The sequence below is a fragment of the Drosophila miranda genome, chromosome XR (assembly GCF_003369915.1).
Source record: "Drosophila miranda strain MSH22 chromosome XR, D.miranda_PacBio2.1, whole genome shotgun sequence".
NCBI lineage: Eukaryota > Metazoa > Arthropoda > Insecta > Diptera > Drosophilidae > Drosophila > Drosophila miranda.
The window spans coordinates 40,500,054-40,563,728 of record NC_046674.1 but is presented as its reverse complement, the minus strand read 5'-3'; the positions used below and the strand labels follow the sequence as shown (position 1 = coordinate 40,563,728).

Below are 63,675 nucleotides of genomic sequence, written 5' to 3'. Positions count from 1 at the left end.
ACGTTCTCTTATCTCCCTTTTTGTTTTCCCTTTTTTCGGTCTCTATCTGCCTGCGAGCAGAGCATTTTTTTAGTCACAAATAAACCTTACATATGAATGGTTGCGTTTTTACTTTTCGGTACAAGAACTTCCCTTGCAACGGCAGCGAAATTCTGTCCAACAATTTACACCGACTTTAGTAAAGCATTCGACTCTGTAAACCATTCCCTTTTAGCGCACAAACATTAGCTTTTAGGGTTTCCGCCCAACCTCCTGAGATGGATTTCTAGCTGTCCTCTTCAAAAACTCCCTGTCTTTACCAGTAAAGGTTTCTTCGGGAGTACCACAGGGCAGCCATCTAGGCCCCTTACTCTTCACACTCTTTATTAATGACTTGCCTTCGGTATTAACATACCCTCGAGTACTTATGTATGTATGCGGATGATGTTAAATTCTGTGTCCAGTATAAGGACATTTCATTTCATTCTCGCTTGCAATCCTATCTCAATAACTTTCAGTCATGGTGTTGTGCAAACTTGATACACCTTAATGCCTCGAAATGTAAAGTTATGACATTTCATCGTTCCAGCCCTTTGTTGGCTCCCTATACCCTATTTGGGGGTTCTCTTGAGAGAATTACCCTGGTGGATGATCTTGGTGCTATGTTAGACCCCAAGTTAAAGTTTTCTGAACACATTTCTACCATGGTAAATAAGGCCATGTGCGTGCTTGGGTTAATAAAGAGGTGGCCAAGGAATTTGACGACCCCTATATAACAAAGACTCTCTATACCTCGCTTGTTTGTCCGATCTTAGAGTACGGGTCCTGTGTATGGTGCCCTCAGTACAAAGTACACCAGGACAGTATAGAATCAGTACAGAACAACTTTGTAGTCTTTTCTCTGCGGGGCCTTAACTGGGATGCGGGTGTGAGACTCCCATTTTACTCTAGTAGACTTCTATTAGTAAACCTCCCATCCTTAGTTAACCGTAGAGAAATGCTTTTTATGCACAACTTGATCAGGGGTGACATAGGTGATCTGTTGAGCCGCATAAACTTCACGATTCCTATTAGACTTACTAGATATTTTACACCGTTGTTCCTTCCACATTGTAGATCGAATTATTCCTTGCATGAACCATTTAGGGTCTTATAATTGCCTCTACCCTATTAAATCCACCACTAGCTCTCTTCCTCTTATTAAATAACTAATCCTTACACACCTTTCTAGTAATTAGTAATTGTAGTGGTATTTGTATTTTGAATGCATGCCTAGTTCTCTTAGTAATTTTAGTGCTAATTTTCCTCGAATATTAGTCTAACAGCTATTTTTCCTGCATGCTCGCTTAACAGCTTTCTGCTGGTTTCAGATGGGCCACTTGACGGTGCAGTAATTGCATCGCCTCTTGCAATATGCAGTCATTGCATGTCAACGTCCAAGAAAAAAAGAGGACGATCAGAAGATATATTACGGTAGTACGAACCAGGATTTAATAACATGGCATAATCGGTATGGTCACTGAAATATGAAAAGTTTACTCGAGTTAAAGGACAAGAAACTAGTGCACGGATTACAAGTTGACAATGTTAATAAAGACATACAATGTACTGTTTGTTAAAAGAGTAAAATATGCGTGGCTCCATTTAAATACTCTGAAAATAAAAGTAATGAACTTTTGCATATTGTTCGAAGTGACGTATGTGGACCAATTAAGGTACCATCCATAGGTGGATCACGATATTTTGTTACAATGGTAGACGACAAATTACTTTTAGTTAAAGTGTATTTTGTTAAGCACAAATCCGAGGTGCTTGATATCTTCAAATCGTATAAACAAATGGCTGAGTCCTAAACGGGAAGAACAATTGAATTTTTCCGATCTGATAACGGCACAGAATACATCAATCGCGCATTCGATCAATATTTGGATGAAAATGGTATCATCAGGCAGCTATCTGTACCACACACACCTCAGCAGAATGGTGTAGCAGAAAGAATGAATAGAGCGCTCGTAGAAATGGCTCGCAGCATGATTGTGAATGCTGATTTGGATGAAACATTTTCGGCTGAAGCAGTGCATACAGCAGAATACTTAAGAAATCGATCTCCAACGAAAGCAGTGCTAAATATGACACCTTATGAGGTTTGGTCGAAAACCAATGGTGAGTCATCTGCAAACATTCGGTTGTCCAATAAATAAAGAAATAAAACTGAGCGTAAGAAATTACGCCCAAAAAGGAAGGAATTGATTGTAGTCGGATATTCTGATACAAGCAAAGCCTATCGTTTGTATGACATTTTAAACAAAAAAATAATTGTAAACAGAGATGTGCGTTTTATTGAGCCGAATATGGCAGATTCCCAAGTTCTAAGCAAAGAGAACAAAGAATGCAAAGAGAGAGAAAATGCCGAATACAACGAAGAAGCAGACGCTGTGTGCGTAGAGAGCGATGATGACCATAAAATTGACGAAACATGCAAAGGCAGAGGCAGACCAAAACTGATAAGAACGGGAGTAAGAGGAAGACCGAGAAAACAGCATAGCTATGTAAATATGTTAAACTGTAAACACAATGTACCAGAGACTGTGGAAGAAGCCATGGCGAGTGATAACAACAGTGAATGGTGTGGAGTTATGGGAGCGAGCGCAATTGCCATCTGGCCAAAAACAATTGGATGTCGCTGGCTGTACGCAATCAAGCACGATGGAAATGGAAGAGTGGAACGTTACAAGGCTAGACTTATTGCCAAAGGATGTAGACGAATATACGGCGTTAACTACGACGAAACTTTTTATCCAGTCATCAGGTATGTTACAATCCGAATGGTTTTGGCAATAGCAGCTGAGCTTGAACTTCATGTGCACCAGTTGGACGTGTCAACAGCGTACCTCAAAGGAGACTTGACTGTATTCGAGCAGCAGGATGGTCAGGTTTTGATATTAAAGAAATCTCTGTATGGACTTAAACAATCTGGTCGAACTTGGAACACCAAACTAGTCGAAACTCTACGGCGAAATGGTTTCGCAGCATGTGCAAGTCAGCCGTGCTTATATATTTTATTTATTTATTTATTTAACAATTATCTGTTAAATACAAAAGGAGGAAAGGAAAAAAGAAGAAGAGAAGTTAAAAGTTTGTTAAATTTAGGTGGTTATAAATATTGCATGCAATTAGTTTAAGACAGTTCAGGGGATAGGGTATGGCAGAGGGAGTTATAATTATGGCATAAAACCCTAAAAGGTTCATGTTCGGCATAATAAGACCTACATATGGGTAAACGGATAGGCCTAAAAGTACGGGTAGGTCTATATGGGACGGCCAAGTCAATCTGACCCAAGAGAGTTTGGGAGTCAACAATCCCGAGAAGGAGCTTGTGCGCGAACATTACGCCATTGCATATTCTGCGATGGTGCAACGACGGCAGGTCAATTAGATTTAGCCTAGACCGGTAGGGTGGCAAGATTCTACCCGAGTCACAGTTAAAGTTACGAAGGGCAAAAATTAAAAATTGCTTTTGCACGGATTCAATAACAACCTGCTGCTCTTTATACTGCGATCTCCACAAACAAGAACAATACTCCAATATCGGACGTACTAACGAGATATACACTTGTTTCGTAAAGTACGAGTCGTCAAACTCCTTGGACCAACGCTTGAAGAACGTTAAAACACCCTTAGCTTTATTTACTGTTGCAGCTATATGGCTGTTAAAACACATCTTATGATCAAAAAGGACTCCGAGGTTATTTGAACTCGAAATTCGCTCAAGGACATGATTTCCTAGAACATATGGGACAAAATGAGGAGCGCGACGGTAAAATGTCATAAGTTTGCATTTAGAAAGGTTCAGAAGAAGAAGATTAGTTGAACACCACAATAGTAGTTCACTTAGATCCAGTTGAAGGTGTGTGTGCAAATACCAATCAGAATAAGGCAGACAGATTTTAACATCATCAGCATATATTAGTGTAGTAGAGTAGGGGTCAAAGTAGTTTCCAGGATAGCCCAGCATCGACTCTGGGAGGCTCTGCATCAGGGGATTGTTGTAGGTCTGCGGTGGCGGCGGCGTGGGCTTGTTGGGGCCGCTGCCCCAGCGGCCTGCGTGAGTGGTGGTCTATCCGCCGTCGCCTGCTGCTGGTGCTGTGACGTGTAATTGTGATTCAATTGGGATTGCTGCTGCTGCTGGTAGATGTGCTGCTGCTGTTGCTGTTTCAGTGGCAACTTTTGAGCCTGCTACTGCTGCTGTTGTTGCTGGTAGCTTGCAGCTGCGTCAAATGTGGCTGCTGCGTTTGTTGCTGGTTCGTCTGCTGCTTGCCGCTCGCCTGTTGCGTTGCTTGTTGCTGCTGCTGTTGCTGCTGCAGTTGGCAACTGTTGTCATTGCCAAAATCCTTGGGGAATCGCATGGCTGCCGCTCGATTGTAAATCTGAAAGGCCTTGTCCGGCGCAATGTTGCCCAATGGTTTGCCAAATGTTTTGGTGCCCAGAAAACTATTGAACATTTGCTGCTGCTTGGCCAGGAGAGATTGCGTGTGGTATTGGACCTGCTGTGGCATCTGTGGCGGCATTTGCTGCTGCTGCATCTGTGCTGGAGTCTGCTGCTGCATCTGTGGCGGCGTTGGCTGCTGCTGCTGCATCTGTGACGGCGTCTGTTATTGCTGTTGCATCTCCTCCCCGGGTCTCTTTAGCGGATTGATCAGCGTCTCCGTTGTAGTGAACCCATGTAAGTACATATGTAACACTCTCTTATATATATAAACTCATATATAAGCGCGTGTATAAACGCAGTGACATACATAAACTACTACATAAACTACCATAAATAACTATTGTTTATGTTACACATCCCTTTCGTACAGCAACATGATCTGCCGCTTGAGCGCAGATCAGCTAGCTGGCCAAACTGCTGATCAAGAATTTCCCCAAAACACAGGCCCCAAACGTACTCATAATGAGGCAAGGGTCTCTTTCAATAATCCACTTAATGCTGATCATGCATTAACATAGACTCAGGCAGAGACCGCTCGCACTAATACTAATGCAGTGATACTCTGTTCATAAGATGTATGGGAGAACTCTCGCTCTCCGATAAACATAAGAACAATTGTACCCCAGGCTAAGACTCAAAAATATTCCAATAAACATTCACTTATCAGAATTCAAACACAACGGACCTTCTTCTTCGTACTCAACTCTTTACATGGCGACTGTGACTGAGAGCTAAAAGCTCGAGGCACAAAAGTGTTAAAAAAAGAAGTGAAAGGTGAAAAAACCAACAGGAGTAAAACAAAAAAACAAAAAAAAACACAAAATAATAAAACAATGGCACTGGACAAAAAGGAGGATTCAAACACTGGGAACTACCAAAATTTAAAAAGAAGTGCTTGGCCGATTGCGGAGGCCCGCTCTACAACGTCGGCTGCTTTGGAACGTGCCAAAGCCCGGAGAGAACCGACAGCCCTGCAAAGAGCGACCAACATAAAGCTTGTGCGATGACCAGCACCGGGCCCGCCCAGCGCGCCAAGCTGGGCCAGGAATAAAGTGCGAGAGGCATAGGGCCGCCTCTTGCGCCAACGCAGAAGTAAAGTGCAAGTGGCATATTGGCCGCCTCTTGCACCTCCGAAGGATACGCAAAGAAGACAGCAGCATATAATAATATTTAGTTTTACTTATATATATATAAAATGAGGGGGAACGTTGTGAGTTGCAGCAGACACCGCAACTCTACAGTTATACCCGATACTAAGTCAGTATGGTTATCCTCCGGCAGACGCCGCTAATATTGAACGACACGACAAAGAGTGCGTGCGAGAGAGACAGAAAATCAGTCTGAGCGTGACGTCGGGGGCTGCGTAGCCAGTGAAAATTGATTTGTTCCTTTTGGCTATAAAAATGATCTGATCTGATCCAGATTCAGCAATCTGATAGATATGATCATTATCTATGATTCTGCGTTTTTAGTTTTCTCGTATCCTCAATATTGTGGCTGCAACAGATTTTCGTTCTTTGTGGGGGCGGAAGGGGGTGGGGCGAAATTTTGAGATATACGTTTTATAGTGAGATCTAACAGGAGTGCGGATACCAAATTTGGTTACTCTAGCCTTAATAGTCTCTGAGATTTGTGAATAATCCCAGATTTTCATCCTTTGCGGGGGCGGAAGGGGGTGTGGCGAAATTTTGAAACAAACTCGTCTCGGTCCGATATATTAGGAGTGTGGATACCAAATTTGGTTGCTCTAGCTTTTATAGTCTCTGAGATCTAGGCGCTAATGTTTTACTCCAAGCAAAGCCGGCTATGCTACGTGTGTGTTAGAGAGAGACAGGGCGAGAAAAAAATGAAATTGTTTTCTTGATGCTGGCTTTACTAATAATACGATCTTATTCAAATTCTGCAGTCTAAAAGATATGGTCATTCTCTACGATTCTGCGTTTTTGGTTTTCTCGTATCTTTAAAATTGTGGATGCCACAGACTTTCGTCCTTTGTGGGGGCGCAAGTGGGCGGGGCGAAGTTTTGAAATATTTTTGTAGCAGTGACATATCACAGAAGTCTGGATCCAAAACATCGTTGCTCTAGCTCTTATAGTCTTTGAGCACTAGGCGCTAATAGGGACGGACAGACGGACAGACGGACGGACGGACGGACGGACAGACGGACAGACAGACATGGCTCAATCGACTCGGCTATTGATGCTGATCAAGAATATATATACTTTATGGGGTCGGAAACGATTCCTTCTGGACGTTACACACATCCACTTTTACCACAAATCTAATATACCCCAATACTCATTTTGAGTATCGGGTATAAAAAACGAGGGCGAACGTTGTGAGTTGCTGCGGAGACCGCAACTCTGCATTTATACTCGATACATAGTCAGTATGGCTACATTAAACGACAAAGAGTGCGTGCGAGAGAGACAGAAAATCAGTCAGAACTAGCCGAGGGGCGCTGCGTAGCCACTGCAAATTGATTTGTTACTTTTGGGTATAAAAATAATCTGATCTGATTCGGATTCGGCAAGATTCGGCAATCTGGTAGATATGGCCATTCTCTATGATTGTGCGTTTTTAATTTTCTCCTATCTTCAAAATTGTGGTTGCCACAGATTTTCGTCTTTTGTGTCGGTGGAAGGGGGTGGGGCGAAACTTTAAAACACACTTGTAGCAGTGAGCTCTCTACAGTGAGCAAAAAGAAATACACTTGTAACAGTGAGTTCTGCAGTGAAAAATTACAAATAGTTTTGTAACAGTGAGAGCTCTACAGTCGGTTCTAATAGTCTCTGAGATTTATGGATATCCCCAGATTTTCGTCCTTTGCGGTGGCGGAAGGGGGTGTGGCGAAATTTTGAAACAACCTCGTCAAGATCCGATATCACAGGAGTGTGGATGAAAAATTTGGTTGCTCTAGCTTTTATAGTCTCTGCGATCTAGGAACTCATATTCTGCAATATGCAAAGCCGACCATGATACCTATGTGAAATTTTAGAATAGTTTTTTCTAAATAAAGATACCGAAGCAATTTTGTATTTTAATACGACGAAAATAAAGGAGTGCGTGCGTTCGTTTTCATGGATTTTTCTCGACTTCCTTCATATATTAAAACAATTTCTTCTGTGCCTACCTTACCTACGGTGGCAAAGCGGGGCGAATTCGCCAAGAGCGAGAGAGCGAGCTTTTATTGCGCTCCCGCTTTGCCCTAGCCTAACTTACACTAGACTTCATGAAATACTATCCTAATAACAATTATTATTAGCCAAATGGCGCTACACCGGCCCCGTTGAAGGCCTGGAAGGCTTCAAACCAGAGGCAGAAGCGCCAATTTGTGGATTGGCCTCCTGAACGTGGCTCCGCTGCTCGTCCTTAGGTCGACCACTCTGACCCTTCCGTCTTGCCCGGCGGTTGTTCCGACCACCCTTCCGAGGAGCCACTGTTGAGGGGGCAGGTTGTCCTCGGCGACGATTACGAGGTCGCCTTCCTTTATGTTTGGCTCCTCCTGGTGCCACTTGCATCTTATTTGCAATCCCAGCACATACTCCCGGGACCATCGCTGCCAGAACATTTGCCTGGCTGACGAGACAAGCCGCCATCGCTTTAAGGAGCTCAGACCCTCCTGGTCCGGGGTCCTGGGTGCTGGGGGTGCGATGAGCGGCCCGCCTGTCAGCAGGTGCCCGGGAGTCAGCGCGTCTCCGTCGCTTGGGTCTGGGCTTGGGGGTCCTAGCGGACGCGAGTTGAGTACCGCCTCGATCCCAACCAGCACGGCTTCCAGCTCCTTTGCGGTGAGGAGAGCGCTTCCGACTGCCCGTAGGAGTAGGCCCTTGGCAGACTTCACACCGGCCGCCCAAAGTCCGCCCATGTGCGGTGCTCGAGGCGGTTTGAAGGCAAACTCGCACCCGCTTCTTGACGCGAATTCGCATATCTCGTCCGCTTCCGCCTCTATCTTCCTCCGCAGTTCGCTGAAGTGGCGACTTGCTCCGACGAAATTTGTCGCGTTGTCGCAGTTCACGCGTTGCGGACATCCTCGACGACCGACGAACCTTTGGAATGTCAACAAGAAGGAATTAGTCGTCAAATCGGAGACAATTTCTAAATGAACCGCCTTGGACGCAAAATAGACAAATAACGCTAAGTAGGACTTATAAGGGGGCCTTCCACGAATTTTCAGAGTAGTATTGACTGGGCCACAAAAATCAACGCCACATACTGAAAATGGGCGGAGAGCACGGAGCCGGTCTGCGGGTAAGTTGCCCATCCTTTGGGTCTCTAGTAGAGGCTTGCATTTAAAGCAACGAATACACGACCTAACTGTCGCCCTGCAGACCGCCTGAGCGTTCACTATCTAAATACGCTGTCTAAGGATACTCGCGAGTGCTCGTGGACCGGCATGAAAATTGGTTTGATGCAGATAGCGAACGTATGTCTGCACAAACAGCGTTTTGTCAATAAAAAAGGAAACTTGGCATTAAATGACATAGCAGCGTTAACTAGTCGCCCCTAACTCGAAAAAACGAAAAAGAGCATCAAGTCCCTGCCTCTTAGTGGATGAAGGGATTTAAACGCAAAAGACTGGGTCCTAACTTGGTGCCTTTACTTTCAATATCTTCTTGAGACTCATTTTTTTGTGTAATGTCGACAATTTTTAGAAACTCCTCCTCTTATTCTACGGATGACGGAATTTGTTCAAAATTGAGACTTCAGTTATTGCATTTTCGGATGAAGCGGCACAAGAAACCGAACACTGAGGTGTGACGAGTATCGCTCGATTACATGCACTAAATAATTTGGCTTGTCCGCGACGGTCAGTCCGACCCATGTCACGACATGACTTTGTTGACGGCTTTCTTAACCTGTCCCTGTCTCAAGTCAATCATGTGAAAAATTCCTTGGGTCGATTGCTTGATTTATGCTTTGTATCGGATTCGACCATAGTGTTGTTAACCCGAGCCCTTCCGCTCACTTTACCTGAAGACGCCTTCCATCCCACTTTCGAAGTGTCGCTAGAAATAGGACCAACTGTATTGGATCGGTCGAGTAGGCTACCTGAACGTGTCCGCTGCTTTCGTAAAGCCGAGTTTGCGAAGCTTAATACCTCATTAGGGATTTTGATTGGTCCGCTTTGTACTTTTGCACTGATGTCATAAAAGGCACAAACATTTTTTACAATGCTCTTGGCACATTTTTTGATACTTGTGTCCCGCTTTCTTGTCCGATTAGATCTGGAAAACCCCTTGGTTTACCAAAGAATTATCCAGTCTAAAAACTTTTTAAAAAACTTTACAAAAAATTTCAAGAAGTGGGTTCTCCTACTTCTCACTCTCGCTATGTAATAGCTCGGTCAAACTTTTCATTTCTTAATGCTCAATACTATAAGAACTACCTATCTCGATGCAGGATACGTTTTTCTCAGGATCCTAAACAGTTTTACTGCTTCGTAAACAGTAACCGTAGAACGTCCGCACACCCATCCACGCTATCATTTTGTAATACGTCGGCAAATAATGATCAGGCAATTGCCGATCTTTTTGCCCAATTTTTCCAAACCACCTATTCTGAGGAAAGCTACTCTGGTCATCCGTACCCATACGGTTTACCGAGGTCGAACGGCATTTTCAGTCCCTTGTTATATGAATGTTATTTACTTCATGATCTTCGACTAGTTAAGCCGGTGTTTTCACCGGGTCCAGACGGGGTCCCAGGTTGTGTACTCAGGTACTGCGCCGAGGCTCTGTGTGGACCTTTGCTAAAACTATTCACCCTGTCCATCGATTCTTCTTGCTTCCCCCCATCTGGAAGGAATCGTTTATAAATTCTCTCCATAAAAACGGTAGCAAGTCTGACGCTAAAAATTATAGAGGTATAGCAAAGTTATCCGCTATTCCCAAAATGTTTGAGAAGGTATTAACTCCGCACTTAACTCCAACATCTCTGCAAGTCACTTATATCTCCCACTCAGCATGGATTTATAAGGCGGCGATCAACCACCACGAACTTGTTAGAGTTTACCTCTTTCATTATTAAAGGCTTTCAAGGTAACTTACAGACGGATGTTATTTACACCGACTTTCGTAAAGCATTCGACTCTGTAAACCATTCCCTTTTAGCGCATAAACTTGACCTTTTAGGGTTTCCGCCCAACCTCCTGAGATGGATTTCTAGCTATCTTTGTTCCAGGTCTCAAAGAGTCCTCTTCAAAAACTCCCTATCTTTACCAGCAAAGGTTTCTTCGGGAGTACCACAGGGCAGCCATCTAGGCCCCTTATTCTTCACACTCTTTATTAATGACTTGCCTTCAGTATTAACATACTCTCGAGTACTTATGTATATGCGGATGATGTTAAACTCTGTGTCCAGTACAAGGTCATTTCATTTCATTCTCGCTTGCGATCCGATCTCAATAACTTTCAGTCATGGTGTTGTACAAACTTGTTACACCTTAATGCCTCGAAATGCAAAGTTATGACATTTCATCGTTCTAGCCCTTTGTTGGCTACCCATACCCTATTTGGTGGTTCTCCTGAGAGAATTACCTTGGTGGATGGTCTGGGTGTTATGTTGGACCCCAAGTTAAAGTTTTCCGAACACATTTCTACCATGGTAAATAAGGCCATGGGCGTGCTTGGGTTTATAAAGAGGTGGTCAAATGAATTTGACGACCCTTATATAACAAAGACTCTATACCTCGCTTGTTCGTCCGATCTTAAAATACTGCTCCTGGATATGGTGCCCTCAGTACAAAGTACACCAGGACCGTATAGAATCAGTACAGAAAAACTTTTTACTCTTTGCTCTGCGGGGCCTTAACTGTGATGAAGGTGTGAGACTCCCATCTTACTCTAGTAGACTGCTATTAGTAAACCTCCCATCCTTAGTTAACCGTAGAAAAATGCTTGGTGTGATTTTTATGCACAACTTGATCAGGGGTGATATAGACAGCCCTAATCTGTTGAGCCGCATAAACTTCAAGATTCCTATTAGACCTACTAGAAATTTTATACCGTTGTTCCTTCCACTTTGTAGATCGAATTATTCCTTGCATGAACCGTTTAGGGTCTTATGCTCGGATGATAATTCCCTCCACAATATCATATCCACCACTAATTCTCTTTCTCTTATTAAATTACTAATCCTTACACACCTTTCTAGTAATTAGTAATTATAGTAGTATTTGTATTTTTATGTTTATTTTGAATGCATGTCTAGTCTCTTAGAAACTTTCGTGCTAATCTTCCTCGAATATTAGTCTAACAGCTATCTTTCCTGCATGCTCGCGTAACAGCCTTCTGCTGGTGTCACACAGGTCACTTGACGGTGCAGTAATTGCATCGCCTCTTGAAAGATGCAGTCATTGCATGTCAACGTCCACGACGAAAAAAAAGAAGTGCGTGCTTTCGTTTCAATCGATTTTTTCGACTTCTCCCATCTATTCAAAACAATTTCTTCTTAGCTAAGACGATTACGAGGTCGCCTTCCTTGATATTTGGTTCCTCCTGGTGCCACTTGCATCTTATTTGCAAGCCCATCGCTGCCAGAACATTTGCCTGGCTGACGAGACAAGCCGTCATCGCTTTAGGCAGCTCAGACCCTCCTGGTCCGGGGTCCTGGGTGCTGGGGGTGCGATGAGCGGCCCGCCTGTCAGCAGGTGCCCGGGAGTCAGCGCGTCTCCGTCGCTTGGGTCTGGGCTTGGGGGTCCTAGCGGACGCGAGTTGAGTACCGCCTCGATCCCAACCAGCACGGCTTCCAGCTCCTTTGCGGTGAGGAGAGCGCTTCCGACTGCCCGTAGGAGTAGGCCCTTGGCAGACTTCACACCGGCCGCCCAAAGTCCGCCCATGTGCGGTGCTCGAGGCGGTTTGAAGGCAAACTCGCACCCGCTTCTTGACGCGAATTCGCATATCTCGTCCGCTTCCGCCTCTATCTTCCTCCGCAGTTCGCTGAAGTGGCGACTTGCTCCGACGAAATTTGTCGCGTTGTCGCAGTTCACGCGTTGCGGACATCCTCGACGACCGACGAACCTTTGGAATGTCAACAAGAAGGAATTAGTCGTCAAATCGGAGACAATTTCTAAATGAACCGCCTTGGACGCAAAATAGACAAATAACGCTAAGTAGGACTTATAAGGGGGCCTTCCACGAATTTTCAGAGTAGTATTGACTGGGCCACAAAAATCAACGCCACATACTGAAAATGGGCGGAGAGCACGGAGCCGGTCTGCGGGTAAGTTGCCCATCCTTTGGGTCTCTAGTAGAGGCTTGCATTTAAAGCAACGAATACACGACCTAACTGTCGCCCTGCAGACCGCCTGAGCATTCACTATCCAAATGCGCTGTCTAAGGATACTCACGAGTGCTCGTGGGCCGGCATGAAAATTCGTTTGATGCAGATAGCGAACGTATGTCTGCACAAACTGCGAGCGTTTTGTCAATAACAAGGGAAACTTGGCATTATATGACATAGGAGCGTTAACTAGTCGCCCCCCAACTCGCAACAACGAAAAAGAGCACCATGTCCCAGCCTCTTCATGGATGAAGGGATTCAAGCGCTGAAGACTGGGGCCTAACTTGGTGCCTTTACGAACCCTTTCAATATCTTCTTGAGACTCATTTTTCTGTGTTATTTCGACTATTTTTAGAAACGCCTCGTCGTATTCTACGGATGACGGAATTTTTCCAAAGTTGAGACTTTTGTCTTTGCATTTTCGGATGAAGCGGAACACGAAAACGAACACTCTTAGCAGTTTGAGGTGTGACGAGTATCCCTCGATTACATCCACTAAATAATTTGGCTTGGCCGCGACGGTCAGTCCGACCGATTTCTTCCGACTTTCCATCTGTATCTCTTCTTCGGAGAGCTCGAAGTGTGGATTTCTGGGCCAGCTCTCTTCTTCAAACTTTAAGAACTCTGGTCCACCAAACCAGATCGACTGCACGATTTCCTCTACGTCACAACCTCTCGAAACTATGTCTGCTGGGTTCTGTTTTGTTGGCACATGCCGCCACGTAGCTTCACTTGACCACTCTTGAATCTCCGCTACTCGGTTCGCAACGAATGTTGACAACGACGAAGGGTGGGATCTGATCCAATGAAGAGTAACTTCTGAATCTGACCAGAATATCATTTTATCAATTGGAACCTTGAGCAGTGATTTGATTCGGTGACAAAGGTCTGCTAGAAGGTGAGCGGCACATAACTCAAGCCTTGGGAGCGTTTTCGTCTTGAGTGGCGCTACTTTCGACTTTGCAGTCAACAAAGAGACCTTGAAACCTTCTGCAGTCTTTCTACGGATATAGACGCAGGCTCCATGAGCTCTCATGGATGCGTCGGCAAAGGCATGTTCTTGAATCGGTGACATGGGATCAGTATGCACAAACCAAGGTATGGTAATAAACTCCAACTGACCCAAGGATTCTTTTAATAAGTTCCATGCTGTTTCCAAGTTCATTGGAATTGACTCATCCCAATCTAGCTTGTTGAGCCAAAGCTCCTGCAGTAGGATCTTTCCCTTAATTACTAAAGGACTGAACAAGCCAAGGGGGTCAAACAGCTTTGATGTCACCGATAATATGTTCCGTTTTGTCTTAAAGACGTCTTCGTGTGGCAGCCACGATATTCCTAACGCCTTAGTTGACTCTGAGTCCGAGATCGTTATCGGTTTAACTGTGCTCTCGGATGCGGTGACCTCAGGTAAGTTCGAAAACCATTTAGTCAATTCAAACCCAGTGGTTTGAAGAACCTGAGCCACATCAGACTTAATTGTCTTTAACTCCTCTACGCAACCAGCACCAGTCAACATGTCATCGACATAGAAGTCGGAGTCAATAACTTCAGCAGCTTTAGGGAATGAGAGTTTTGCAGACTCACTCAACCTCTTCAAACACCGAATAGCCAAAAATGGGGCTGGTCCAGTCCCATATGTTACGGTGTTGAGCTGGTATATTCTCAAGGGCTCAGACGGGTCTCTTCTCCACACTATGAGCTGGAATTGTCTATCCGCATCAGCGACCCAGACTTGGCGATACATCTTCTTGACATCAGCTGTCAAGGCGTGCCTGTGTAGTCTGAATCGGAGCAATGTCGAATACAGCTCATCCTGTATCGTAGGACCGACCATCAAGATGTCGTTTAAGGCCACCTGAGAGGACGTTTTACAAGACGCATCGAAAACGACACGGAGCTTGGTTGACCTGTTAGGGAGTTTTAGGGATTGTGTTGTCTGTGGTAGACATGTGACCCAAGGAGAGGTACTCTTCCATGAACTCCAAGTACATTTTCTGTAACTTGGGGTCACGAGACAATCTTTTTTCAAGCGATAAAAACCGCCGTTTAGCCACTTCAAAGGAGTTGCCTAAGATACTGGGATCTGATTTGAACGGCAGTTTTACTTCAAACCGACCTGAAGGCACGACCTGAGTAGTCCTTCTATAATGCTTTTCACATAACTTGTGTTTAGGAGATAAAGACTTTTTAGAAAACGGCAATTCTTCCAGTGACCAAAACTTTTGTAATGTATTGTCGATGTGGATCACTGACTCTTCTCGACAACTCAAACAATTCCTAGCTTCTTGGGTGGCAGTCACCTTTGGAGTGTATCTGCCCGACACAATCCAGCCGAGAAGCGTTTTCTGCAGAGTTGGATAGTCAGGACCTTGTCGAATCTGACCAACAGATAAAAGTTCGAAAAATGTTTCTGCACCTATCAACATATCTATCTTCTGTGGCTTGAAGAAATATGGGTCTGCAAGTGGTAAGTTCTTCGGGATTTTCCAGTCACTCACGTTAAGTGCCTGATCAGGGTGATACCCCGAAATGGACCATAGAATCCAGAAATCAACCGAAAACTCACTACCAGTAATTCGCGACTTCACCACCGTGTGTATCTTTTTCTTGACTTGTGAATTGGATTCACCAATACCAAGCAAGTTGATACACGACTCCTCCCTACGGATCTGTAAGCGCTGTGCTAAGTGCTCAGTTATAAAAATGGTTTGAGACCCCGAGTCAAGCAGAGCTCGGGCCAAAACATGTTCACCATTATTTGTTCGGACGCTTACGATCGACGTAGCCAGAATAACTCTATCCATAGCTGTCGCATGGAGAGCATGCGAAGTGGAAGGTTGATTCTGATTGGGAGGAGGAGAAGAATTCTCTGGGGGTGATGGTAACGCTAGACTTTTATTCTCCACTGTGTACCTATGCAATAAGGTATGGTGTGAGCAGCCACACACTCGACACTTCTTAGCTTTGCTTCGTAATACAGAGTGGCCTGGCTGCAGACAATTGATGCACAAGGATGCAGTTTTTGCGAATTCGAACCTTTGCATTACTGCCAGCCGACCAAATGGAGTGCAATCTGTCAACAAATGGCCTTTCGCATTGCAGTAGCTGCATTGTTGGTTTTTGGTATTCGCGGTGGAACACGCGAATAAACTCCGATTATGCGGCTTGCTTGGCACAGCTTTCTGCTCCTGCTTTGGTTTGTCCGAATTTTCGGCCGAAAGATGTTGATGTCTGCGATTAAGCAACTTTTCACAGTCCGTCCAAAGTGGCAGTTTGTCATAATCGAGCTGTTCTTCCCATTTCTCTTTGGTCACCGGATCGACTCTGCTCAAGACGAGATGAATAATCATCGCATTCGAGATCTTTTTATCATCGCCTATCGACAACAACGAACCATATATGGATGAGGCGGTATCGATAAGGTTTCTTAAGGACGATGCTGATTGCTGGGTCATTTTGGGAAGACTAAATAGGGCATCAATGTGATTTTGAAAGATCAGACAATCATTATCGTAGACCCGTTTTAAGCTAGCCATTGCTTTCTCGTAGTTGGTCTCGGTTACTTGGAAAGCCCTAACTGTTCCCAACGCTTCACCGGAGAGAAAGCAAATGGTTGAACTTTTCGATAATTGGAATGCTTTGGTCATTGTGAACTAGAGTCTCAAATAAACCTATGAAGTTTTTAAAGTCCGAAAAGTTGCCGCTGAACTGCGGCAGAGCTAACTTCGGAAGGCGAGCACGAGTTGGGCCACCATAAGCTGGTACTGCCGGTATTGTCTCATCAGCTGTCTTTAATGCGCAAATGAGAGACATTAATTTTGCCTTTGTGACAATTGAGAGTTCTTCCAACTCGACTCCAAATTCATCGTCAATGTCTATATCTTCAATCTTCTCTTGAAGTTCGCGTGCCGTGTCAATGCTACGCATCAGCGTTTCGAGTCTGCACTCGAGCTCCGTCAATACCAGCGGAATATCCCCCGCTTCTAAACGGTCCGCTAATAAACGAATGCCTTTGACATGGCAACTGCGCTTTTTCTTCAGCTCTTCAAGGGCAATATTGTTGGCTTTTGAGGTCATATTGATTCTCAATACAAGCAACTGAAGGCGAAAGATCGTTTCTAATAATCGTATTTAATGCCGAGGCACTCAATGAAATAATGGGTAATTGTACCCACACGAGGTGAAAAACCAATATACCCGAAAAATTTAGGGTAGAGCGTCGCTTGGCTGGCGCGTACACGAAAACCACACAAGAATAGCAACGAACTGCACTGGTGACAAGCGAAAACGAAAAATTTCACCGCTGTAGTTCTGAAGAGTGGATGTTGTGTATACGTATGCACCGACAACGATCGACGCTAAATTGATTTGCGAAGCACGACTTTGTCTTAATTGATAGTTGGATCCTACTGACACCAAACGAATATACCCGACGAAAACAGGGTAGCGCGTCACTTGGTGTTTGGTTTGGATCAAGCGCGCCAAACAAAAGAACACCGATAAGCAACGGTGAGGAGCGAAAGCGAGACGAAAAAATTCACCGCTGCAGCTGCGTATTGGTATGCGTGCTTGGCCAATGACCCAACTATATATTTGACACAACGAAAACGAGAAAGGGGAAAGGGGTGACAGCGATTGCAGTTAAAATGAGTTATATGTGTAGTTATTGCGTCCAAGAGGGTTAGATGTACATACATATGTATATATGTATTAATATATATGCTCAACTCTAACTACAGCATGCAATCGAGCTCTACTATGTCATACGTACATATGTGCCAAGAATTGAAAGCGAGGAGCAATTGTTTCAGTACAAGACAATAATTGCGAGTTTTTTAATCTTTTCGTCTTCACTCGAGCTTTCAATTTTTTGCACAAATACCTCTTGAGAAGATTGGAAATTCCAGGTGCTGTACTCTCCTCTTCTTATACTGGATGCTCCACTTGGATCTTCTTTGGTAGATGGTATATGTATATATCTCCTTTTGTATATACATAGCTGCAGACAGGGTATTGCACGACCGACGCGGTGATTTTTAGTTTTGTTTGTTGAATTTTTTGCACACACGTCGCGGTCAATTTGGCAATTTAGCTGCAGTACATATGCATGTACATGTAGGTATAATAGATTTTGGCTATTTATCTTTTCTCCACTGTGTCACTGTCACTTTTGCCTTCCACTTGAATTAATACGTTTAAATTGCAAGTCCACCCGGGGGCGCCATAAAATTTTAGAATAGTTTTTCTAAATAAAGATACCGAAACAACTTGGGTGACTGCAATTTTGTATTTTAATACGACGAAAAAAAAGGAGTGCGTGCGTTCGTTTTCATGGATTTTTCTCGACCTCCTTCATATATTAAAACAATTTCTTCTGTGCCTACCTTACCTACGGTGGCAAAGCGGGGCGAATTCGCCAAGAGCGAGAGAGCGAGCTTTTATTGCGCTCCCGCTTTGCCCTAGCCTAACTTACACTAGACTTCATGAAATACTATCCTAATAACAATTATTATTAGCCAAATGGCGCGACACTATGTGTTAGAGAGAGACAGAGCGAGAAAGAATGAAATTGTTTTCTTGATTCTGGCTATAATAATTATACGATCTCGTTAAGATTTTGCATTTTAGAAGATATATGTAGTCATCTTCTACGATTCGGCGTTTTCTGTTTTTTCGTATTTTTAAAATTGTGGTTGCCACAGATTTTCGCCCTTTGTGGGGGCGGAAGTGGGCGGGGAAAAGTTTTGATATATTCTTGTAACAGTGACATATCACAGAAGTCCAGATAAAAAATGTCGTTGCTCTAGCTCTTATAGTCTTTGGGCACTAGGCGCTAATAGGGACGGACAGACAGACGCGGCTCAATCGACTCGGCTATTGATGGTGATATATACTTTATGGGGTCGGAAACGATTCCATCTGGACGTTACACACATCCATTTTCAATACAAATCTAATATACCCCAATACTCATTTTGAGTATCGGGTATAAAAAATGTAATCTTGCGCAATATTTGCATTGCCCGATGAGAAGCTTATGCCCATAAAGCCATACGCCAATTAGGTAGGAACAAAATGTTATCCAAATCCACTTAATAACTTACTCGAAAAAAAATTTATTTTGACAATAGAAGAAAAACCCAATAAATTAATCATGGGTAAAACAGAGTCTAAAATTGAAAATCCAACGGCCAATGTCGTTAATAAAGTTGAAATTGTTGATCATACCGAGGACATAGGACGTCTATGGACGTTAATAATAATTTTAATTTCGGTAATGCTTGTTCTTAAACTCTATGCAATGCATAACAAGCATCTTAAGAAAAAATACACCCCAAATATATAAATGAAAATTTTGTTTAAAGAAAATAAATGCTAATAAATAATAATAATAAAGTAGATCCGAATATCTATGGAATGGAAAGAGATAATAAACCAAATTTTAAACAATAGAACCGAATTTGACAAATCATAAAAATGCTTAAAAAAAGTGTGCTTATCACAACGCGTACAATAGTAACACATACTGAAATCCTCATTACAAAGTACAACGAAATAGTAACTCTTCATCTAAATAATCAAAAAAGGCTAACATCTTTGCAGTTCAAATTAGAGATGTAATAGCAACCGTTTTAACGTTAATATAATACATAATTTACAACTTAAAGTCTAAACTTTATAAAGTTCAAAACTAGACAACTATTAGTGCAGTAATAAAGAAATTGCAAGACACAATTGTTGGTGAAACACCCGACGTTGTAAAAGCAAAAATGGCAAATGTCTATCAAAAAGGCAAAACAGCCACTCAATTTACCAATGAAATCGAAAATTTACAAAAGTTACTTGAATCTTCGTATATCGATGAGGTATTGCCACGTGAGCATGCTGATAATTTCAGCACACAGGAAGCAATTGGCATCATGACCAAAAATTGTGAGCATGGCAAGATGAAAACAATACTAGAGGCAGGTACATTCAGAACCATGAATGAAGCCGTCTCTAAGTATATACATTGCAGCACTGAGATGACGGGAAATGCAAGTTCCATTTTGTACTCCCAAAGAGGCCAATCCCAACGTGACAATTATAATAGAGGCTATTACCGCGGTAGAGGCAATGGTCGTGTTAATAATAATAATAGAAACAATTATTACCGAAATAATAGCCAGAATAACTACAACAACTACGGAAGAGGACGTGGAAATTATATAGGAAACAACCGTAAAAACTGAGATAACACCTGTAACAACCACCCAAATTGATCAAACAAATTTAGACAAAATGGTTATGTACGACAGGCCCAAAACACGTCGAAAAACCCACAAGCCCCCTTAAGTGCTCAGAACCAATAAAAACGGTTCACACCATCAATCTTAATTTAAACATATTTATCAGCATAAACAATGAACACACTGGTACGAAATTAACATTTTTAATCGATACAGGAGCTGACATTTCAGTCATAAAAGAAAATTCTGATCAATTTTTAGATATTGATTATTATAACATAGCCCAAATTACAGGAATTGGTAAAGGATCATTGAACTCCTTAGGCTTAGCATTCCTCGAAATGTGAACTTCTAACTTCATAATATCACATAATTTTCATATAGTACAAAACAATTTTCCGATCCCGGGAGACGGAATAATTGGAATAGACTTCATAAAAAAATTAAATTGCCAATTAGATTTCACTACAGACAGTGACAGTTTCATCTTAAGACCCAATAATATCACACATTCAATACAGATTCCAATTTTCCATAGTATCAACAACAACGAGATAATTACACCATCACGTTGTGAAGTAATCAGAAAAATTAACGTATCTCCCTAATCAGGAGATAGGAAATGGCATATTTTTAGGGAATTCAATTTCAGATTCAAATCATTTTGAGTATCGGGTATAAAAATGCATATGTCCGAATATTAAACACAACCAACAGCTACAAAATTTTAAATATAAAAGAAATAGATTTTGAACCATTATCCGATTATCACATGGCAGACTCAAACGATCCTCAGAGAGAAGAATTAATTCACTTAATTAAAGAAGAACTTCCCACCAGCATATAAGAAAATAATGACAGAATTATGTTCAAAGTATACTGATATTTTTGGATTGGAAACAGAACCAATCACAACCAATAACTTCTACCAGCAGAAATTAAGATTGAAAGATGATGAACCAAGTATAGAGCTCCTCATTCACAACAAGCCGAAATAACTAAACAAGTAACTAAACTTGTTAATGACAAAATAGTAGAACCTTCTGTGTCTGAAAATAATAGCTCGTAACTGTTAGTAACAAAAAAATCTTTACCAGGTTCAACGGAGAAAAGATGGCGTTTAGTAATAGACTATCGCCAAATGAATACAAAATTATTAGATGACAAATTTCCACTTCCAAGAACAGATGATATTCTTGATCAATTAGGCCGAATGAAACACGTCTCGTGTCTAGATCTAATGTCTGGATTCCATCAAATAGAACTTGAAGTAAATTCAATTCGTCTTTTTCTACGAGCAATGGCTCTTCCACAATTACCTTATGGTTTAAAAATAGCGCCTAATTCTTTTTAAAGAATGATGCAGAAAAAACAACATTAAGTTGAACCCAGCTAAGTGCTCATTCTTCATGAAGGAGGTCACTTTTTTTGGACAAAAATGCACTGATAAAGGTATACTGCCTGACGACACCAAATATGATGTTATTAGGAAATACCCAGTTCCTACGGACACAGATAGTGCTAGAAGAATTGTTGAATTTTTTAAGTACTATAAACATTTCATTAAAAATTGTATTCTCGTTACATAACAAGATTGTGTAAGAAAGATGTAAAATTCGAATGGACAGCTGATCGCCAGCATGCCTTTGAACACCTTAAAACATCATTAATGAATCAAACTTTACTACAACACCCCGATTTTAGCAAAGAATTTTGCATAATTACAGATGCTAGCAAAGAGGCATGTGAAGCAGTTTTAACTGGTTTTAACTGTAATATATGGTAGACATTTCACAGTCAAAACAGACAGTTAACCTACCTATTTTCAATGGTTAACCCAACATCAAAATTAACCCGAATGAGACTTGATTTAGAAGAGTACGAGTTTACGGTAGAGTATCTTAAGGGAAAGGATAATCATGTAGTGGATGCGTTATCAAGAATAACCATTCAAGAACTCAAAGACATACAAATAAAAGTCCTGAAAGTCACTACCAGGCATCAGAGTAGACAGAAATCCTGCGCAGGAGATGATAAAGAAGAATTGCATATGCAACCTTCAGAAATAGCTTCAAAGCCCAACGTATGTATATGAAGTCATCAAAAACGACGATGTACGTAAAGTAGTGACCTTGCATTTAACTTCGACTAAATGTTTCATCAAGCATGGAAAGAAGACAATCGTAAGAATCGAAGTTAGCGATCTTTATACCAATGGAACCTTCGACTTAGGTCAATTCTTCTAAAGGCTTTAAAAAGAAGGTGGTATAAATAACATTAGCCAACTCAAAATGGCACCGAGCGAAGATATCTTTGAGAACATTTCAATAGATTTTTAAAAAAATAATGGCAATAAAATATTAAAGAATTTAAGAGTAGTGCTACTCAAGCCGGTGACCACAATAAAAGAAAATAAATAAAAATAAGAGATATTGTCTACATCCCATGACGATCCAATACAAGGAGGTCATACAGGTCATAGACAAGATAAGAAAGCATTATTTTTGGAAAAAAATGACACGTCAAATTACAAATTATATGAGAAAGTGTCCAAAATGCCAAATGTCTAAAACGACTAAACATACCAAGACCCCAATGACTATAACACAAACTCTAAACATGGCTTTGGATAGAGTAATTCTGGATACGATCGGTCCACTTCCCAAATCAGAACAAGGAAATGAATATGCAGTCACCTTAATCTGTGACCTAACAACCGTGGAACCGTGGAGCGAAGCCACAGAACATTCAATGAGCTCATACGGTCATACATCTCAACCGATAAAACAGATTGGGATGTATGGCTACAATAATTCATATATTGTTTTAACAAGACACCCTCTATGGCACATGATTATTGTCCATATGAGTTAATTTTCGCTAAGACTTCAAACTTTCCAACACATTTTAATAGTATAGATAGAATAGACCCCCATATACAATATAGATGATTATGCTAAGGAATCAAAATTTAGATTAGAATAAGCCTATAAAAGAGCAATATAAATAGTGTAACTATCAATGAAAATTTCATGATCATTGACAGAAGAGTTAAGCCAGGTTTCGGAAAAAGCAATGGCATTGAAATCAAAAGACGCACAATTTGTATGAATTTGACGCAATTTGCCCAACAAACTACGAACGTTCTGATAGTGGATAGAAAAATGGTACATCAGTTTTTTGGAGCAGCAGGTTCGGTAGTTCTGGGACTCGGGTTCGCGTCTTTATGAAGGAACTCATGCATAATTGCTCAGGCCATATTGACGGTTTAAGCGATTTAGATAGTAAAGAATCAGGGAGAAGAATTTTAAAGGCGCTTATGCCTAAATGTAAATTTACAACTATATCATCAGGCGAAGCGTTAAGTTTAGAGGAAAGATGTTGCTTAACATCCTGCGTTGTATCCTCAGGAATAAGACGAGAAACAAATATTGCTTTCCGAGGGACCACTGCTCTAAGTTGAAGTCTCGGATCTCGGTCCTGGGGCAGAAGAATTGGCAGCAACTGTTGGAGCACGAATTGGCAAGACATCACCAGCAACCAACACACCCGCACTAGGAGCACTCACCACGTCGGTAGTGAAGGCAGCAGAAACTGCAGGGATGGGATTGATGCTGATGGGAACTTGGATGCTCGAAGGTGTAAAAAACACCGGAGCCCCCGTTGGCGGATTTACAGATAACGGCGAGGCATGACCACACGGAGTAACAAATGCTTCCGATGGATGAAGGTGGGAGGCAGGCGTACCAATCGGATTAGGTTGCAAGAGATTGGTATCATTATGCGGAATTTTCCGTCTAGGCGATTCGCTCAAGAGTTTGAGCCCAAGAAACTGCGATTCAAGGGCTAGAAATATCTCGTTGAGAGCCACTATCAGAACGCTCGCATTTTGTTGGGCAAATTGCGTCAAATTCATGCAAATTGTGCGTCTTTTGATTTCCATGCCATCGCTTTTACCGAAACCTGGCTTAACTCTGCTATCAATGATCATGAAATTTTCATTGACAATTACACTATTTATAGAATGAACCGCCCATCTTTTGCTGGTGGGGTTCTGATTGCAGTCAAATCTGATTTCTCATCTGAGTTATTTCCATTCAATAACATCCATGGAATTGAATTTGTTGCAGACAAAGTTCGTGTTGGTTCGGCATTTTTCTATTTAACCTGCTTCTACATTTCCCCAAGTCTGATGCTGAGGTTTACTTAAACCACCTCTCAGCAATTAATACTGTCGTGTCTGCATTAGGTTGCAATGATCAAATTATTGTCATGGGGGACCTCCCATTTCTTTCATGGCTTTTCGCAAAACAAACTTTATTGATTTAGATCTACATCTCTCGCTTGTTGATTGGTCGTTTCTTTATTCATTACCGAGCATAGACGCAACTGTTAACTCGTTTTATAGCTCTATTTACACCGCCCTTAATACATTTGCTCCACATATCACTGTACCTGTATCGTCCAAGCCTCCCTTATTCTCCAAGTATTTATCATACTTAAAAAATAATAGTTCCAGGCGCTAACTTTTTCCAAACAACGTACTCGTCTCATATTTACAACGCATCCACTCCGTATCCGTACCAGCTACCTCACGCTAACAGCTTTTTTCTGCCTATTTTCGAGGAAAGCGTTGTTCTGGAAGGTTTGTCATCTATGGACATATCGTTTTCTACGGCTCCAGATAAGGTCCCAAGCTCGCAGTATAAAGAGCAGCAGGTTGTTATTGAATCCGTGCAAAAGCAATTTTTAATTTTTGCCCTTCGTAACTTTAACTGTGACTCGGGTAGAATCTTGCCACCATACCCTACCATCGCAGAATATGCAATGGCGTAATGTTCGCGCACAAGCTCCTTCTCGGGATTGTTGACTCCCAAACTCTCTTGGGTCAGATTGACTTGGCCGTCCCATCTAGACCTACCCGTACTTTTGGGCCAATCCGCTTACCCATATGTAGGTCTAATTATGCCGAGCATGAACCTTTTAGGGTTATATGCCATAATTATAGCTCCCTCTGTCATACCTTGTCCCCTGAACTATCCCTTAAACTAATAGCATGCAATATTTATAATCACCTAAATTTAACTACCTTTTAACTTCTCTTATTTCCTCCTTTTGTAGTTAAGTACCATTATAAACAAATAATTGTTAATTAAATAAATAAATAATTAATAAGAAGGAAACGGAAAAACAAACATATATTAAGCTTAAGTCCGTTCATAGATAAGGAAGGATTGTTACGAGTTGGAGGTAGATTGCAAAACTCCAACGCAGAACTTGAAGTTAAACATCCCTTGATTTTAGATAAGTGTCACTTGACGTCTTTAATTATCAAGAATGCACATAAGGAAACATTGTACGGTAGAATTAATCTGATGCGAAACTATATCCATTGAAATTTTTGGATATTTTGGCCAAGAAATTGCGTAAAGAAAAAACTTCACGAGTGTGTCACCTGTGCTGGGTATCGACAGAAAAAATTATGGGAAATGTGCCGAAACACAAGGCTACAATGTCGCACCCGTTTACAAGTACAGGTGTAGACTTCGCCGGGCCTTACCATATCGGATGCTCTAAAAACCGGGGGCAGAAATCCTATAAGGGATATATTGCCGTATTCGTGTGCATGGCATGGAAGTCGTTAGCGATCTTACTTCAGATGCATTTCTAGCTGCAATTAGAAGATTTTTCTCAAGAAGAGGAAAATGTGCAAAAATCTTTTCCGATAATGGAACCAACTTTGTGGGAGCTTCGCGCAAATAAGACTAACGAGCCCTTAAGGACAAAATAAAAGTGGTGCCAATATTAGAAAGAGAACAAATCGAGTGGCACTTCATTCCTCCGGCAGGACCTCACTTCGGAGGTATTTTTTATTGGAAGTTGACATGCAATGACTGCATCTTACAAGAGGCGATGCAATTATTGCACCGTCAAGTGGCCTGTGTGACACCAGCAGAAGGCTGTTACGCGACCATGCAGGAAAGATAGCTGTTAGACTTATATTCGAGGAAGATTAGCACGAAAGTTTCTAAGAGAACTAGACATGCATTCAAAATAAACATAAAAATACCACTACAATTACTAATTACTAATTACTAGAAAGGTTTGTAGGGATTAGTAATTAAATAAGAGGAAGAGAGCTAGTGGTGGATATATATGGTAGAGGGAATTATAATCCGAGCATAAGACCCTAAACGGTTCATGCAAGGAATAATTCGATCGACAAAGTGGAAGGAACAACGGTATAAAATTTCTAGTAAGTCTAATAGGAATCGTGAAGTTTTTGCGGCTCAACAGATCAGGGCTGTCTATGTCACCCCTGATCAAGTTGTGCATAAAAAGCATTTCTCTACGGTTAACTAAGGATGGGAGGTTTACTAATGGAAGTCTACTAGAGTAAAATGGGAGTCTCACACCCGCATCCCAGTTAAGGCCCCGCAGAGAAAAGACTACAAAGTTGTTCTGTACTGATTCTATACTGTCCTGGTGTACTTTGTACTGAGGGCACCATACACAGGACCCGTATTCTAAGATCGGACAAACAAGCGAGGTATAGAGAGTTTTTGTTATATAGGGGTCGTCAAACTCCTCTGGCCACCTCTTTATAAACCCAAGCACGCATATGGCCTTATTTACCATGGTAGAAATGTGTTCAGAAAACTTTAACTTGGGGTCTAACATAGCACCAAGATCATCCACTAGGGTAATTCTCTCAAGAGAACCCCCAAATAGGGTATAGGGAGCCAGGCTCTGGAACGATGAAATGTCATAACTTTACATTTCGAGGCATTAAGGTGTATCAAGTTTCACAACACCATGACTGAAAGCTATTGAGATAGGATTGCAAGCGAGAATGAAATGAAATGTCCTTATACTGGACACAGAATTTAACATCATCCGCATACATACATAAGTACTCGAGGGTATGTTAATACCGAAGGCAAGTCATTAATAAAGAGTGTGAAGAGTAAGGGGCCTAGATGGCTGCCCTGTGGTACTCCCGAAGAAACCTTTACTGGTAAAGACAGGGAGTTTTTGAAGAGGACAGCTAGAAATCCATCTCAGGAGGTTGGGCGGAAACCCTAAAAGGTAATGTTTGTGCGCTAAAAGGGAATGGTTTACAGAGTCGAATGCTTTACTAAAGTCGGTGTAAATTGTTGGACAGAATTTCGCTGCCGTTGCAAGGGAAGTTCTTGTACCGAAAAGTAAAAACGCACCATTCATATGTAAGGTTTATTTGTGACTAAAAAAATGCTCTGCTCGCAGGCAGATAGAGACCGAAAAAAGGGAAAACAAAAAGGGAGATAAGAGAACGTCGTTTCGTTACGTCTATCACTCATACGTCTACATATTCATATGTCTGTCAATACATGCGTGCATTGCTAGAGATGGTCATTCTTCAACACCCTTCCTCAATGCGTGCATGCTTACAAATTCCATTTAACTCAATTTAAACTTAACAATTTTGTAAATTCGACATGCTTTCTCTTAGGGAGACTCTTGGTCAAGATATCTGCAATCATATCTGTTGCACTAGCATATTTTAACTTAACTTGACCTTCATCTACAATCTGTCGTACAAAGTGATATCTAATATCAATATGCTTGGTCCTTGAGTGATGCACTGGGTTCCTAGCCAGCTCTTGTGCGCTCAGATTATCGCCATATAAGGTAGTTGAGGTAGCTTCATCTCCAAAGCCAATTTCGATGATTAAGCGACGTAAGAATATGGACTCCTTACACGCAGCCGACAGTGCCATGTAGTCTGCCTCCGTGCTGCTAAGTGCCACGCTGCGCTTTTCAGATCGCCAAGAAATTGGGCCACCTGCCAAAAAATAAACATAGCCCGTATACGACTTCCGGTTAGTTCGATCGCCTGTTCGGCTGGTGACACCCTTTGTAGTGTAGTTTGAAGTTCATCGTCGCTGCCAAGTATCTCAGAACGTGCTTCACACCAGCCAGATGCTCTGCGTGCGGATCTTTGTTCCTCTGGGCCAACTTTGCAACTGAATGCAAAATGTCCGGTCTGGTTGTGAGTGCCAGCAACATCAGCTCACCAATCAAGGATTGATACATGACAGGATCAACCTTTTGACACTGCTCATTAGTACAATCCACCTGGAACCCCGCATATAACGGAGTAGCCACTGGTCTACATTTGTCCATGTCGTGAGCTTGCAATAGTTCCTTGATGTATTGCGAGTGGCCTATGGTGATAGGCCCAAGCTCACCTTCACGGTGCACCTCCATGCTTAAAAACAGCTCTGGAGCACCTTTGTCGATACATTCGAACGCATTTGAAATAGCCGATTTGATACTAAGCATGTCCTCTTTGGACTGGCATGCTATAAATAAATCGTCAACATATACCAAGATTAACGATAAGTTACCTTTCCCTCTCTGCTGGTAGAGACACGGCTCGTTGTCACAGGCAACAAAACCCAGGTTAGTCAGGACGCCATTCAGCTTCGAATTCCATTCCCTTCCTGACTGCTTCAATCCATATATTGCCTTTTTAAGCAGCATAGCCTTTGCTGGATAAGCTCGATCAATGTACCCTTGTGGTTGCTTCTTGTACTTACTTGTACACCGTATCGCTCAGGTCACTGTTGAGGTATGCCGTACATACATCCATTTGGTTGACATATAATTTCAATTCTGCTGCTAGCGCAAGAATAAATCGCACGCTCTCCAGTCTGCAGACTGGAGAAAATATTTCCGCATAGTTTATGCCGTACTGCTGGGAGCAACCTTTTGCCACCAGCCGCACCTTGAAACGTTCGATTTGACCATCTTTGTCGTGTTTCAGGCTATATACCCATTTGCATCCAACTGCTCGTTGTCCTGCCTGTAAGTCTGCCAACTGCCATGTCTCGTTTGCCATTAATGCCTCATATTCGCTGTTTGAGATGCCAAGCTTTTTTGGCACCTATGTGTTTCAAAAATGAAAAGAGAATTTGGTTTAATCTTTATAATTCGTATTTAATTTTGGTGGCTTAGCGGAAACCGATTGTTTGCTATGGCCAGATAGAATTTAGGCAAGATCGATATGCAACCAATGCGCAGAGGGGTTAGCATAGAACTAAAATAGACGACGGCGCCAGATCAAAGTGATTGCCGAAGTGGCGGCGGCAGATCAAGGTAATTGCCAAAGTGGCGGCGGCAGAGAGCCCCTTTAGCGGGAGAGCGCAGCAGCTCTGCAGAAAGTCAACGTTTTAAAACATAGTCGGCTCTCTCTGCTCATACAATAATAATGCTTAAAGTTACGGTTATTATTTGGCTGGCCCGAACATTCGCGTTGCATCGCTTCGGACCAATGTGATGCATGAATACTGATCAACGCCTCCTCGTAGAATACTGGAATCTTTACGTCGCTGGCAACCAGAGCACCAAGAATGTTGTACTCCTTTCTCGGACGGCCAGGTTTGCCGGTCCGAATCAGCCTTGGTCTGCCAGGTCCAACGCGAGGAGCTGGCTCATCTGACTCAACCTTTTCTGTTGCGCTCTCCTACCCATCAGTACCGCTGCTACTGGGATTCTCCCCGTCAACGCTTGCACCATCGCTGCTGTCTCCACCGCTGCTGTCAATGTCATCAGTATCGCCGCCAGACTGCATGATAACTTCTGCCTTCGTCAAAGATCTCGTCAAAGAGAACATCTCGCCTCTCAATCACCTGATGAGACACAGGGTCATACAGTCGATAGCCCTTAGCCGCTACTGAATATACAATCATGCGATATTCTTTGCCTTTTGGTTGAAGTTTACTCTTCCTTGGACCCTTGTCCAAAGCTACTGCAACGGAGCCAAAAACCTTTAGATGACCAACAAAAGGTTTCTTACCAGTCCACGCTTCCATAGGCGTCATACTGGTCAGCGCCTTGGTCGGTGATCGATTCCGTACATAGACAGCTGCGTTGACTGCCTCAGCCCACAAGGATTCGCCTAATCCTGACTGGACCAGCATACATCTTGACATTTCCACCAGAGTGCGGTTTGCCCTCTCAGCAACGCCGTTTTGCTGTGGAGTGTACGCCACTGTCAGCTGCCTCTCGATCCCATTAGTTTTCAGAAATTCATCAAACGATTTGTTGACAAATTCACCGCCATTGTCGCTCCAGATACATTTGAAACTTTTTCCCGTTTGCCGTTCAACCAGGGTTTTGAACTCGACGAACTTCTGGAAGACTTCATGCTTTGTCCGCAGGAAATACACAAATATACGCCTTGATTTGTCATCGATGAAGGTTAGAAAATGCTTTGATCCAGCAAGCGACTGTGGGCCAAAGGGCCCGCACACATCTGCATGAACTAGTTCCAATATATCTTGAGCTCTACTGGTGGTTGCAACAGGAAATGGTTGCGCATGAATCTTGCTGACTATACATGTTTTGCAATTCATATTCGCCGGGAAAACCATATTTTCAATGCCGCGCACCATTTCTTTTCCTTCAGCTTTTAGGAAACCGGAGTCAGCCAGACCAATCATTTCTGTGTGTTTCTCGAGCTTTGTGACACAACACATGTGGCTTGTGGCACCACTATCCAAACACCACATACTCTTTTTCAAATTATCTGCGTCCAACGCATTTAATAGACTGCACTGCTTGTTCTCCACTCTTGCTGCCCTTTCCACATTTGCGCTCTCCTTCTTACACTGAGCCTTCATATGCCCGCGCTCACCACACTTGAAACATATCATTGTATTGTTTCTCTTCTTTTGCGCTCTGTGCGCGGCCGACTTATGTACTGCGGTATATGCCTTTGCGTATTCCTTTTGATCTTCTGTGTTTCCCTTTCGTTCGCCTTCTTCCTTCAATTTTACGCATAGAACATCGAAAGTCGGCAGACTGTCGCGCGTCTCTATGGCGACAACGAAATTTTCGAATTGTTCTGGAAGGATTGACAATAAAACAATTGAGCGCAGTTCATCATTTAGCTCGATTCCTACTGACCCAAGGCCATCAAGAATATCCACGAACTCATTAATGTAGCTTGAAATGCTTTGCCTTTGGTCCATGCGCTTGCTTAGCAATTTCTTGTACAGTTGAACCTTTCGTACAGGTCCACTTGGTTGATGAACGCCTTTTAATTTGTTCCATGCTTTGGACGACTTACTGCAATTTTTAATGTATCCCAACTGTGAAGTTTTCACACTCAATGTGATCATGGCCAGCGCCTTTTCATCCTTGGCCAGCTAATTCACACCTTCGGGAACATTCGTTGGTAGCAGGTCACCAGATGCCACACTCCACAATTCAGCGTGCACCAACACAGACCGCATTTGAATACACCAGGAGTCATAACTTCCCTCCTCTAATTTGTCTATTTGATACATCCCGCTCACTGCTGATTATCGTTTAGTCTCTGAGTCACTTTACTTTTTAATTTACAAAATCCGAACCTGGGCCCATAGCCTGTTGGACAGAATTTCGCTGCCGTTGCAAGGGAAGTTCTTGTACCGAAAAGTAAAAACGCAACCATTCTTATGTAAGGTTTATTTGTGACTAAAAAAATGCTCTGCTCGCAGGCAGATAGAGACCGAAAAAGGGAAAACAAAAAGAGAGATAAGAGAACGTCGTTTCGTTACGTCTCTCACTCATACGTCTACATATTCATATGTCTGTCAATACATGCGTGCATTGCTAGAGTTGGTCATTCTTCAACATAAATAACATCCGTCTGTAAGTTACCTTGAAAGCCTTTAATAATGAAAGAGGTAAACTCTAACAAGTTCGTGGTGGTTGATCGCCGCCTTATAAATCATGCTGAGTTGGAGATATAAGTGTCTTGCAGAGATGTTGCAAGTGCGGAGTTAAAACCTTCTCAGACCTGCTACCTTTTTATGGAGAGGAATTATAAACGATTCCTTCCAGATCGGGGGTAAGCAAGAAGAATCAATGAACAGGGTGAATAGATTAAACAAGGATCCACACAGTGCCTAGGCGCAGTACCTGAGTACACAACCTGGAGCCCCGTCTGGACCCGGTGAAAGCACCGGCTTAACTAGTCGAAGATCATGAAGTAAGGAAATTAGATTTAACAAGGTCCTGAAAAAGCCGTTCGACCTCGGTAAACCGTATGGGTAAGGATGACCAGAGTAGTTTTTTCGTCAGAATAGGTGGTTTGGAAAAATTCGGCAAAAAGATCGGCAATTGCCTGATCATTATTTGCTTACGTATTACAAAATGATGGCGAGGATGGGTGTGCGGACGTGTTTACGAAGCAGTAAAACTGTTTCTGGTCCTGAGAAAAACGTATCCTGCATCGAGATAGGTAGTTCTTATAGCATTGAGCATTAAGAACTGAAAAGTTTGACCGAGCTATTACGTAGCGAGAGTGAGAAGTAGGAGAACCAACTTCTTGAAATTTGTTATAAAGTCCTGATTTTTAGTTTTTTAGGCTGGATAGCTCTTTGGTAAACCAAGGGGGTTTTCCAGGTCTAATCGGACAAGAAAGCGGGACACAAGAATAAAAAAATGTGTCAAGAGCATTGTAAAAAATTATTGTGCCTTTTATGACATCAGTGCACAAGTACAAAGCGGACCAATCAAAATCCCTTATGAGGTTATTAAGCTTCGCAAGCTCGGCTTTACGAAAGCAGCGGACACGTTCAGGTAGCCTACTCGACCGATCCAATACAGTTGGTCCAATATCTAGCGACACTTCGAAAGTAGAATGGTAGGCGTCTTCAGGTATAGTGAGCGGAAGGGCTCGGGTTAACAACACTAAGGTCGGATCAGAAACAAAGCACAGATCAAGAAATCGACCCAAGAAATTTTTCACATGGTTTACTTGAGACAGGGACAGGTCAAGCAAGCCATCAACAAAGTCATGTCGTGACATGGGCACTAGGTTACTAGGCTCGTTTACCGAAGACCAAACAGTTCCTGGAAAGTTGAAGTCCCCAAGAACTATCATATGATCTTTATCTGATAGCGAGGAAGAAACAGCGGTTAAAGCGGACAAATGCTGCTCATCAATAGAGATATCCGAAGAAGGTGGAATATACGAGCAAGTAATGAATATAGCGAAAGCGGGAAGAAGCGGGCCCATCGAGTCCGGGGCCCTGCTGTCCGAATCTAGAATGTAGATGGGGAATCGCGAAGAGAAACGGGACGACAGCGCCCAATTACGCGCTATCCTAGCATAATTTTTTCCGACGTAAAGTTAGAGTCCACTGCAATCAGAGATCACTGCACCCCTCCTACACGTCGCGACGAACGGCCCTTTCTAAAAGTTGTGTACCGAGCTGCCAAAACCTCGGAACTAAGAATATCCGGCTTTAGCCAGATTTCGGTAAACACAATACGTGGGAAGCAAATGCAACACTATCCCGGAAAAGAATGCTAAGCTTACTACGTAAGCTTCTTACATTCTGATAGGTTACTAAAAGAGAAGTTAGTTTTTTGGAAAGGTGGAAGCAAGACGGGAAGTTGAGGAAGAGGAAGTTGAGGTTGAGGGTGGCACACTGGAAAGATTTGTAAGGGATATGGGGGGCCTATTCTTCTTCTTAGCCTTAAACTCCTTCACCACCAAATGCTCCGTCCAAAATTTGGCGGAGCAAATGGTGTCGAATTGAGTTGGGGAGATGCTTATCTTAAACGAGGCTATCTCCCTGGCACAAGAGAAGTTTAATTTCTCCACCTTTAAGCCCACGGCTTTTATTTTGCTTTGAATAAAAGCAATTACATTACATTAGATGTGAGGTCAGGGCCAGCCGTGAAACAAAAACTTGTCGTTTTGGTGGGACTCCCACCAGTGGTTTAGTCACCACAGGCCTAGTACCTGTGGTGGCAATATCCGGAAGTCCGGAACGTCTATTTACTGGTGGGATCGGGATAGACGGGACAACTAGCGAACTTGCGGACACCACGGACACGGACTCTGCAGATGTACTTGGCTGCACGTTCTCCGAGGCGATGATTTTGGCTACCGAATCTGCATCGCCAGCAGCTGTCGTTGCCCTTGGAGTGGCAAACGAGATCAACTGCTGCACACTTGGACTGGTCGGAGTCAGTTTTTCGGCCGCGAACGGCTGAGTGACGGCTGCCACTTGCAGATCCCGCGAAGTGACCATTTTACGCCTCGGAGACTCATTCAACAGTTGCAGAATGCCAAATTGAGACTCCATGGCTAGGAGCCAATCGTACTGCTTTTTAAAGCCAACGGTCAGCTAATTAATGCCCTTCCGCGTCTGCCTCAAAAATCACTTTCCGACAGGATTTATTTGCACATACCCCAGAAATCTCAATAACAAAAAATTTGATCAAAATTAAAATTCAAAATTATATTTGGAAACAAATATCTATCAAACCAGTGTGCCAGACAAACGCTAATAGGATGAGAGGAGAACAGTTGCAGCAGCAGCTAATGATAGAGAGAGAGCTACTGAACAGAAAGTTCCGAGAGCGAGAGAGAAAGAACAGTTATTGAAGTTGAGGTGATAGCGAGAGAGTGATTAAAAAAACAAAAGCTACAAGACGAGAGTTGCAATGCCATGTGATGCGTACTCACGGCAACATCACAAACACGACAAGCCGACGCCGACAAATTAGAAGTTAAATAAATAATGTTTAAACACAAATCAAAAGGCATGCACTCACGGAATAGAATAGATTTCCAGATGGTAAAGGGAAAATATGCGGAGCGCAAAACAAAAACGCGTCTGATCTACGAATCTACCCAATTTGTGTACAAACTTATCAGCAGCAAGACTTTTTTTTTTGTGTTATACTATTGTTAAAAAAAGGCCGTCAGCCATCGGGTGCTACAGGGGGACAAACGGATGACGGGTCGGCTCGCACAACTGTGAACTCGGAACTGAGGCGCAGCCGCTCCGGCTAGTAATACCCGCTGCGGTCTGCGTCTCACACCCCTCCTAGGACACAGAGGGTTGCGAGCGAACCGTCACCCGCCGTAACTGTGCACACCGGTGGAAGTGCGACTATACTCTCCCCGTGAGGGCGGCTGGAAACAGGTCCTAGCACGGTCATGTCTCTGCTAGGATGCTGGCGAATGGTAGTCGGGCGGAGAGAAGAAAACTCTCAGTGAAATTACCCCAATGCAAGGTGACACTGTTATATGCCGAGGGATGCATGGCCGGGGGGGTGCCCGGTCGCTAATATGCGGACTCTGGATACCTGCCGACCTCCAGTTTAAATCAGGCTGCCCGGGGCAAGCGGGCTATGCCTCGGGTTACCATCCCCTTCCCGCCTACTCGTGGGAACTACTATGCCAAATACTAAAAATATAAAAACCAACAAAACCGCAAAGGTGCTAGGTACTCCTCTTAAAGTACCGGAGGGACAAGCCAATCCCTCTGCACCAGCGACTGGGAAACCGGGTCCAAAGAAGACGGGGAAGGAGACTGAGTCGGTCCACCGTCTTCAGGCAGCAGCCGCAGCGAGGGGGGGCCCGAAAAGCCAATCGGGTCCTTCCAAGTCGGGTGGCTCCAAGGGCAAAGCGGATACCGGGGTGGCTGCCAAGCAGAGCGTAATCGCGGCTGGTAAGCGCACCGGGACCGAAGAACCCATGGGAGCCCCGGCGGGCAGCGTCTCTGCACCACGGGGAGGAAAGCCGTCGTACCAGGACAGGAGACGAGCGGCTTTAATCCTGTCCAACGAAGACCCGAACTTCAAGGCGTCAGCCGAAGGAAAGGAGCAGAGGCTGTGGGCCTGCTCAATCCTTCCACTGTTCCAGCCAGCCAAAGCCGGAAAGGGCCCAGCCAAGGCCCCCAACAAGCGGCAACGCTCAGTGGAGGACCCCGCAAATCAGCCAGGCCAAGCCCAGCAAGCCAAGCGGGTGAAGACCCACCTCACGAACCGGTCGTTCGCTGAGGTGGCGAGGGGCAAGACCCTGATCGGTGTCCTGGACAGGGGCGCCGAGGACGGCCATGTCCCTCGCGATAAGTGGCACCTGGTGGACGCAGGGTGGCATCAAGGCAAGGTGAAAGCCATCGCCTGCCAAGACGCTCGCTCTGCGGCCCTCTACATGAAGGCGTTGGCGGCCCTCAAAGATGTCTATCCAGGGGCGAAACTGGAGGCCGTGAAGTGGGAAGATGTCCCCAGTCGCCCGAGAGCCAGAGCGTGGGTCTTGGATAAGCCTGCAGAGCCTGAGAAGATCCTCAGGTTACTGCAGGTCTGCAACCCCCACCTTCCTACAGCCGATTGGAAGGTGGCAAAGGTGGAGGATATCCAAGGGCAGAGGCGCCAGATTATCCATTGATCTCCTCGCAAAGTCGGACGGTGTAGTGGATTATGGCTACAAGAAGGTCACCATATCCACTTACAAGTCCGATCGCAAGGGCAGGCAAGCGGAGGTCGAGCCAGATCCCGAAAGAGGGGGCCTCGTGCGAGGAAGACAACCCGGCGTCGGATGCGGCGTCCAGGATGTCGGACGACATCTTGGACGACTACGCGTTCGACGAGAGCGACCTAGCCTGAGGTCTCAGCCACATCGTTGTCGGGGAGGAGCCGGAGTCCCCTGACAGCGATCTAGAAGCAACAATGGTGGAGGCGAGCCTCAGGAATGTCGTTGACGCTCCTGCAGATAAACCTCCACCATTGTAAGGCAGCATGCGCTGCTCTACTGCTCCACCTGGCCAAGGGTGGAGCCGACATAGTCCTCATTCAGGAGCCCTGGATCCTCGGAAACAGGGTCTCCGGTCTGAGGACTTCTGACTACAAGCTATATGTAGCTGAAACCGCAGGTAAAATTCGTACCTGCATTCTTGCAAAAAGAGAGTTGCACTTATTTTTGCTCCCAAATTTCAGCAATGAAGACCACACCGCAGTGAGCCTCGAAGGCCAGGAGCGCTCACTGAGGATCTGCTCCGCATACATGGGGCATGAACAACCAGACCCCCCTCCACACGCGCCTCTTCGGGCTCTAATCGCAGACTGCTCGGCCAAGGACATCGGCCAAATTGTGGGGTGCGATGCCAATGCACATCACTGTCAGTGGGGAAGCACTGACACAAACGAAAGGGGTGAGTACCTTTTCAGTTACTTACTGACCACTCAGATGGTCTTATTAAACCGGGGTAGTGATCCCACCCTTATCATTAAAAACCGCAAGGAGGTCCTGGACCTCACGCTTGCCTCTCATGAGATACAGCGTAACATTGTATCCTGGAGGGTTCTGGAAGAGTACTCCTTCTCGGACCACAGGTACGTAGAAACTGTCTTCTCCTTCTCAGTACCGAAGCCAGTCCGATTCCGGAACATCAGGCGGACAAACTGGACTCGGTACTCTGATTACCTCTGTCGTGTTCCCCATCTGAGGAGGAGTTCTCCACGGAGGCCACGACTCGTCTTCTTAAGATCTTTGGGTGAACTTCGGAAAGCCTCCCGGAGACTCTTCAATAAAGCTAAGGCTGAAAACGTTGAGCAAAACTGGGCCGAATACAAGGCCAGTCTGTCAACCTACAACAAAGAACTTAGAAAAGCCAAACGCGCCTCCTGGCGTAAGTTCTGCAGCGAAATCGAGAGTAACTCAGAAGCCTCACGCTTGCGCAGAGTTCTCTCGAAGACAACACCCACCCTGGGCTACTTGAAGAGCACCGACCAGTCGTGGACTACGTCCAGCGATGAGTCGCTAAATCTTCTCCTAAATACCCACTTTCCTGGCTGCGATGCAAACAGACCCAACTACCTCGCGCCTCCTTCTGTCGCCTCAAATGCCATCCTGAGACTGCTAAGCCAGGAGAACATTTCCTGGGCGATCAGAAGCTTTAAACCCTACAAGTCCGCGGGGCCAGACGGCATTTTCCCTGCCCAACTGATTCACGCGGGACATAAAGCCATTAACTGGCTCAAAATAATTTACGAGAGAATCTTCTCCCACGGGTGCATTCCTGACACCTGGCCTCAGACCAAAGTCGTATTCATACCCAAGGCAGGCAAGCCTTCGCACACTGCCCCAAAAGATTTCAGACCCATAAGTCTATCGTCTTTTCTTCTAAAGGCGATGGAGAGGCTCCTGGGGCTGCAGCATGCCTATCGGAAGGGAATATCCACCGAAACGGCCCTACACTCGATCACATCGATCATCGAAGCGTCCCTTAACTTTAAGGAGTACACCCTAGTAGCCTTCCTCGACATAGAAGGCGCCTTTAACAACATCCTTCCGACCGTCATCACGGGCGCACTGATGGATCTGGGCGTTGACTCCAGGACGGTGAGCCTGATCGTTCAGATGCTACAATGCAGGACGGTTGAGGCATCAATGGGGACGTCAACGTGTACCAAATTTGTCAGCAGAGGCACACCGCAGGGCGGAGTCCTCTCGCCCCTCCTATGGAACGTGGCAGTGAACACACTGCTGCGGGAGATAGAGGGGGGTGGCTGCCGTGTGGTGGCGTACGCGGACGATGTTGCCATAGCATTCTCCGGAAAATTTCCGCAGACGTTGTGTGAGTGCATGACAAGTACTCTCACGAAAATGTCGAAATGGGCAGACAAATGCGGGTTAGGCGTCAACCCGTCTAAAACGGAACTGGTGCTTTTCACTAGGAAGTACAAAGTTCCGGTACTGATTCCCCCAAGACTATGTGAGGAAACGCTAGTCTTCAGCAACAGCGCCAAGTATCTTGGCCTAATCCTCGATAGAAAGCTCGATTGGAAATTGAGCATAGAGGATAGAGTAAAGAAGGCCACAGTGGCCCTCTATACTTGCAGGAAAGCCATCGGACTAAAATGTGGAATGACCCCCTATATAGTTCGGTGGCTCTACACCGCCATCATACGACCAATCATGCTCTATGGAGTGGTGGTATGGTGGCCAGCCTTAGACAGAAGGACATGCCTCAATAAACTCAGCAGAGTTCAACGCATGGCAGAGCTATGCATAACTGGCGGGCTACGCACTACTCCAGGGGAAGCCCTGGATACTGTGCTGGACCTCCTCCCTGTGGATCTCATGGGAAAGAAGGTGGCAACACTTTCCGCCCTCAGAATGAGAGAAGCCAGACTGTGGAAAGCATCCGCGGTTGGGCACTCGGGAATCCTGATGAGACTCCCGCAATTACCAGAGAGGACAGATTACTGTATTCCTAGTGATCACCTCTCGACGCCCTTCCAGGTATCAATCCCACCTAGGGAGGACTGGGAGATGGGCGAACCAGGACCCGCAAATGCGGTTCACTTCTACACTGATGGCTCAAAGCTAGACGGCCGCGTGGCAGGCGGAGTCTACTGCAGCGAGCTGAACATCAGTCATTGCTTCAGGCTCCCGGATCACTGTAGTGTGTTCCAAGCGGAGGTTGAAGGCATTAAGGAGGCCATTTCGATCGTCTCCAAACTACTTCTAGATACGCACTTAGTGTGCGTCTTCTCGGACAGCCAAGCAGCTATCAAAGCTCTAGGCTCAATATCGTCGAACTCAGCGACTGTAAATGACTGCCGCAGGTCTCTACACGAGATCGCAGAGCAGTTAGATCTCTTCCTTATATGGGTCCCCGCCCACAGAGAAATCGAGGGGAATGACGCCGCCGACGAGCTAGCCAGGCAGGGTACTACGATTCCTCTCCTATCGGAGAGGGAGCAAGTAGCCATGCCCTTGGCTACGTGCAGGCTCCTAACGCACGAATTGTTCGAGCAAAATGCCAATAGGAGATGGCAGCAAACCGTTTCCTGTAAAGTCTCAAGATTGATATGGCCATATCGATCGAAGAAGCGCTCAGCAGAGCTTTATAAACTCAGCAGAGCACAGTGCTCTGCAGTTACTAGAGCCATTACGGGACACTGGCAGATCGGCACTCATGCCTCTAGACTGTCAATCCCTCATAACGACTTCTGCAGGAGTTGTCGCGACGAGGAGGAGGAAGAATCGGTCCCCCACTTCTTCTGCCACTGCCGAGCCCTTGGAAATCGTCGTCTTCGTATTCTCGGGGCCGCTTTCCTCACGGACATTTCGGACCTGTCCGAAATCAAACCAGGGACCTTGTCCAAATACATCCAAGCCACCGGATGGGACTGCCCTTATCTTGCAGTAGTATGCTCTCACGGTTCGGGCAACGCGAAGGGGCACATGCCCATGCGGCAACACAACGGACCTTTTATAGGTCCAAGTGAGCTTGGGGGCGGGAGGCTCTTATCCCCCCCCTCCCGGCTACCGCCTTAACCAAACCTAACCTATTGTTAAAAAATTACAAAAAGAGCCCTCGCTGCGCGCACATATGAGTTGTTGCTCCAGTATCCAAACACCAATCTTTCGGTTTTGGAGAAAAATTTGTGCCCACTATACACCGAAAACACAGATTTTGCGTTCTCTTCTTTATTTTTGTATTCGTTTGCTTTTGAACGTTTTTCGGTATTCCCTTTTTTTTGCTCATTCGTGTATTCGTAACTGTTATTTTTTTTCTAAGAGTTATTACTTGGTCTAGCTACGAAAGCTACCATTTGAATCACTAAGCTCACAGTTTTTCCGCCGTTCACTCTCTTCTAACAATTTTATTTTTAGTGTTGACAAAGATTTTGGCGGGCTTCTTGTTGGCTTATACCAATCTCACTCTATTTTTCTACGACTCTTGTAAAGTTTTGAATGTATTGTTTCATGCCTTCGTCGTCTGCCATACGCATGTATAACAGCTTTTTGAATAATGAAACTTTACGAACAGGGCCTGTTGGCTGATGAATTTCTTTCAAAGCTCTCAATGCACTCCTCGCGGTCTTATTTTTCTTAATATGTCCGATTTCACTTGGCCTCACACTTAACAATATAACTTCTAGAGCTTTTTCGTTTTTAGATCTGTAATTCGCGACTATTTCCACATCTGTCTCGTCTGCTTCTGGCTTGGGAAGCTTTACAGACACTACGGGCCACAATTCCTGGTGAATTACCACGCTTCTCGCACAGAAAACAAATTTTAAACCGATCCGCTGTTCAACATAACGTTCTAAAAATCAGCCTGGGCACATAACCTGCTGAAGATTATCATAGGTGGAAAGAATAAAACGTGTGGATTATAAAAAGGTTGCAACAGAACAGAACAGATTATTCATTTTATTGTAAAAGCTACATTTATATCAGGGGTATTCCTTATTTAGTTGTTTGAATTATTGAAACATCCAACAGAAACAACTTGCAGACCCTCCACGTCCGCAGGGCGAGTCACAGGAAGACCAACAAAAGCCCTGGATGAGTTTTTAGATTATACAAGAAAGAGAAAACTTGTAGTTCAAACATGTCATATAGGTACGGATCATTTAGCGGAGCCGTTGTACACCGCTGATGAATCTTTGGCGTTGTTTTTGGATTTGGGCATGTCTAAGGAGAAATATTGAATATTGCGGTATTCCTTGGAGCAGCATAGAGTCTATGCTCCCCCTGAATACAGACAAATTACAGATGCTAAACTGATGTCAGGGCCGAAAAAAAATTATTGACGGTTGAATCAGCTGAAGTAAAATCTAAAACCTGGTGGAAAATACTGTGAAATGGTTCCTCCTTCCGCCCAATCTACCGAGGCGCGCTGAAGCATGACTCGTTGCGCGTTATCAGTACCGAACGCGAACATGCAGGAAATCAAGCTGTTGGACTATTATTCGAGAAAATTAGAACTAAACTTGCTAAAAGAACTAAGCATGCATTCAAAATATAACTACCAATTCTAATTACCAGAAAGGTATGCTAATATTAGTGATTTAAGAAGAGGAATGGAATTAGTTGTAGATATTATACGGTAGAGGGACTTATAATCAGAGCATAAGATCCTAAACGGTTCATGCAAGGAATAATTCGATCTACAAAGTGGAAGGAACAATGGTGTAAAATTTCTAGTAAGTCTAATAGGAATCGTGAAGTTGATGCGGCTCAACAGATCAGGGCTGTCTATGTCACCCCTGATCAAATTTTGCATAAAAATCACACCAAGCATTTTTCTACGGTTAACTAAGGATGGGAGGTTTACTAATAGAAGTCTACTAGAGTAAGATGGGAGTCTCATACCCGCATCCCAGTTAAGGCCCCGCAAAACAAAGAGTAAACAGTTTTTCTCTAATGATTCTATACTGTCCTTGTGTACTTTGTACTGAGGGTACCATACACAGGACCCGTATTCTATGATCGGACGAACAAGCGAGGTATAGAGAGTCTTTGTTATATAGGGGTCGTCAAATTCCTTTGGCCACCTCTCAAGAGAACCACCAAATAGTGTATAGGGAGCCAACAAGGGGCTTTCGAGTCATTAAGGTGTAACAAGTTTGCACAACACCATGACTGAAAGCTATTGAGATCAGATTGCAAGGGAGAATGAAATGAAATCATCCGCATACATGAGTACTCGAGAGAATGTTAATACCGAAGGCAAGACATTAATAAATGGTCTAAAAAGTAAGTGGCCGAAGAAACCATTACTGGTGAAGAGAGGCAGCTTTTGAAGAGGATTCTTTGAGACCTGGAACAAAGATAGCTGGACACCCATCTCAGGTGGTTGGGCGGAACCCTAAAAGGTCAAGTTTATCTGCTAAAAGGGAATGGTTTACAGAGTCGAGCTCTTTACTAAAGTCGGTGGAAATAAAATGAAAGAGGTAAACACTAACAAATTCGTGGTGGTTGTTTTCCGCCTTATAAATCCAAGCTGAGTTGGCTTAAATCGAATAAATCAAAATATTGGAAAAATCCGCGACTTTCGTCTGCTCACTATATTATTCAAATCCGGTATAAATTAAACCAATGAAGAAACAACCATTAGTGTCAATTTTGAATAATACTAATAATATAATCAATTGACAACAGAACGCCAGCCAAAGAAAAATAAAACAATGGGAACAAAATGATTCAAGCAAAATGATCTCTGACAAACAATTACTGAAGGTGAACTACCCCAAACAAGGATATGAAAACAAAAACGATGAAAACTCATCACAAACATTCTTTGAGAAAAACGGAACTATTGCAGAAATAACTGGGGTGGATATTGACATTATCACAAGGAAAAAATTAACACCCACAAGTTTTGGTGAATGTGCTTGGAAGACTGTTACTGGAAAAATATCCTGAAAAGAAGTTTACTCCCATTTTAATTGAACATCAAAGCCTACCAGTGGGAGAGATGTCAGAAAAAGCCCAGAAAATGAGAAACAAAGATTACAAAAAATACAGGAAAATGACTACGTGCATGATATCACAAATTGAGCAAAACTAAGATCTTTTCCACATGTTGGCAGCCTCTTCAGATCCATGTATTTCATTCACTACACAAGTGAGACCAGAAAATAAATCGGCATACAGTCACTCTTCAGAAATGTCACGTTTTTTGGATATTCCTCCTACTAAATCCCACTAAACGGGAAGTGGAAGGCTATTTTACAGAAAAAAAAACATTCAACACACTTTCAAAACTAAAATTGGCTTCCCGGGCAAGCGGGCTATGCCTCAATGACCAACCCCTTACCGCCTACTCGTGGGACCAAATATGATAAAAAATTTAAGTAACACAAATACAAACACAGCATAGGAGCTCGGTACTCCTTCTTAACTACCAGAGAGACAAGACCATCCCTCTACATCAACGTCTGGGAAGCAAGGTCCTAAGAAGACGGGAAAGGAGACTCAGTCGGTCCACCGACTACAGAAAGCAGCCGCTGCGAAGATGGGCCCGAAAAGCCAATCGGGTCTTTCCAAGTCGGGTGACACCATGGGTGAACCGGTTACTGGGTTGGCTGCTAAGCAGAGCCTAATCGCGGCTGGTAAGCGCACCAGGACCGGGGAACCCATGAGAGCCGAGCGACTTTCATCCGGGCCAACGAGGACCCCAACTACAGATCAGATCAGATCAGATTGAGCAGAGACTATGGGCTGCCTCAATCTTGCCGGACTTTCAGCCAGTCAAAGCTGGAAAGGGAGCAGCCAAGGCCCCTAACAAGCGGCAACGCTCAGCGTAGGATCCTGCTACTTAGCTATCTGACAAGAGCGACCTAGGCAGGGCTCTAGGTCACAATGATGTCGGGGAGGAGCTGGAGTCCTCCGATAGCGACCTGAAAAAAACAATGAAGGAGTTAATATTAGGAATGTCATTGACGCTCCTACAGATAAACCTCCAGCATAGTGAGGCAGCATGCGCTGCTCTCTTGCTCCACATAGCCAAGGGTGAAGCCGACATAGTCTTCATTCAGGAGCCCTGGATCCTCGAAAACAGGGTCCCCGGACTGAGGACTCCTGACTATAAGCTATACGTAGCTGATACCGCAGGTAAAACTCGAACCTGCATCCTTGCAAAAAGAGATTTGCACTTATTTTTGCTCCCAAATTTCAGCAATGATGACTTAACAGCAGTCAGCCTCGAAGGCTCATGACCAACCCGACCACATGCGCTCCGGGCGCTAATCGCAGACTGGGAAGCCAAGAACACCGGCCTAAATGTAGAGTGCGACGGCACGCACCCCACGTCAGTGAGGAAGCACTGACACTAACGAAAGGGGTGAAAACATTTTCAATTATTTACTGATCACTCAGATGGTCTTATCGGAGGAGTGCTCCCACCTTCATTATTAAAAACGCAGACCACCTCTGTCGTGTTCTCCCTGAGACTTCACCTGAGGAGGAGATTTCCAGGGAGACCACGAGCCATCTCGTTAAAATATTTACCGATGCCTGCAGTGAGGTGCTCGATAAATCCTGCGGAGACCCTTTAACAAAGCCAAGCTGAGAACGTTGAGCGGAACTTGGCCGAATACTATATCAGTCAGTCAATTTATAATAAAGAACTTAGGAAAGCCAAACGCGCCTTTTGGCGTAAGATCTGTGGCAAAATCGAGAATAGCTTAGAAGTCTTGCGCTTGCTCAGAGTTTTGTCGAAGACAACACCCTACCTGAAAAAATCCCACCAGGGATGGACAACGTCCAGCAATGAGTCACTAAATTTTCTTTTCAACACCCACTTCCATGGATGCGATGAAAACAGACCTAACAACTTCGCGTCACCTGGGTTTGGGTTAAAGTCGTCTTCATTCCCAAGGCAGGCAACCCATCGCACACTGACCCCAAAGATTTAAGACCCATAAGTCTATCGGCCTAGTCTAATCTCAGGTTCCCAGCATGTCTATCCGATAAGAAGTTCCACCGAAACGGCCCTAGACACGATCACATCGATCGAGCTACTTTTGTAGCCTTCCTCGACATAGAAGGCGCCCTAAACGACATCTTCCCAGCCGCCATCACGAGTGCTCTGACGGACCTGGGGGTTGATTCCCAGACGGCGAGCCTAATCGATCAGATGCTTCTATGCAGGTCGGTTGAGGCATTACTGGGGACGTCAACGTCCACCAGATTTGTCAGCAGGACAAAGTCCTTCGCCCCTCCTATGAAACGTGGCAGTGAACGAAGTGCTGCGGAAGACGGTGCCATAGCATTCTCCGGTAAATTTTCGCAGACGCTGTGTGAGTGCATGAAAAGTAATCTCATGAAGATGTCAAAGTGGGCAGACAAATGCGGGCTAGGTGTCAACCCGACTACAACGGAACTTGTGCTTTTCACTAAGAAGTACAAAGTTCCGGTACTGACACCTCCAAAACACTGTGGGGAAGCGTTAGCCCGTTGCAACAATGCCAAGTATCTTGGCCTGTTGAGAAATGAGCCTCGTAGTTTTAGTTCAATGTTAATGTATATTACAACTGCCCTATTCATACGCTCATGATTGTATTGCACCGCTTAAGTAACTGTTTTTACGCGCATATCTGTGTTGTTATTGCTTGTGTCCAAAACATAGCTGTAATGTTCTCACGCATACAACGATGTGTACCGTTTTGCATTGGACCGTCGCATCGCCTGATCTTTCAATTCCCTTTGGGCTCGACGTCTGGAGTGGAATTTAGTAGAAATCTCTAGATGAAACCAACCGCACGCATAGTTTATATAGACCCCCCTAACTCGCGTGGCTACGGAGGCTCAAGGGTTTGTACAGTCATGTACTTCTCTGAAAACATTAGAGCACAAGTTGGACCGACTGGTTGCAACTTTTAACCGCTTTACGGAGCTCTCTGAAGAGCTGGTCCAATATAATGATAAAGATGGATACGTGGATCCTGATTTGAATATCCCCGAATATGAGAAAAAGTTCTTTAGTGCGAATAGGATTTTCACCGAAGCCATACGTGACCGGAGCAGTCACGATAATGAGCACGACAACTCAAATCTACTGCTATCAAACACAGTGGAACGCTTATTTGAGGGACAAACTCAACTTCTGGAGAGGATTCGGGACTCATCCGAAAATCGCTATAACAAAAAGTCACTGATTGCTCATTCAAAACTTTCTTTCGTTGCCAACCGCAAAGGGTTCAAACATCGCCGAGGTGCGTAAAATAGTCGACACCGCCGACGAAAGTATACGTGGTCTACATGCGCTGACCTGCGACAGCCGCGATGTGTGGCTGATCCATATCTTGCTCTCAAAGCTAGACCCTGAATGCAAGGAAGCTTGGGCCACCTCCAGTGAATCGTGCAAAGAAAATGTGAGCATAATGTTATAATGACCTGTTCGGCTTTGTCTTCGCCCGTTGCGATGCACTTGAGTGTTGTCAAGATCCAAAGCTAATCCAGGATACACACACGGTGCTGAATAAACGTCGTGCAGTTTCTAATCATGTTGACGTGCCAAATACGCCTGTTCGTGATTGTGTATATATTCACGAGCAACACAGTCTTTATGCGTGCAGTCAATTCAAGGCTCTGGATGTTGTGGATCGCCGCACGTTCGCAAGGGATGGTAATTTGTGCTTCAATTGTCTAAGCCGATCTCATCAAGTAAAAGAGTGTAATTACACAAACACGTGCCGTCTGTGTAAGTTGAGGCACCACACTCTTGCTCATCCAGGGGATATGCGCTCTGTCACGGCTTCCGCTGCTGTCAATACATCCGCTGACTCAACCGTCCGCTCGTCCAGTTTCTCTGCTGAGGCTGATCCTGCCGTTGTCAGCCATCATACATTGGAGAGGAAATTCGTGGCCAAGAGTCAGGCCATATTGCCAACGATTTTGGCCACTATAGTCGACTCCTGAGGCAATGAGACAACCTGCGGGATGCTGCAGGATACTGGTTCAACTATAACGATGGTCGCCGAATCATTTACTCAACGAATTGGATTGCCGCGCACGCATGCTCGTATACCAGTGGTTGGTCTAGGCGCAAATCCTGCTGGGGTCGCGCCACATTCACGCTGCTCTCCCGCACAAGCTCAGCCTCAGTGGTGGTAACACGTCTGACTATGAACACTTTAACCTCATCGATTCCAGCCCAAAGGATCGAGTCTAACACACCGTTCATGGACATGGAACGAGTTCAACCAAGTGACGCAACCATTGTTGCTAGTGATCCCGCTGAGCAACACTTCGTTCATACGCACACCCGCAGAAACGATGGCGTGTACATGGTCCAATATCCGTTCAAGGACTCTGCTCCTCCGATGAGATCCACACTGCCACAAGCACTACGCCGCTTTTCTTCTCTCGAGCGGAAATTTTGAAAATTTCCTGCGCTCAAACAACAGTATGTCGACTTTATGGAGGATTATATACAACGAGGACACATGGAGGTGATTCCTTCTACTACCGTAGAAAACGATCCAGCCAATCACAATTACTTAGCCCACCACGCAGTATTTAAAGCAGATACCACCACCACGCGATGCCGAGTTGTATTCGATGGCTCTGGGGAGGACTGCAATGGATCTTCACTTAATTCACGACTACACATCGGACCACCTATTCAAAGGGATTTACTTGGAGTATGTCTACGTTTCCGTCAACATCGCTATGTGTTTTGTACGGACATTGAGAAAATGTTTAGAGGCATCCTGGTTTCAGAAGATCACACGCATTACCAACTGATTGTCTGGCGAAAGGAGGAGACTGCTACACTCGATCATTATCGACTGCTGACCGTGACGTTTGGCTTAGCGTCTTCGCCGTTCTTGGCGGTTCGAGTTCTCAAGCAGATCGCGCAAGATCATGCCGATTTGTATCCGAAGGCTGCTGCTGTGTTGTACGAGACGCGTACGTGGATAATATTCCTACTGGCTGCGATAATATCGACGATCTCATTGCACTCAAAGATGAATAAATTTTGCTATTGAGCCAAGCTCAATTTAAACTTCGAAAATGGAGCTCAAACTGTTGGTCGCTTCTCAATTCGCTGCCAAAGGACATTTGTGAGTATCCGCTTGAAGCCCTAGAGGGAGATAGCCCAACTCAATATGTCAAGGTTCTTGGAATACGCTGGGACCAGGCTGTAGACAGGGTTTCCTTCCAGTTGACCATTCCTGACGCCACAAGGGTTCTGACAAAACGGATTTTGCTGTCTGAGCTTGCCAAGATCTACGATCCACTGTGGTTGCTTGCCCCAACTGTATTTCTAAAAGTTCTCTTTCAAGATAGTTGGCTGAGCTCGGTCGAATGGAACAAATCACTACCCGCGCAGCTATGCGCACGGTGGCAACAGTTTGTAGGTGAAGTTAATTTACTGGAAAGCTGTCGCATACCTCGCTACCTATCCTCGCCACTTCAAGCAACGGAGCTGCATGGATTCGCCGATGCTTCATCTCATGATAAGCCGCTGTCATCTACAGTCGCGTGAGATTCAATAATGACTATGCTGTAAAACTGATCGTCGCAAAAACCCGGGTTGCACCCATCAAACCTATCTCCATCCCACGACTCGAATTGAATGCCGCCCATCTTCTGTCGAAATTGATGTCTCTGGTTAAGCAAGCTCTAACCATTCCCATTTCCAGTACGTCGTGTTGGTCAGACTCCGAAATTGTACTACATTGGCTCTCATCACCCCCACGGACTTGGAAAACTTATGTTTGTAATCGCACTGCTGAGATTCTGGAAGCTTGCCCACGTAGCTGCTGGCAATACATTCGCACTGAGGACATTCCCGCGGACTGTGCATCACGCGGTCTTCCACCAAAGGATCTGGTAGAACATCAACTGTGGTGGAATGGACCACCGTGGCTTTCCCAATCACATCGCACTTGGCCACCTGTAATTGTATGATCAACAAAGCTCCCTCCTGGTCTATTAGCTATTGCTTTCGCTTTGTACATCGACTTCGTTGTAAGGACCGCCTGTCATCGTTTTTATCGTCATGGGAGCTTCAATATGCCCGATCTAGGGTAATCAAACATATTCAGATGGAGTTCTGGACAAGCCCTTTCTTAAAAATCCAAGTTGATTCACTACACTCCATTTGTTGACGACCAAGGAATTCTGCGCGTAGGAGGACGCATTGGAAATTCGATGGCAACCTATGATGCAAAACATCCGATACTTCTTCCAAAGGAATCACCAGTCGCTGTTTTATTAGCTAGACACCAGCACGTCACATCGCTACACGCTGGAGTCGAATTTATGTTCCACACGTTGAGACAGAAGTATTGGATCCTTGGAGCCCGTAACATAGTCCGCAAAATCGTATTCAACTACAAAATTTGTTTCCTCCAGCGCAAAGGTACGAGCACATGGCTGATCTTCCCGCCTTTCGCGTTCAACCCACAAGCTGATTTCTACATTCTGGATTGGATTACGCTGGACCAGTTACCATCAAGACATCAGCAGGTCGGACACCGAAGTTTGGCAAAGCTTGGTTTGCCATCTTTGTTTGTCTGTCCACCAAAGCAATTCATATCGAGCTCGTCAGTGATTTGACGACTCCTGCATTTATCGCCGCCTTCAAACGGTTTTGGTCTCGACGTGGCCCCATATCCGATTTGTACTCAGACAATGGCACAACATTCCATGGAGCCAGAAAGGAACGGACGGAGATGCAACGGATAGCTGTATCTCAAAGTCAGGACGAGGAAATTGCTAATTTTCTGACGAGTCAGAAAACAACTGGCACTTCATTCCGCCGTCTGCCCCACATTTTTGAGGTCTTTGGGAGACAGGCGAACGATCTATCAAACTCCACCTTCGCCTAGTAATTGGTAGCAGTGTGTTGACTTTCGAGGAATATTCAACAATTTTAACCCAGATTGAAGGTTTACTCAACTCTCGCCCACTGTGCGCGCCCAGCGATCACAGCTTGGATCCCCTTACCCCTGCTCATTTTCTTACAGGTCAACCTCACATGTCGGTGCCGGAGCCGTCCTTGTTAGACGTCAACATTAACAGACTGCAGCGTTGGAGACAACTGCAAGCCAAGGTTCAAGGATTCTGGAAACGTTGGAGTCTGGAATACCTTACTTCCTTGCAACCTCGCACGAGATGGCAGCAAGAGTCCAACGACATAACCGTAGACACTCTTGTGGTACTAAAGGAGCCGAATCAACCGCCTAGCAAGTGGCTGCTTGGGCGAATCACCGAAGTTCATCCTGGCCAAGACGAGAAGGTTCGAGTGGTCACCGTAAAAACAGAAATTAGCCGCGTAGTTTTAGTTCAATGTTCATGTTTATTACAATTGCCTATTGCACCGCTTAAGTAAATATTTTTACGCGCATAGCTGTGTTGTTATTGCTTGTGTCCAAAACAGAGCTGTAATGTTCTCACGGTTAGCTAAAGCCCGCAGCTGCACACGCATACAACGATGTGTACCGTTTTGCATTGGACCGTCGCATCGCCTGATCTGTCAAGTCCCTTTTGGCTCGACTTATTTTATGGAGTGGAAGTTAGTAGAAATCTCTAGATGAAACCAACCGCACGCATAGTTTATATCGCCACATCATAGACCCCCCCGCTATTCATATACATGTGAAACACGTTGTACCATAACCACCAATCTTAAACAATCAATATATGTAAATAAAAAGCCTCAATATATTAAAAGATTATACAGTCCACTAATTCATAACAATGGCCTTATCCTCGACAGAAAGCTCGACTAGAAACTGAGCAAAGAGGATAGAGTAAAGAAAGACACAGTGGCCCTCTGTACATGCAGGAAAGCAATCGGACTAAAATGGAGAGAACTCAGTAGAGTTCAATGTACTGCAGAGCTATGCATAACTGTCGAGCTACGCACTACTCCAGGTAAAGCCCTGGATACCGTGCTGGAAAGATCTCCTTCCCGTAGATCTCATGGGAAAGAAGGTTGCAACAGTTTCCGCCCTTAGAGTAAGAGAAGCCAAACCATCGAAAGCATCCGCGTTTGGAATCCTGACGAGACTCCCGAAAATTACCAAAGAGGACAGATTACTGTATCCCTAGTGATCAGCTCAAACTCAGCGACTGTAAGTGACTGCCGCAGGTCTGAACGAGATTTCTTCCTTACATGGGTACCCGGACACAGGGATATCGATGGGAATGATGCCGCCGTCTAACTGCCGCCACAGTTAAACTAACCAAAACTTCTTTCAACTGCAGTTCGTTTCATGATGATATCTCTATTCAGTCAGGAACTACTAATTTAGCGAGCTGAAATGGCCGAATGTTTCACTATGCGGCGTTGCGGCGGCACGCTATTATTCGGCTCCAGCTCATCGGTTTTGGGGGTTATAGTCTTGGGAGAACTGTTCGAGGCTTATTGTTTCAACAAGGAAAATTTGAAGATTTGAGCGTGCAGTCGACAAAGCGCTAGAAGCAATCCCGGTAGAAAACAGAAAAAAAGAGCAAGTCATAGTGGGGATGGATTTCCAATGGACCATCGAAACAACAATACAGTGTGCCACCCCACACATCCATCTCCAAGGTCACCAACAGCCCGTCTAAAACACGCTGATGATCACCGCCAGCCAAGTACACGCCCCAGGATCCACGAACTCGAGACCCCGCCGCCAACGAATCACCCGACACGACACGAGATACGAGAGCAAGAAACAAGGAACGCACCCAACACCGCATACCCGATGAACAAGTCTTCGTAATTCTCATCGGGGAAGAAGGGGTAGGGTGTAACGAATCTGAAAAGGAACCAAAAGGTTCACTACAACGCCTCTCCTGACGTAAAATAAAATATTAGTATATCATTATAACACTACCCGAACTACACAAACACTGCTCAACTCTATCTGAGAGATTGCAAATGAAGGCCCCGTTTGTCCAAAATTTTTCCGAAAGCGGGAGAACGTTTTCGCTTGGGAGCATGCGCCTGTGCCACTTGAGGTGACGTTTCCAATTCTACTGCCCGCCAAGAGTCACTTAGTCAATCTGTTTTTGAGGAATTTGCACTTAAAACATTGTCATGCCAATGCAAAGGCACTGGTCAGTCTACTGAGACAGGAGATTTGGCTCGCAAGTGCACGTCGGGAATGCACTCGGATAGTTAGGAGATGCATCCATTGTTTTCGCTACAAACCAAAATTGATGAGTCAGATCATGGGAATTCTACCGGGAGACAAGTTTAGAGAAGGTCCATTCCTGATTTGTGGAGTGGATTTTTGTGGTCCTATTAACGTCTCGCTTCGGACTCGAGGACGTCCGCCCGTCAAAATGTATATCGCGGTATTTGTTTGTTTCGCTTCGAAGGCCGTCCATTTAGAGCTTGTCCCAGACCTGTCCACTAATTGCTTTCTTATATCATTTATCAACTTCGTCGCAGTAGGGAACGAGCTGAGGAGGCTGCAGGAAGCGTTCGAGGAGCAGCAGCCTGGCCTGCGGACGTTCGCAGCGGAGCAAGGGGTGGACTAGAAGTTTATCCCCCCACGAGCACCGCACTTCAAGTCGGCGAAGCAAATCATCTTCCGGCAGATCGCTGACGCCGCGCTCACGTAGAGCGATGTTCGGACGCTGGCCGAGGCAGACGCCATTTTATATTCCAGGCCACTCACTCCGGCCAGCAGAGATCCCAACGACGGAGAGGTGCTCACGCCAGGCCCCTTGCTGATCGGCCAGGCCCTTTGGTCGCTGCCGCAAGGGTTCGAGCCAGACGCACTGAGCAGCGGTACCACCTATACCAAGAGGTGGCAACTGCTCTCAGAGCTCAAACTGGCGTTCTGGCAGGCCTGGTCGAAGGACTACGTCCACAGCCTCCAGCGTCGCAGCAAGTGGCAAACGCCAGAGCACAACATCGAGGTCGGGGCTATGGTAGTGGTCCACGAAGACCACACGCCGCCGCAGCGGTGGATCACCGGCAGGGTAACCAGAGTCGTCGAAGGAGCGGATAAAAGAGTCAGGGTGGCGGTGGTGCGGACAGGAGGGGGCGTCATTAATCGCCCAATTCATAAATTGGCCAAGCTAATTTGCAGCTAATTTGAAATAAGTTAGTTTAAATTGTAAAGAAATTAATGAAGTCGCTACCCTTTAAGATCTATCGCCTAACATAGTTACATACGCCCAAAATAATGAAGCAACGTAAAGATGTTGAGCAACATTCGCTGCAGCATAGCTTAGGGTAATAAACGGAGAGAGAGTCGCAATCTCACATTGATGAAGAACGGTCGTGGATTTTTATTTTTCTCTTCTCCGCCGCAAGCAGCTCTGATCCACCCCACTAGTCCCCCGCGTTCGCAGCCTAACAAAAGGCAATTACCAATATTTTATCGCTAGATTCTACATGGCGCCCGAGCAGGGACCTTGGGATTAGCTTTCGTAATCGCAAATTTTCGTTTGGACCAGAAAGCTGTTCGCGAATAGCCGTGTTTCGCGTCGTATAAAACAACACTTCAAAAGGGAAGGAATTCCATCGCCAGACCATCGAAGAAGGAAGACATAGGATGAATACTGAATTTCCGATGCCCAGGGAAATGGATTAATCCGACGATCAGGTCACAATGCCAAAGCAATAGCGGCTAAAATAATGGCAAAAATACCTATTTTCTTGGCATTGAACAGTACATGAATATATGGATGTGGACGGTTTTCGAAGGGTTAAACTACAAAGAGAGTGAGAGCGCTCTAACTGCGATTGCCCACTCGGAGAACGGCGTCGTTTCATGCTAGGGCGGCGTAACCTCGTCTCCGATCACCATGAAGAGTCTTCGTTTGCGTGTCGACGAAATCACAACGACAATTAGCAGTTGCAGCCGGCCGCGCTTAAGCCCGTATTACCCATTACATTGTACTCTATACGCGATTAAGATTAAAGCTTAAGTTGATTGAAGTCCAAATGAATAAATCTCGAATTGTCTATATCGTGTAATTCACATTATTAAACGCAAAGATTCCCCAGAGCATTTCTGCTCAACATTGAAATCTCGTATCGAGGATTTCACAACATTTTTGGTGGCCCATGAGGGGAACCGCGTTTAATTCGTACTATACGCATATGATTCTACCTCGTTCCGCGTTCAGTTAAATGTACAAATAAAATCATATTTTACCGGCTGCAACTGTAAACGGCAAACACAACGCAAACCAACGGTTTCCAACAGCCGCTATCTCTCGCCCGAAGCAGGGACAAAGAAGACCAGACGATAGCTTTGCGCCTGGACAGTAGCCTCACTGCAGCACACAACAACAACACAAGCCGACGGTTAGACAGCAGCCTCTCTCTCGTGCAAAGCAGAGACCAAGAGACCAACGAGCGTTCTGTTGCTGCACATCATCTCTAGACACAAGGCCTCAACTCAACGCTCACAGTAGCACAGTTTCTGCTCTCCGCTCGGACAACACCAACAACAACGACTCGCAAGCTCTCTTAAGCTACGCTTTAAGCAAAGAGAAACACTCCCGAGTACCAGAGTAAGTGTTTCGTTGTGCGTATTTTGTACCAGGTCAAAGAGAGTGCAACTAAGGGTGAGAAAGGTACATACACATATAACAGCAACATGTCAACAGCCGAGTCCCACGACCTCGAAGCCGATCCTCAGGTGGAGATCGACAATCTCAGTGTTATTCAGACAAATCTCATTGCGAGGGTTAATCAAACGGTGCGTAATTTCAGAAAGGATGGCGCAGATCGGAAAACAAAAGCTTATTTTCAAACGCGCTTACAAACTTTGCAACGGTTCTTAGGTGAATTTGAGCAAAATCATCAACGTTTACTAATACTTCGATGTCCAAGTACGCATAGTTATGTGTCCAGCGAAGTGGCCTTTCGCTTTGATGAAGACTATACAACGGCATTCAGCATCATATCAGAGGCCTACGAAAATGTATGTCCAAGAGCTCCACCGGTACAGCAGAATCCGGAGCCAGCAAATCCATCTGTATCATCAGTGCAATTGCCCAAGCTACCTGTACCGACATTTACAGGCAAGTTTGTGGATTGGCCGGCATTTCACGATGCATTTGTTCAACTCATCCATAACAACCAGAAACTGTCCGACGTCCAAAGGTTTCATTTCCTGAAGCAAGCTCTTCCCTCGGATCGCGACGAGGATATTCAGCAGATGGCGCTTGCGGGAAATAACTATGCAACAGCTTGGAGTCTCGTCCTCAAGCGATACGACAACAAACGGCTGCAGTTTATGTACCAAATGAACGGTTTGTATGACTTGCCACAGTTGACAAAGGAGCAGTCTGCTGATATAAAACATATGCTTAATGTTGCGACGGTTTGTCTCAATGCTTTCAAGAATCTAGATGTTCAGCATTGGATGGCTCATCATCTCACTTCCAGACTGTCAAGCACGACACTGCAAGCTTGGGAGCTCCATCTCGGTAGCTCTGCCGAACTAGCCACATTTTCTCAGCTACAATCATTTCTCAACGACCGTCTCGTCAGCATCGATGTGTTCGAAAATCGAGGCCACTCCACGACGCGGACACCTGTGCCGCAGCCTGTCAATCAAAGGCACCCGAAGAAGTCAGTTGGCAACGTAACATACAAGGGCAACAGTTTCCACGCCAAGACTGCGGTTGCCGAACACACTCGCTGCCCTCACTGTAGCGACAGTCACAATCTTCGGCATTGCCCGGACCTTTTGTCCAAGGACTGCTTTGCAAGGAAAGCCATCGTCGATCATGCAAAGGCATGCCTCAACTGTCTGAGCCGTTCCCATGCACTTTCAAAATGTACCAGTAAAAGGAACTGCACGCAGTGTGGTCAAAGACACCATACACTGCTGCACTTCCCAACTCCTGCTCAGGTGGCAACACAGCCTCACGCAGCCTCCCATAGCGCTCGTTCCGGTAACTCCTGGCAGTATACAACGAGCGACTCATCTGGCAGGGCTACACCTACGCAACTCTACGCTAGGACCCCACTTCCTACTCAGAGCACTGCACAGCCTCTCCCAGTTGTTCCCAACACTAGTTCCGGTGGTCATCCACAGTCTGCAGCGACCGACTCGTCTGTGAGAACACACTCTGCGCAACTAGTCTCCCCTACGGCAACGCATCACGGACCCAGCACTGTCCTTCTGGCCACTGCCCTGGTCACAATCCACAACCCCCACACTGGCCAATCAGCTGTGGTACGTGCGTTAGTGGATTCAGGCTCGGAAGGAACCCTCATTACAGAGCACACAGTGCAGGCTCTCAAGCGGCATCCAATTTCGGCAGAAATTGCTGGAGTTGGGACCACCTCCAAGAACAGGTGTACCTACACTACAGAATTGTCATTAAGTTCTTGTACTTCGCAGTTTTGTATTACCATTGATACTGCGTTTATACTTAAAACGCTTACATCGCAATTACCTTCAAAATCCATCAAATTGCAGCAATGTCCTCATTTGAACGGAATAGAACTCGCCGATCCCAGGTTCTACAAATCACAACGGATTGATCTTCTGCTGGGAGCGGACGTAATCCCACAGATCCTGCTTTCAGATATCCGCAGAGGAAAGGAGAACCAACCAATTGCACAGCACACCCAGCTTGGCTGGATAGTCTTTGGTCGAGCCACTTCCACACGCTCACACGCTGTCACCATTAGATGTCACCACAACAGGCTAGAGAATCTCGTCCAGAAATTCTTCGAAATGGAGCATCTCGGTTCTGCAAAACAGCTCACACCGGAAGAGCGATGGTGCGAGGAGCATTTTAAACGAACTCACATCCGTCAACGAAACGGCAAGTATTTGGTACGGTTACCACTTAAGCGTTTGTTTGACCCTTCGCAGGTGCTAGTCAAATCACGTCAAATCGCGATTAATCGATTCCAAATGCTTCAACGAAGATTCCAAAGGCAGCCGGAGCTGCAAGCCAAATATTCGGAAGTCATGAATGAGTACTTTCAACTAGGCCAGGTGACCAAAGTAACAACCAAGGAGCAGCAGCATTGCATCATTAGCAAGGAGAATGGAATCGAGTCCACATGTTGCACCTTGCCTCATCACGCAGTATTCAAAGAGGAAAGTGTCACTACTAAGGTTAGAGTAGTATATGACGCCTCCTGTAAAACGTCAAACGGAAAATCGCTCAATGACGTCCTATGCACCGGACCAACGCTCCAAAACGATCTAGCCGGCACTTCTCTGCACTTCTCTGCTACAAGACATACCTCCAGACCATTTATCTCATAAGACATTATTCGAGTTTGAGTACCAAGATCCCGTTAAAACCTTAGGCCTCTATTGGCATCCACATCAAGACTATTTTGGGTTCAAGATAAATTTTGAAATCAGTCACGCACATACTAAACGTTCTTTACTTTCCACAGTCGCCCGACTGTACGACCCATTAGGTTTCATCACGCCCTGTGTCATGACCGCGAAGGCGATACTCAAGGACTCATGGATGGCCCGCATCAAACGCAACGATGGCAGCCTAGCACAACTGGACTGGGATGAACCGCTGCCAACCGAACTGCTTGATAGATGGCAGGGATTCATACAGAACTTGCCATATGTCGAGCAAATTCAAGTACCACGATGGCTGCGCTTCAACATCCACGAGCTTGCGTCATTACAGCTACATGTTTTCTGCGATCGATCATCACTGGCGTATGCAGCATGTGCATATATTCGTGCAGAGCTACCAAACGGAATGATTCAAACTCATTTGCTAGCTGCACGCAGTCGAGTCACACCCACGAAACCGATCACAATTCCACGAGTCGAACTTTCGGGTGCGCTGCTGGCAGTTAAACTGGCAAAATGGATCCGGGACCAACTTCGCACTGCAGGACCACCTATGGCAACCTTCTATTGGTCAGATGCTACTATCGTTTTGTTTTGGATAAATGGAGATCCCCACCGATGGCAAACCTTTGTGTCAAATCGCGTTGGACAGATTTTGGAGCATAGTACATCAACTCAGTGGAGACACTCATGGAGCAGTACATCCATTATGGTGGTCTGGACCATCATGGCTACAGCAGCCGGAAATCCAATGGCCGGCAAACGGAGTTCCCAGTCAGGACATCGACAGGACTATAATCGAGGAGAAACCATCAGTTTTGTTCCAAAATGCTGTGCAAGTCTCGGAGGCTCCAGAAGCCTTCATCCAAAACTCGTCCTCATACGACAGGTTAATATCAGTCATGGCATATGTTCTACGGTTTATACATAACATTCAAGCCAAAGGGGACAAGCTGTCTGGACCACTGAGTGTGCAGGAGCTCGACAACGCTTTAATTCATCTCGTTCGCAGCATTCAACAGGAGGTCTACGCGACAGAAATATTGAGGTTGAAGGGAAACAAGGCACTATCGGGCACACACAAGCTGTGTCAATTATCCCTATTTCTAGATGACCAACAAATTCTACGAGCCAGAGGTCGACTGCGAAATGCAATGCACCTTCCAATAAGCCAGCGACAACCAATGATCATTCCCAATCATCATCATTTTACCGATCTCGTCGTGCGTAATGCCCACCGTCTCGCACTCCACGGCGGCACCGAATTAACGCTGGCCACTGTTCGACACAAATTCTGGATAGTCAACGGAAAACAAACTGTCAAACGCATTCTTCGACAATGCGTCCGATGTTTTCGTCACCGACCGAAACCAGCAGCACAATTGATGGCCGATCTTCCCCTACATAGAGTCAATCCGCCAACTCGTGCATTCATCGCCACCGGAGTGGACTATACAGGCGCGTTCGAAATTCAAGCATCCAGATTCCGTGGACACACAAACTACAAGGCGTATATCGCAGTTTTCATCTGTTTGGCTACAAAGGCAATTCATCTTGAAGCGGTCACGGGCTTAACCACCGAACACTTTCTCATGGCCCTACAACGTTTCATCGCGCGTCGGGGCTACTGTCAACACATGTATAGCGACTGCGGCGCGAACTTCATTGGTGCCGACCGGGCTCTTTAAACCTGGCAAATACATTTGAAACGAGAGCTACCCACAACTGTAATACCTGCTTTAGCGGCCCGAAACGTCCAATGGCATTTTAATCCACCGCATAGTCCTAATTTCGGAGGCCTTTGGGAGGCAAATGTAAAGTCTGTCAAAACACATCTCTATCGAGCCTTTTCAGGATATAAAATGACCTACGAACAACTTGCTACCGTGCTAACACATATTGAAGCCTGTTTAAGTTCCAGGCCATTATGTCCACTAAGCGCGGAGCCGGAGGACCTAGCTGTCCTCACCCCGGCACATATTCTTATTGGAGATTCATTATTAGCTCCGCCGGATGTAACGACAAGGGATGTTCCACTCACAGTCCAATTTCTGGAAGGACAGAAAATGATCCGGCAATTTTGGAAACGTTGGAGTTCGGATTGGCTATCACATCTTCAAGCCCGTCCAAAGTGGCGACATGAAACCGACAATCTACAAGTCAGCGATCTAGTAATTGTCAAGGATGACCGACTGCCACCCAACGAGTGAAAACTGGGAAGGATAATAGAAGTTCACCCTGGAGCTGACAGTTTAGTCAGAGTCGCAACTGTTAAAACAGCATCAGGCGTATACAAACGATCGGTCTCTAAACTATGTCGGCTACCGTTGCCACAGACCTCAGAATAATCCTACCACCGATGCTAGCTCCATTCGACCATACATGTACCATAACGAACACTTTATTTATTCACAGAGCATTCACATGTGACATCCTTTGGTTTCTAATACTGGTCCCAGTATTGGAGGCGGCATGGACGGTTTTCTAAGGGTTAAACTACAAAGAGAGTGAGAGCGCTCTAACTGCGATTGCCCACTCGGAGAACGGCGTCGTTTCATGCTAGGGCGGCGTAACCTCGTCTCCGATCACCATGAAGAGTCTTCGTTTGCGTGTCGACGAAATCACAACGACAATTAGCAGTTGCAGCCGGCCGCGCTTAAACCCGTATTACCGATTACATTGTACTCTATACGCGATTAAGATTAAAGTTTAAGTTGATTGAAGTCCAAATGAATTAATCTCGAATTGTCTATATCGTGTAATTCACATTATTAAACGCAAAGATTCCCCAGAGCATTTCTGCTCAACATTGAAATCTCGTATCGAGGATTTCAGAACAGGATGTATGACATGCCCAAACGGTTTAATATTCGTGTGTCGCTTTTTATATGAGAAAGAGTATCATAACGCACCAACGCCAAAGTTTTACCGCTTATTTCGGTGCTTGGGTGCAATATTTCGTCTATCGTTTCGAGAAAACATTGACCCTTGCAGCGGTAAGTTAATGCGCATTGTCGTTCTCTTAAAAAATTAATTAATCGTTATGCCTCACATACGCGTCTCTTCATTGTCGCATTCGGTCTTTACCCTGATCACAGCTTGGTGTTTGGTTTTGTAGCTTGCTTTCGCAGCTTCGTTTAACATAACGGCCTCTTTTGCTGGCCTCGCTCAGCTTGCGTTTCGTTCGTGGGAAAGGTTAACATTCTCTTAAATTTGTGGGAATAAGTGGAACATTGTTTGCCGCTTCATCTTCGACAACTTAACTTAACGTCTTTTAACTTCCATACGTATTTCTGCGCGCGCTTTGCGTTTCCCGCATAGCACGCTTTTCGTGTCGAACGTGGTTCGAACTCGATACGTCGAGTCAAAGATTGGCTGTTGGTAGCGTTCACTTAGAACGGTTCGAAGTGCTCTCGTTCAAGCGTTTCGAATCGAACCCAAGCCAAGAGAAGCCAACCGCGGACGGGATGTGTGGAAGCGCAAAACTTACCAAATTATATACGCAGCGGGACAAGGTGAGCGAAGATATTATTCGAATGAGAATAGCCTTCGAGGAGGGTGCAATTTCGCTAGATCCACAACAAATCCAATGTCGTTTGGAAATATTAGATTCGTACATTACCAAAGCAATGGCCCTGCACAGATATGGCGCTTCAAATGCAAATCAGAGTTCAGACTCACAGGATCAGGCCAATAGAGTACAGGCTTCGTTCCATCCTGCGCAGGTTGAACGTGTTTCCACTGAGCCCGAGCAAGTCATCCTGGCCACAGCAGTGCTTCGAGTTCGAGACAGGTTTGGCCAATTTCAGTGCGCAAGAGCACTATTGGACTCAGGCTCGCCGGTCAATTTCATGACGGAAAGGCTGGCGCAGTCTCTACAGTTGTCACCTTTACTTGACAATAACATCCGTAGGAAAGTCAAGCTCGGTTTCGAGGAGTGAAGTGTCGACTACAATCTACTCGAGGTTAAATAGTAATAGTTTCGTCGCCGATTTTTGGGAGCTAGATACTGTTCCAGAGAATAAAGAATCAACAAAATATTCAATAAATTGCTTGTGAGGACCACCTTGTGAAAACGTTTTTAATTTAATTCAGGGGTGTTCAAAGTTAGCCTGCCCTTTAAATCTGATCCCCATATGCTTGGATCTTCGTTCGATGTGGCTAAGCGCCGATTCTTATCGTTAGAGCGTAGAAGTCTGAAAGACAGTTCGCTTCGCAAAATGTACGTTGCTTTTATGAAGGAGTACCTCGAGCTCGGTCATATGTCTCCAACAGCCAATATTATTCCTCCAGGACCGCACTATTTCATACCACATCAATGCGTCCTGAGGACTGATAGTACCTCAACCAAACTTCGAGTCGTGTTCGACGCGTCAGCGAAGATTACTTTGGCGCAGTCATTAAACGACATTTTAATGGCAACTCCAATTGGAATGGGATGAAGCGATTCCGATGGAATTGTAGACAGGTTGGGAGGTCTTGAGGAAGGATTTGCGGAATCTTCACGCAGTGACCATTCCAAGGTACACTTTGGCCAGTGGATGCTCAGCTGTTCAAGTTCACGGTTTCGCAGACGCTTCTAGTAAAGCATTCGGCTCTTGCCTTTATATTAGAGCAATCGAAACTGGTCAAGTCTGTTGTCGATTGCTGGCAGCAAAAGCTAGAGTTGCTCCACTAAAGACGAAAACCATACCAAGGCTTGAACTATGCTCCGCCACTCTCTTGGCTCAATTTTGGTCCTACGTCAAACAATTTCTTTACAAATGCAGAATCGAGAGCGTTTATTTCTGGACGGACTCCGAAATAACGCTACATTGGATATAGAATCTGCCATCGTCGCTTGCTGTTTTTGCGTCAAATAGGGTAGCCACAATTCAGGAGCTATCAGAAGAGATAACATGGCGTCATGTGCCCTCGCTGTGAAATCTGGCGGACTTGGCTTCTCGTGGATGCGACTTCCCTGAACTCCTTGAGTAAATTTGCTTAGAAGGTCATACATTTTAATGTGAGCGTGAGCACTGTTGGCCAGAGAACTCGCATTTTAACATCCCATCCGATGTAGGGGATTCGGAGGTAAAAAAGTCCGCCCAAGTTTTAATTGGTGTTGAGGACTCATTTCCCAATCAGATATTTTCACGTTTTTCGTCGTATACTAAATTAGTTCGAGTATTTGCAAATGTGTACCGTTTTTTTGAACATCGACAGATAAAAAGAGCGCTCCACGGAGTTGACTATAAAGGAGTTACAGCAATCGTCCCAATTGATGGAGCGGGTTCAACGAAGTGTCTTTCCGCAGGAGTTTAAAACAGTTGAAAAAGGGACAGGCTCTGCCGGCAAGCCTGCAAAAAAAGGCCCAAAAGATTGTCCAGAAGATGTCCGAAAAAGGGAGAACGTTTTCGCTTATCAGGGTGGGAGAAAGGTTGTTGCATGCGCCTGTGCCACTTGAGGTCAAGTTTCCAATTCTACTGTGTAATGTACCAACCGCCTCTGAATAAATGTAAAAAACAACAACAGTGCAGACCGTAGCGTAAGGCCGGTCTTAACGTTGGCCTTTCCCTGAGTATCCGGTTGGCAGTGAAGAAGGTAGATGGGACACAGCTAGCAAAAACCGCCTGTGGGGGGGTTCTTGACCCATTCCATCTCCAACCTCAGGGCACACATTTCAAAAATTTCCCTTGCTTTAATGTTTGCATCCGTCGAGTCGCGCAATGCAGAGGGACCCGCGATCACTAACGAACGACGTGATAGTTAAGATAGTTAAGTTTGAGCCTGACACTTACTTACTCTATTTCTCAACCAATACACATATTCTAATATATATATGTATTAGTGAGTCTGCTTGATGTTATGCAGCAACGCGTCACAACCCTCCCGACCTTTGAGCTTTTCTGCGCGTAATAAGAATCTGAAAAAACTCCCAAAAACGATATCCATTATCTCTCTTCTTCTTCACATTACTTCCAGGAAATATACTGGTTTATTAATCCATAATTTTTACTAAAACTTTAATTCTTAAATTCATAACAAGTACTCATAACTGATAAAACTACCCCCCACCATTGTGCCAACTGCACACGATTTTGTTGTTTTTATACCCGATACTCAAAATGAGTATTGGGGTATATTAGATTTGTGGTAAAAGTGGATGTGTGTAACGTCCAGAAGGAATCGTTTCCGACCCCATAGGTTAGGTTAGGTTAGGTTGAGGCGGCTGCCGGGCTCGCTCGGAACCCGTCACACTTAGGCCGGTTTCGGCCCGTTGTGATACCGCATAGGATCATTTCCTTCCTGCGTTGTGAGACTTCCTGTCAGCAATTATCCCATCCAGATGCTCTCACAAAGTTCGCTATCCTCCTG

At 44.9% G+C, this 63,675-nt stretch overlaps 1 protein-coding gene across 1 annotated transcript; it reads right to left on the bottom strand.

The window, feature by feature from the left end:
- Positions 1-11,901: 11,901 nt before the first annotated feature.
- Positions 11,902-17,708, bottom strand: LOC117186093. Its single transcript, XM_033386192.1, has 2 exons — positions 17,631-17,708; positions 11,902-12,486 (listed from the first exon to the last, which is right to left on the bottom strand). The coding sequence occupies exon 2, from the start codon at positions 12,466-12,468 to the stop codon at positions 11,902-11,904; it is 567 nt and encodes a 188-aa protein (XP_033242083.1). The 5' UTR covers positions 12,469-12,486; positions 17,631-17,708.
- Between the last annotated feature and the right edge of the window lie 45,967 nt (positions 17,709-63,675).

Bases quoted from the DNA above. Each gene is read 5' to 3' on its own strand.
- LOC117186093 (XM_033386192.1), bottom strand. From the start codon at position 12,468: ATGTCCGCAACGCGTGAACTGCGACAACGCGACAAATTTCGTCGGAGC.